Here is a 51,287-nt window from a genome sequence, read left to right on the forward strand (position 1 = left end):
CTCCAACTCACAGAAATCCACCTGCCTCTGGCTCCTGAGCGCTGGGATTAAAGGCCTGCACCACCACTGCCTGGCACCCGAGGAGACTTTTAATATGGTAGTCACATCCTGATGCTGGGGCCTTCAGCATCTGCCTGTCCATCTGCCCTTCTCTTCCTGGTCCACTCTCTGCCCCTGCATTAGTCTTTTTTTTTTTTCTTTTAAAGATTTGTTTTTATTTGTATGTGTGTATGCCATGTTTGTGTTGGTGCTAGAGAAGAGCATCAGAGTCCCTGGAGCTGGAGAAACAGGTGGTTAAAAGTCACCTGATATGGGTACCAGGAAGCAAAGAGTAGCAAAGGCTCTTACCTGCTGAGTCATCTCTTCTGCCCCTCATCAAACTTCTTGTTGCTTCTTCTGCCTTGGGGCCCTGACTTGACGTTCTATAGCAAAGGCTTAGGCTATACAAACCACACTCATGATATTTACACATTTATTATGTATCTCCTATAAAACACAGCTCTGTGAGGACCAGGCTTACTTTGTTCCCTCTCATGATCCCATTACGAGGCTGCTGCTCACTAAATAAATATTGTCTGACTGACTAATGATTGTTCAGGCGCAGGTTCCTACACTCTGTCCTGTGGCATCTCAAGCGTGGTGAAGGCTTGGTGCTGGCTGTGTGGTCAGAGGAACTGAATCTCCAGTTCTGTGTTTCTGGTCTCAGGTCCAGCAGAGCAGGAAGCAAACATGCCAGAGCACTGCTGATTGCTGCTCTCCAGGATTAGCAACAGCCCGGATGCTTCGTCCACGGCTTTACAGTGTACGGAGTGCTGTCACACTCGGTGCTGTGTCTGGGCCACTCAGGTCCCGCAGAAGGTGGACACAGTGAGGATCAAGATGCCCCTTCTGTACCTGGGTTCAGCATCTGGCCTGAGGCTGCACAGGAAGTAACCCTGTTGCGTATTGGGCCAGGCCTTCCTGTGTAGCATGGGCCACCACACACTGGCCAGAGAAACTGCTACCAAACATGGTCTCCGGGGTAGAATGGAAACACTTCCTCTCCTGGAACAAACCACTAAATGAAAAAACGTGAATCATTTATTCTTTGGTTGTCTATACAGACATTTAAATATCATGCTGCCATTTGGCAGCTGCCTACATAGGCCCCAGGGTGGTTCTGGGCCTATGTCCTGAGCCCTCAGCCAAGCCCGGAGGAGTGGCGCCCTGCCGCGTCCACTCTAAGAACAGTAGCACCATGGGGAAGGCTGTGGGCAGGATCCTTTGGCTGGTGAGCGGACAAAGGTGCCCCTCACTCTGCAGCCGAGGGGCTGGGAAGTCCAGGCTGCAGGACAGAGTTCCCATGGGTCCAGTGACACCCATGTGTGACCTAGCTGCTGTCATAGCTCATCTTTGTGCTGCAACTCTCTGTCTGACAGAGACTTGTCTCCAGGTTTTGGGGAGCCCTGTTGGTCGTGCAGGGGCTGCGTTTGGGGGATGTCCACTTCTTCTGGGCTGAAGAGCATCTTCACCAGGTCATCTGCCTGCACCCTGTCCTGCAACAGAAAACCATTTCTCAGCAAGCAACCTCACCCCCCGCCCCCAGCCTTGAGCTGCTGCTTCCAGAGAGAACAATGGCAATGCTGCCATAGGACCACCTCTTTTCCCAGCCGGTCTAAACTTTGGTGCCTAAGCACTGGTAGTTGGAACAGGGTCCAAGGAGTGAGCTGGTCCCCTACTCACACGTGAAAAGGATGGTCCAGGGAGGGTGAGGCAGCAATGCCTGCAGTAAGTGCACGGGGTGGGGAGTTCCTAGCCCAGAACTCCTTCTGACTGACCCACTAGCAGCAGTTCTCAGAGGAAGGGCCCAGAGCCTTCGGAAACAGACAGGCAGGCCTCACACAGCTCTTACTCGCTCACTGTGTCGAGGGTCCAGCGTGAACCACAGGGCAATGGCACAGCGCTGCCCCCTGGTGACAGCCTTCACTCCGTGTGGGTTCTCAGTGCCGGAAGAGAACCCCACAGCCCTTCCACACTGGGGCTGCACCTCTGCCTATGGAGAGAAAAGAGGCGAATTGCGAAAAGGTCTCAGGAGAGTAATGGGTAATTAGGACCAGGAGGACAGTCAAAGGAGAGCTGTCATATCCCAGAGTCCCTGGCTTGGGGACAGGTACCACTGGGGGAAGCACTGGGGACATCAGCTCTAGAGAACAGGGCTTCTGTCCCCGGGATGAGGACGGGGAGCACTCACCGTCACAGTCTTGGCATCTAGTTCAGTGAAGTAAAAGTTTCCTCCATCAAAGTCCCCATTGAGGTAAAGGATGGCACTGGAAGGCAGGGAATCCAGACACGGCTTATCCCTTGCTCCCTGGAACCCCCTCTGTGTGCTTTCTTTTATTAAAGATTTTTATTTATTCTGTATACAGGGTTCTTCCTGCATGTGTCCTACAGGCCAGAAGAGGGCACCAGATCTTATTACAGATGGTTGTGAGCCACCATGTGGCTGCTGGGAATTGAACTCAGGACCTCTGGAAGAGTAGCCAGTGCTCTTTACCTCTGAGCCATCTCTCCAGCCCCCACTGTGTGCTTTCAACCAGCAGCTGGAGGCCAGAAGCTTTTCTGAAGCTATACACATCTCACAAGGTTCCCCCCCACCAACCTGAGAGACTCCATCACACCCTAGGCTGGTGAGCTTGTGTGCCCAACCCCGCAGGTCCTCCTATCACACCCTTCCTGAGGGCTTCCCCTACTAGACAGTCTTCCTGTGTCTTCCTATGTGGAAACTAGGGTGAGGACTGGCCCCTGCAGACAGCTTGCCTCTGTCTGTGTGTGCACGTGTGCATGAAGGGTGGGGAGGCAGAGTACAGGACATGGATGGACTTCTGAGGGCAAGCACAGTGCCCTGGCGCCCCCCTGTGGTGCACTTACCTGTAGTCTCGGAAAGTGTAGGCAGGGGGCTCCTTGATGCACACGAGGGACTCGGCATTCAGGATGCAGTTATCCACATGGACTGGGTGGCTGCTGTCCTTCCTCTCAGCCTGCGACTCTGAGGCCAAGAGAATCCATGTTAGAGTAGGACATACAAGAGACACAGCGAGAGACTTTCTTGTCGACAGATGGGGCAGGGGACAGAGGTGTGCCCTCAAACGTATGTGAGTCTATGGAACTGTCACGGACTGGGCTGTGAGGAGTCTTTGGTTAAGCTACAGCTTAGCGATGCCAACAAAGCAGACTGGGCTGAGTGCTATCATCCTGGGAGAGGTAGAGACTTTCTTAAATAGAAGGACCATAGTGGTAAACAGAGGAAGGGCACAGCAGGCCTGCAGGAGGCGCGGTGCAGCTCAACAGAAGCAGCAGAGTGCAGCCAGAGAAGTGGAGCTCTGGCACTGGGGATGGTGGAGAACCACACAGGGAGAGAATGTGGAAAGACAACAGACAGGGTGACTGGAAATGCCAGTGGATCACACCTTCCTCCAGTGTAAACCTTGGCACACTTTGTGTGGGGATGGCAGATGCTGCCCTATCGGGTCCAGCCACTCATCAGCACCTGCCTGTCTTCCTCTACGCCTCTCCTGGGGCATCTCTTCTCTCTGCCTCCTTGCCACTTCCAGATTTCTAGCCTTCATGCTCACCCACTGTGGTCACTGCTGACCAGCTCCCCTGACTCTATTCTGCTCCACCTGCTCCCAATCTCGCCACATACAGCAGTAAGATTCATCTTTTAAAAATGAAGGCTCTGCCAGGTCCTCCAGTGTCTGCTGACTCCTCCCTGTGCCAGCACTCCTCCACCTCCAGGCTCTTGGCACGCAGCCAAGTGCCTGACACATTCCTGGTGTGTCCAGATTTTCTTCGAGCTTTTAACACCCTGAGGGAGAGAGAAGTGCCAGCCACCTTCCAAGGAGGTGTTGGTGCCAGAGTCTTCTGAATGCTACTGAAGGGCAGAGCTGGCTGTGGGCCACAAGTGATCCCTGTAGCCTGGCTCTGCCTCCCCCCTGCTCAGGGAAGCACAGGGGATATCAGGGAGAACAAGGTCTTGTACCTCTCTGACTTCATGCCCTAGCTCCCACACAAGACTGGTATCTAACAGTTACTAAGAGAGCGCTTGCTTGCAGCACAGTGCAGGACCGAATGAAAGCAGACAACACGAACTCCAGAACATGGTTCTCTGTGAGTTGGCAACACTCTTAGCTCCCATGGCTCCCATGGTGCTTCCACTCTGTTAGAACTGGTCTCCCTGGCTTGCAGGGCTTCCTGTTTCCCTGTGGACTCCACAAACACATCCATTCTGCAAACTTCCCACCACTTTCCCTGGAAGGCTTCCTGACCCCTGGCTAGTTGACGGGATCTTTCTCCATGCTACTGCCAGGTTTCTCAGCCAGCATGAAGGGACCACACCCTCTTCTTCTCCATGTCCGCAGTGTCCCATGCAGCGACAGGGCACAGCCTACTCGTGAGAAGCTGCAGGGGTGACGAAGCCTACCTTCTATTGCAGTGCGGCACACGAGGTGGGAGTAGGAGAAGTAGAGGGGTGTGTCCAGGCGGAAGTAGGACTCCATGACACGCCGAACCTTCTCTGTCACATTATAGTACATGTGGGCACTCTGCAGAGGAACTTTCCCTTCCTGCCCAAGCTGCAAAGAACACTGGTGGTCAGCTGCCCTGACGCTCCTCTACAGGCTGTCAGGACACTGAGGTACAGGCTGCATACCGAGAGCATCTCCCTCCCGCTGCTGAAGGAGCAAGCTCTTCTCCTCTCCTCTCTCCTTCATATTTCATGTACCCTGTTGAGGAGCACGGCCTCTGGGGTCAGCCGCGATTCACAGGCAGCCCACACGCCTGGGGACCCATCTCATCTCACTTGCCTCATTTTTATTACGCCTCGTCTAGCAGCCAAGATTTACAGGGAAATCTCTTTGGCAGAGCTTTATCTTCACTCCCTGGCAGCTGCAATGTCAGCAACGCGACACTTCTCCCTGTCGACCTCCCGCCCCGACTCCTCCAGAGCTGGAGTGCCCTCCTCCTCCTTGGCCAGCAGATTCTCTCTGCTCCATGCTCTAGAGAGCCGGGATGGATTTTACCTTGAGAGCCTTGAGGACGGTGACACCGTAGAACTTTTCATTTGGGGTGTGTGGAGAGGTCTGACCTCGGTAGCCATCTCCGGAAGTTGCTGCTGCCTAATGGGCCCAGAAGACAAGACAAGTTAGTCAGGGCAGTCGAGTGTCTGATGAGGGGTGACAACTAAGGGTAACAGGGACCGATGCACCCAGGAGGAGCACTTGGAAACGGGGCGACCCTTACGTTGGTCAGTCTCTGCAGCTCCTGGCACTCGTCGTCAGAGATCACACCATCCATCACCACCCGCTGGGAGCCGTTCAAGACTTTGGAGTTCATAGTGAGACTGATGCCTTCATACAGCAAGGGGCCACCTGCAAATCAAGGACAAGACTGACCTCCTTGGAAAACACAGGCATTCCAGAGAAAGCCCCATTCAGTCACTCCAGAGGACAGAATCAGGAGGTCCAGATCCTAGGCCTCAGTCTGCCAACGAACAGCTGCCAGCTCTTGGGCCTCTACCCACTGAGTGAACGGCTACATGTAGTCTTAAAACATGCACTTCAGAATTAAAGAACTGGGTTTGAGTTCCCGAATCCCCCACTTACTGTGTGACCTTAGCAAATTACTTAATCTACTAAAATTACTATGAGGTTAATTTCTTTTAAATATTTTATTTTTATGTGTGTAGGTGTTTTGCCTGCATGTATATCTGTGTACCACGAGTGCCTGGTGCTCAATGAATTCAGAAGAAATCAGATCCCCTGAGACTGAAGTTACAGACAGTTATGAGCCACCCTATGGGTTCTGGGACTCAAACCTGAGTCTTCTGGAAGAGTAGCCAGTGCTCTTATCACTGAGCCATTCCTTCAGACACATTTTTTTTTTCTTTTTCAAGACAGAATCTAACTGCGTAGACCAGGCTGGCCTCAAACTCACAGATATCCACCTGCCTATGCCTCCGTGTGCTGGATTAAAGGTGTGCACCAACACGGCCTAGCCCAACCTTAATTTTTGATCAATTACTCTAATAGCAGCTACCTTATGAGTTTGACAGCAGACTAATGTGAATAACAAATATGGCAAGGTAAACTCTCAGTATAGTATCTGGCAAATAGCAAACGCTCGAAGATGCTGCCTGTGATACTTTCATCATCACACTATGTACAATAGCAGCCTTGTAATCTGCCTATCCTACCTCTCAGACATGATGAAAAGCAAGGAAGACAGCAAGCACCCTCTGAAAACAAAGCAGTGCTGGACAGACTTCTCACATGCTGATCCTGCTGAATGCACCCAGTCAGTGTGAGCACTGGCAAAGACCCTCTCTCCTGTGGCTGTCAAGTGCTTGCTCAGGCCACACCAGACACCTGGTCAACCCCATCTACATGCTGAGAACCTGTGAGGGATGCAACCGAGAGCCCAACCCCTGAAGACATCGTTTCCAGGTCAGACAACAACCAGCGTCAGGCATACTACAGAGCCCTTACAGACTCAAAGGTCTCTCTGCGGTGTCCTTAAGGGCAGAGGTGGCGAGAGGTAACTTCAGGACAAACATGAGCAGCAACCTGTGGGCCAATGGCAGGCTCGGGGGACCAGAAGCAGCCCGTCTCGTTTGATGTAGAGGCAGGGAGGATGCACAAACGGAGGATGAACACATATAGAGGATGTGAAGGGAGGATGCTTGACTACTGTGGATACATGTATGGTCCTGGTGTTTGTGTGTGGGAAAGGATGTAACAGACAGGAAGTGACATGGAAGAGGAAAAGGCAGGAGAGCAGAGAATGGCCATCACTGGGGGTTGAAAGTATGGCAAATGGAGTAGAGAAGACAGGAAGATTTTGCCTTTTGATAATACCATGAGTGGCCAGAAGAGAGTTGGGAGAGGGAGACAGGAAGGTTTATGCCATCCACACTTACTGTGACTATGCTAGTCTAACTGACACAGGAATCTCACTTCTAAGGCAAAGGCCCATTCTCAGGGCTGTCTGGATGGCAGTTCCTTGGTGTGTTGGATGTGGAGGAAGTCCTGGTGCTTACTGTTCAGGCAGAAGCTGGTATATGATGGGCTGAGCAAAGCCCTAGCGGGTGCTGCTGCCTGATAAATGTGGGGAGACCTGTCTGGGGGCCCACTTTGCGGGCATGCCCCCTCTGCTGGCTCACCTTCCCTAGTCAGTCTGCTCACATCCAAAGACTCCTTGGTCTTTTCCTCCACGAGGGTCTCGATCTCCTTCATAAGGTCACCAATCTCCTGGGAGATGCGGGCTGCAGTTTCACGTTCTGACCTGTGAGCATGGCAGTGTTGAAGGTTGTGGGGGCCGGCCCCGGTTCCCACCCCAGGTTCCCCGACTGGACCTGCCCACCCCTGGCAGGAGTTCTCATCTGCCTGGGTGCAGGAAGCCTCAAGTGCTTCGTCAGACCGATCCAACCATGGCATTTCTACCAGGCCCTCACTTCTGTTTCTCTTGCAGTCTCTTGGGAATCACCTCTTCCGGGGTCCATGAGTCCTGAGATGGGTCAGAATAACAAGTAGGGTGACTTAATCTTCCAGGTCCCAGTGTATGACACGGGGCTTCCAGTTCACTGCATCAATGCCTGTGATGAAGTGGGCCCTTGAAACCTGTCACTTCTAGTGGCCCAGGGTTCCCTTTCCCCTTCCACTTTGTCTCCCATCCTCAGGGTCCACACATCCCATGCTTGGCTCAGCCCCAGTCTCTCCTCAGAGTTGTGCAGCGTGGACTCCCTCACCTCTCAGTGCCTCCCTCTTTCCCTTCCTTCTAGTTTCTGCTTTGGCTCACCGGATCCACAAAGGGAATTCCGAAAATGTCATAAGCGAAGAAAAGCAGTTCCTTCTCCAGCAGGCTTTGTTGTCGGTAATCCTGGGCATTCTGCGGAAACAAAGACTCTCCTGGAATTTAGCTCTACCCTTTAGCCCTAGCGTGGTCCTCCCTGGCATTTTACATTTCCCTATGTGACTGAGGTATTTTCTCCCCATCACAGGTTATGTGCTGCCAGTCTGGGTCAAAGGTCTCTCTTCTGTGCTCAAGAAGACCCTGAGGGCAGCATAACTCAGCTGCACTGGATGGAAGATCCCAGGGGATCTCCCAAACAGATCTGATAATTCCCAGAATGGGACATGTGCTTCACAACACCAATTTTTTTCTTTTGGCTTTTGCTATTCTGGGAACCAAATCCAGGGCTTCAAGCATGCTAGTAAGCTCTCTGCCAACAGAGCTGTATCTGCAGCCCTCCTTTTACTTTCCTTATTATATTTTATTTCCTTTTCCTTTAGAGACAGGGTTTCTCTGTAGCTTTGGAGCCTGTTCTGTAATCAGCTCTTGTACACCAGGCTGGCCTCGAACTTACAGAGATCTGCCAGCCTCTGCCTCCTGGGTTCTGGGATTAAAGATGTGTGCCACCATCGCCTGACATATATTTTATTTCTTTACTTCATGTGTCCTGGAGCATATGACTTCCACAGTGCATGTGTGGAGGTCAGAGGGTAACTTTGTGGAGTCTGTGGTCTCCATCCACCTTTATGTGGGTTCTATAGATTGAACTCAGGTCACAAGCTTGTGTGGCAAACAATTTTTTTTAAAAGAATCTTTTATTCTATTTATTTATTTATTGTATATGTGTGCACATGCATGCATGTGTCTGTGTGCATGTGTGCATGTCTACATACAAACGCTGCAGCCAGTGCAGAGGTTGGAGGATAATTTGCCAGTTCCCTCCTTGCATCACATGGGTCCAGAGATCAAACTCAGGTCCTCAGTCTCGGCAGCAAATGCCTTTACCCACTGAGTCATCTTGCTTGCCATTTTTGTTTTGAGACCAGGTCTTACTATGCAGCCCAGGAAGCCTTTGCTTCCTGAGTGGGAGCCCACGGGTTAAAGAAGAAGGGGCAGTGGGACTGAAAGTGACAGTCCACTCAAACCCGGGGACTGGGTCCTCAGGTCCATGCACCCCTCAGAAGGACCAGACCCCATCCCATGTGTGCTCAGGGGGAGGGCTTACCCAGGGCAGGGAAACTGAGTCCTTTCTGGGGTCACATCTTTGCCCAGGTCCCCTGCTAGGATCCAAGCAGCAGAAGGAAGAGAAAAGGACAGTAACAAAGGTGAGGAAGTTCAAGGGGAAACATGTTAAAGGAGTCTACTCATCAGCTACCAGAATCACCCAAGAGGAAGAGGAAATCTTAAGTTTAAATTGTTTGCTTCCTCCTCCAAATGCCAGACACCAAGCCACATGTGCTACTTCATTTTACTCTCACCAACAAGTCGATGAGGGTATAGGAAGCAGACCCCATTGCTGTTATTTGTTAGCCAACAATGACCTACTGAGTATCAGCCATGTGTCAGGAACCATGTCAGTACAGGGACAAGGCAGACAGCAGATTCCAGTCGCCACTAATTAGTAAGATCCACTGCACAAATTATGTCATCTGCATGTTCTCATCGCTACAGCAGGCAGAATGCCTGCGCAGAGGCCAGTCATACTGATTACAAAGGGGGAAGGCCTGGGCTGGGGCTCAAACCAATGCTGGTGACTCCCTTCCTGGTGGAGAGTTCTAGATAAACATTCCCAGGTGGAGTGTTTTCTTTCCCCTTCCCAGGCTAATAGGTCACAAGGAAGGAAAAAAGTGTTAACCAAGCAAGACAAAGACTGGAAAGGGCTTCTTAAAGCTAGACGGCCACCACCTAGTGGCCAAGACGGGTAACTACAAGAAAGCAAGTGTCACCTGAAAGGAGCTGACAATAGGATTCTTTTCTCTGGAGACTCAATTCCAGGGAGCTGTGTGGGAGGAACTATGTCTTCCCCTCAGATAGAAGTCTTTCTTTCTCATTCTAGAGCTGTGAGAAATGCTGACTGATAGGAGAGAACAGGGAGACATGCACTTGGGAGGGAACAGAACCAGAAACCCATTATGAAGGAAACAGCACTGGCGTTGGGCAATGGCATCCAGCAGCATCTGGGTTGGGTGCCAAGCAGGACAGAAAAACCTCTGTGTGCCAAGTTGAAGAGCACACACCCAAATCCAGAGGCTGCTGTGAGGTTCTAGCCTCCTGCAAACTCCTGGTACTCCTCCCCACCCTGAGTGACAAGCTGAGTCCAGAACCTGTCCCACCCCGCACCAGCAGCACCCTTCTGCTTTCTGATTGGGTTCAGCCAGAAGCTGTCCTCACTGAAGCAACCCCCTCACCTTCCGGGGACTGATGGAGCTGGCTTCTTCTTCTCCAAGCATGGCTGTGTAATAGGCCAGATTCTGGCTCATCACCTCATCATTAGGGAAGAAGAGAAGGTAGGTCTTGGCGCATTCAATAGCCTGTGTATAGTTCCCAACTGTAAAGGAAGAAAAGAGGATGTCTTTGAGGAAAGGGTGTAATCATGGGTACCAACATCCATTTAGCTTCTGGTTGCAGAGAAGCCTTGCGGCCATGATGACAGGGCAAAGCAGGACTTGCTACACAACATGCCTTTTTAGAAGAGGAAGATTATAAACAGATCTTTTCAACTCAGCTACACACGCACTCGTGCATATGCTATAAAGGCTGGTGCCCAGTAGGTACCCAGCAAACAACTGCTGATTTGCTGTCCCGTGCCCCCCTCCGCTGGATATTTTTAGTCCCTTTACTGGGAGGAGGTCTGGGCATGTCCTGTGAGCTGGTTTCAACAGTAGTACAGCTTTACTTTTGCTATTCATTTTAATTCAAATGCAAAAGTAGATCACAAGAAAGAGGCCCTAGAGTCCTCTGTTCTCAGCTTTTGGGCCACTGACATTGGCTACCTTGGCCGGTGGCTTGTGACCGAAATACCCAGGGATCACTGGACATGTGGCCTCCCATAGACATATACGCTAGACACATTGAAGAAGTAGAGTGGCTGCAAACCCTGTCTGTCTGGCTAACCTTCTTGTTGAGGCATCAGAAGAAAGAAAGTAGACCTTACTGTTATAGTAGGCAAACTGTAGATAATTATAATGTGAAGGAAGGAAGTCTTCAAACGGCTTTTCTCGACTTGGGTGGGAAGCCAGCTCAGTGACACAGCTCTGCTTACAGCTGAGGACCTGGACATAATGATCTGGAAGGAACCAAAGATGAGGAATAAGAAAGTCATGGTTTAGGATTCAAATTCTAGCTAAGACAGACAAATTGAAGTGGAAAGCAATCTCTGTGTGGTGGATATACACATGTATTTGTGCAGGTGTGTGCAGGGGTGTGGTACGTGTGAATGCACATGTGTAGAGACCAGAGATGATGCCAGGGGTCTTCCTCCAGCATTGCTCGCTTTATTTTTCGAGACAGGGTCTCTCACACAGAAGCTCATACATATGATGAGACTGTCTGACCACCAAGCTCCAGCACAGGGATTACATGGATGTGCTGCTGTGCTTGGCTTTATGTGGGTGCTTAGGAATCTTTTGCTTGAGGCAGAGGCAGGCAGACCTTTGTGAGTTCAAGGTCAGCCTGGTCTACAGAGCAAGTTCCAGGACAGCCAGGGCTACACAGAGAAACCTTGTCTCAAAAAACATTAAAACAAACAAACAAACAAATAAAAAAGCAAACAAAAATGAAAAAGAAAGAAAAAAAGAAGAGACTGAGGATGAGGCCTCAGATAGTGTGTGCATGCATCAGCGACCTCACAACTCTGGGAGGGTGGAGGATGGACGGACCTGTGATGGCCTGGAAGAGGTCAGCACTGTAGTCTAGGTAGTTGTAGCCATCGTAGTCATAGGGCCCTTCGCAGAGGGCACGGCACTCCTCGTCAGCCACAAAGTACTCTTGCAACGCCGCCTCTAGGTGGGGCACAGCTTCCTGGGGCTTTTCCTCGGAGTAGAGGCGCACTCCCAGCCGAAACTCATGCTACTGGAGGAAAGGTATACTCAAACAGGCCCCAGAGGAACTCTCCACCTGTCTTAAATCACTGTCACGAAGGTACTAATCCCTACTTCTAAACTGTGGACGGAAAGGGGGAGTATGGTGCCGCTACATAAAGAAAGCTGTGAGTAAAAGGGCTTCCCGATACCTTTGAATATACACACAGAACTCTTAATTCAGGGGAAAGGCAGAGTTTGCTGTAATCCTTATACTTTTCTGTAGAGCCTATAGTTTTCAGATAACGGGCTAGAGAAAGATGGTTCAGTGATTAACAACATGTACTTTCAGAGGATTTGAGATTAGTTCCCATCACCCACACAGGGTGGCTGGCAACTGCCTATGACTCCAGCTCCATATCAATAGCCTATGATATTTTCTTCCGGCCTCCTCAGGCACCCACATAAATTCTCTCTTTCTCTCTCTCATACACACACACACACACACACACACTAAAATAAAACACAACCCACTCCTAGCCCCCTTGAAGCAACGTCTCATACAACTTGTATCTTAGGTGGGTATCAAACCCACTAATTGAAATCCTGATTTGATTTCCTCTATCTCACCAGCACTAGGATTACAGGTGTCAAGTTTACTTTTAGAAGTCATTCTGGAACTGGGGAGTTCTTAGCATGTATACTGTGTATGTGTGATGTCATTCTGATAATGTTTCTTATGTTTATGTGTATATGTGAATAATATATATTATATATATATAAAAATTTTTTTTTGTTGTGGCATACAAACCCAGAGCCTTGTGTATGCTAATTACATGTTCTATCAGCGAGTATATCCCTAGGCTCTCTAATGTTCTGATTTATAAACTATTAAAATGACAGAAAACATAAGTTCTTTATAAAAATGCTACTCAAGGGCTGGAGAGATGGCTCAGAGGTTAAGAGCATTGCCTGTTCTTCCAAAGGTCCTGAGTTCAATTCCCAGCAACCACATGGTGGCTCACAACCATCTGTAATGGGGTCTGGTGCCCTCTTCTGGCCTGCAGGCATACACACAGACAGAATATTGTATCCATAATAAATAAATAAATATTAAAAAAATGCTACTCAAATGTTAGGTCAAAAAGGGTGCTGGAAATATATATAGACTACAATATTAAATTAGGTTAAAGAATTAATTATGAAAGACTTGGGGCCAGCTTGCACTACACAGCACCAGGACTACACAGTAGCTCTGACATTGACACACCCACGCGTGTGCCCGCGAGTGCACACACACACACACACACACACACACACACACACACACACACACAGGGTGAGGGGTGTCTTTTCACCATATGGGGCTTGGCCTCGAGATCCTTGAAGTCTTCTTCCTTTACCCCAGACATGGTTTGGTAATAGTCAAGGTTCTGCCGCATCTCCATGTGTTCAGGATTGCCCACAAAGAAGGTGTGCGCTGCCGCCACAGCTTTCTCTAGCTTGTTTATCTACGGATGAAGTAAAAGACCGAGTTTCCATCCAAACTCTGTGGGGTTTTCATCGTTTGCCTGGTTGGTTTTTCTGTGGGTGTGTCTACTAACATGAGGTGTTGCGCTGTAGGTCAGCCTCAAACTCTCGATCCCCCTGACTCAGATCCCAAGGGCTGGGATGACAGGTGAAACTTTGTCTCCAAACAAACAATTGAAATGTAGCGACTAAAGAGTCTAAAGCCCCAACGATCTGGGAATAGGGTAGAAAGGGCCAGGAACAATTACACTGTGGTAAGGATCCAAGGGCTGGGACCAGAGGACGGCCACCATGCCCAGTGTTCCAGGACGGGTGCCTTCCTCCTTACCCACCCCACCTAGGAGCCTTTTCACCTCTAGGCACTGGCGCCTGGCCTACTCTGGCGGGCTACAGCACAAGCGTTCTTTCTCCTCTTTTCATTGCCCACTTTCTCCTTCCACCTATCCTATCCATCTGGCTTCCAGAATTAGCCTTCTGAAAGCTAAGTCTGATGGTGGTTGTCCCAAGTGTGCAGAAGGTTCTTCTGAATTCAGCCTCCCTAAACTTTGTGGTCACTTCTGTTCTCCACATACACCCCCACACAGGAGTCACCCAGTGAACTGCCCCCATGGCACATGCTCCTCTCCCCCTCACCGGGGGCGGGGCGACAATCTTCAACGCCACCTCTTCTCTCAGGCAAGCATAATTTAACTGAAGTTTTTCCCCCCTTTGTGCTCCCACAACCCTAACTATCTGCATAACCACTTTAGCTAGCCCTTAGTGCAGTGTACACAAGGAAAAAGAGTCAACCAATTATTTTAATCACCTGCCCAAGAACCGGAATGTAGCAGATGTTCAGTCATTGTCAATGCCAATAAATTTTAAGTAGTGCTTTTAAGTGCCATGACCTAAGTCAGAACCCAACCATTTGGGGCTTGTAGGTCCAGCTCTCCTTCCAATAACCAGAAGGGATGGAGGGCAGAAGCAGAAATCTGAGGTCCCCAAGAGCCTCTAAGTCTTTTAGGGAGACTCGAAGGTCTCTCAAACTGTTTTTGTAGATGTACAGTCTGTGTGAGCAGCCCCCACCCCCAAATGGGACTAATAGAATCTATTCAAAAAACGCTGCTTCACGGCAAATCAGTTAAAAAACGCCAAGTGCCCTGAGTCCTGGAAATACACGCTGCCAGACAAGTCTGCTCCAAGCCCGTTTGTTGACTTGGCCCTAAGGCGCTGCGGCATCCTTAAAGACAGTCATTTTCCTTAATCACAAATACAAAAACAAACAGCAACAAAACCAAAAACTGACATACTACCCAGAGGGTCCTCCACAGGGAAGAGTCAGGCAGCCCATGCTGGCGACGTGGCAATCCCACGTCCTCAAGGCGCTGCTCTTGAATTCGGGAGCAGGAAAAGCATGATTGGAGAAAGAACCGGAAGGAAGATGCTGCAGAAGCGCCTAGCTTCTCACTTGGACCACTTGCAATGAAGTAGGGCTGGGAGACCCAAGCGGTCGCCTCGGTTCCCTCTAGGAGGCCTTACCAGAAGGAAAGGTCAGGTTCTTCTGGGCTTGGGCTGTCACTACGGGGTAGACCTTTAGGGTTAGCGCCTGCCCATAAGAACTGGATGAAGGGGCCTGAGTCCGCCAAGAGCTCCCTATCCAAAAGGCCCCTTTCCTCCCTGCGGACTCGTCCCTGTTCTGCTCCCCGAGAACCCCAGGACTCCCCGGGCCGATGGGCTCCGGGCTAGTCGCACCTTGAAGTAGGCGACTTGCAAGTAGTTGTAGGGACTCCTCTTGTTGAATTCCAGGTCCAGCTCCTCACTCAGTAAGTGGGCAGCGGGCGGCCCGAGGCAGCGTCGCAGACAGGCGGCACGGCGCAGCAGGGCCCCGAAGAAGCGCAGGTCGCGCAGGGCGGCGGCGCCCAGGTCCTGGCTCAGGTTAGGGGCCGGGCCGAGATCGAGGTCAGGCGCCCACGGCAGCTCGGCCGCGCAGCGTGTGCGGCAGCGCAGGCGGAGGGCACGTAGGGTGGCCCGCGAGCGCAATGCCCGCTCCATGTTCAGGACCACCCCGGGCCAGTCGCTGCGCGCGTAGGCGGCGGTCCCCTCTGCGTAAAGCAGATCAGGGGCTGCCACGTCCCATCCAGGCTCAGATTCCTCCGCGGCCTGCGACGCGGCAGCTGCGGCGACGGCTAGCAGCGCGGCCAGCAGCCTCCTGGCGCTCACCGCCATGGCCTGGCTCCTTCACTTAACGGGACAGCTCGCCTCGGGCACAAGCCAAAGTCCCGCCCCACAGAAGCCACACTCGGAGAGAGCCACGCCTCAAGCCCCGGAGACCGTGGCCGGGAAGCTTGCACCGCCTCTTGCTTTAAACCAATCGGAACATTCGTTCTTCGCGGGGCTCCGCCTCCAAGCTCAGACACGCCGTTCAATGGCTTGCGAATGAGAAAGCCCCGCCCACAAACTCTTGTGCGCCTGCGCTTCATTTCCCCCGTGGGCTGTGGGGCCGAAGTGCTGTCATGGCGGACCCGGAGGCACCCGGCCGGTTGGAAAGAGGCACTGGAAATCTAGGGGTACAGGAGGCGGCGGGTCCTGGAGGTAGGTGGGGCTGAGTTGGCCGAGGGACGAGGTCGTAGCCGGGCGGCTCATCTCTGCTGCCTCGCGGGAGGCTGAGGGCTACAACTTATGCCCGTGTTCCCGGGTGTGTGTCGCAGGAGCCCTGGTGGAGCTCACCCCGACCCCCGGCGGCCTGGCTCTGGTGAGCCCCTACCACACCAACCGGGTCGGGGATCCTTTAGACCTCGTGGCGCTCGCCGAGCAGGTGCAAAAGGTGAGGAATAGCCATCTCCGTACTTTAAACCCTGCCTCTTTGGGCTCCGACCTAAAATTTCATCTGCGTCCTGGGACAGCCTGTGAGCTCGGCAGTACTACCATCCCATTTCACACACGAGGAGGATCACTCTATCTCCAGTTCTTTCTTGTTGTTTGTTTTTGATACAGGATTATCATGGAACTCACTATTAGACTGGTCTGGTTTCCAACTCAGTTGTTCCAACTGCCTCTGCTTCCTGAGTTCTGGGATTAAAGGTGTGTGCCAGCAAGCTCGTCTTCCATCCCATATACTTGAATAGTTAATTATTTTATGCTGCTTCCCGTAGAGTCTTTATCTGCTACCTAAGACGTTGTGGAAGAAATATATGCTATTTCCTTTTAAACAAAAAATTGGTGCAGGGGGTGTAGTTTAATGGTTACACCCCTTGCCTAGGCTGAATTTGATCCTCAGCGCCACCAAAAACACATGTAAAAAGGGACAGGATAAAATTCTCATTTTCAATGAAAACAACAACTGGAGACAGTTTCATCTTGCTGGATAGCCCAGGCTGGCTTCCTATTCAGCCTCCCAGGCTGGGTATTAACAGGGGCTGCCACACCTGATGAATTTCAATGGGTTCAGTATTCCCATGTCCAGAACTTAGACATCAGTTCCCATAATAAGTAGAATAATGGAAAAGGCAATAGAAGTTTGGGCACATTAGCTTTGGATGGGTTGCTTCTCTCTGGAGCTCAGGGTCTGTAAAATGAAACATTTGAGGTGGGAGAGCCCCTAGGTCCTTCTCTTCTTAGCAAGACTTCCAGCTGTAGAATTCTTTTCAGTACCAGAGTCTGACTACTTTAAAAGCTTCTAGTGTCCCCTCCCTCTTGTGTAAACTAGCTTATTGGCAATGATCATGTTCAAAAGATTGCTTTGGTCAAGAAAATTAATGGGGCTGGAGAGATGGCTCAGTGGTTAAGAGCATTGCCTGCTCTTCCAAAGGTCCTGAGTTCAATTCCCAGCAACCACATGGTGGCTCACAACCATCTATAATGGGGTCTGGTGCCCTCTTTTGGCCTGTGGGCATACACACAGACAGAATATTGTATACATAATAAATAAATATTTTTTCTTTTTTTGTTATAAATAAATAATTTTTAAAAAAGAAAAAAAAGAAAATTAATGATAATGTGACCAAATCCCTCATATAAAAAGCTATGTCTGCTGTTTTATTTAAGAAAACTTCAAATGTTTAGGAAAGCCTCTTTAATTAAAACCTTACTTTTTTTAAAAAAAAATAGAAATGGGAACAAAATAGAACTTTTGTGGATTAGAAGACTATCATGTGTCTATTTAGTCAAATTGCTATTGAGAGGGAAGTAGCAAGGTTCAAAATCTTGGGCAAACAGTACTTTGAGTTTCTCTGAGTGATAATCACAGTCTCAGCCAAAGAAAGAAGGAATGCAGTTTTTGTCTTTTATACCATAACCTAGTGAAATATAAAGGTTATATTATTATGTTGCCTCCAATTCTCCAGTGTAACCAATTCATCTTGGAGAAACTGAAGCAAAAGATGCTATACAAACAAATTGAGAGTTGGAAAGATGGCTCAGTGGTTAAGAGCACTGACTGATCTTAGAAAGGACCCAGGTTCTGTTATTAGCACCCACATTACAACTCACAATCATTTGTAACTCCAGTCCCAGGGGATCAGATGCCCTTTCTGACCACTGTGGACATTGCTTGAACATGATGCTCCTACATGCATGCAGGCAGACACATATACCCATACAATAAAAAGATCTAAGGCTAAGTGAATCAACATATGAAATGCACTTGCTAAGAGGACTGGCTCATGGCTCCCTTAATATGTGTTCAGAAAGCTTTGGGAGATTTGGTATTGAGGCATGGATTTTGGAATTAGACTCATCTGTGTTCGGATCCCTCAACTGCCATTTATTAATTGTAAAACCTCAGTTGCTACACCTGAGTCTTAATGCCTAAGTAAGGTTATCATATCTAGAGAGCTAGATGTCATTATTAATAGAGGTTCTTGGACTGGTTAGGTACAGGATCAGTGCTTAGCAATTGTAAGTACCTTTGAGACTGGAGAGATGCTCCGGGGTTAAGAGTACTTGTTCTTGCAGAGGACACATGTTTGGTTTCTAGAACCTACCTGGTGGCTCACAGCCATTCATTACTCCAGTTCCAGGGGACTGAGTGCCCTCTTCTGAATTCTTCAGGTGCCAGGCACACACAGTGCACATATACAGGTAAAACACTTATATACTCATACTGTCTTAGTTAGGGTTTCAATTTCTGTGAAGAGACACCGTGACCGCAACAACTTTTATAAAGGAAAACATTTAATGGGCTGAGGGGGGACTTAGAGCTTCAGGGGTTTAGTCCATTATCATCTTGGTGGGACATGGTGCCATGCAGGAAGTCATGGTCCTGGAGCTGAGAGTCCTGCATCTTGATAGGCTGGCAACAGGAAGTGAACTGAGACACTGGGTGTATCTTGAGCATTTGATATCTCAGAGCTTACCTCCACAGTGACACACTTCCTCTAACAAGGCCATACCTACCTCAACAAAGCTACCTCTTAATAGAGCCACTCCCTGTAGGAGCCATTTTCTTTAAAATTACTGCATTCCACTCCCTCTCTCCCAAAGGCTTTTAGCCATATCATAATGCAAAAATCAGTCTCACTTGAAAAGTCTCTATCACCTGTAACAGTCTCAAACTTATTTAAATGTCTAAAGTTCAAAGTCTCTTCTGAGATTCGTGTAATCTCTTAACTGTAATCCCCTGTAAAATCAAAATAGAAATGCAGATAACATACTTTCAACTTATAATGGCACAGGATATACATTATTATTCCAAAACATAGTGAAGGGCGCATAGTGAGGAAATACGAGACCAAAGCAAGACCGAAAACTAGCTGGACAAACTCAAAACTCTGCATCTCCATGTCTGATGTCAAAACTTTCCAGATCTCCAATTCCTTCCAGTTTTGTTGATTGCAACACATTTTTCTCTCTTGGGCTGGTTCCACTCGCTGTTAACAGCTTTTCTTGGCGGGTATAGCATAGTTCTCTGGCATCTCCAACATCTTGGGGTCTCCAACAAAATCCAGGCTTCACTTTCACATCTTCATGAGTGGCCTCTCTGGGCCTCCATGCAGGGATACCCATGCCTGGCCTCAGTGGCTTTCCTTAGTCATGGGGGGAGGCTCCATAATCCTTCTTCTGTCCTTGACTCTAAAGCCAGAACCACGTAGCTGAAGGTGCAAAGTTCAGCTGGTTTCAGTTGCTGAAACACACCATGACCACAGTGATTTTTATAAAGGAAAACATTTAATTGAGGTAGCTTACAGTTTCAGAGTTTAGTCCATTATCATTATGGTGGGATATGGTGGCATGCAGGCAGACATGGTGCTGGAGAAAGAGCTGAGAATTCTATATCTTGATCTGCAGGCAGCAGGAAGTGAACTGTGTTCCACACTGGGTGTAGCTTGAGTATAGGAGACCTCAAAGCCTCCCCATACAGTGACACACTTCCTCCAACAAGGCTGCACATTCTAGTAGTGCCATATCCTTTGGGGGCCATTTTCTTTGAAACCACCACACATATAATTAATAAAAGTTAAAAAAATACTCTTCATTTCTCTTTAGTTAGGTTCTAGTTTACATGCTGCCACCTTAAAAGGAAAAGGGGGATTAGAGAGATGGCCCAGCCATCTTGTTTGTTTATGTTTTGAGACTTGCTGCTCTTGCAGAGGACCTGGGTTCAGTACCCATTCCCATAAAGATGGTTTATATCTCTACAACTCTAGTTCCATAGGCCCTGATACTGTTTGGCTTCCTCAGGCACCAAGCAAGCACATGGTGCACATATATACATGCATGTAAACATTTGTATATAAAAAATAAATTTATTTTTGTTTTTTTTTGTTTTCAAGACAGGGTTTCTCTGTACTTTGGAACCTGTCCTGGAACTCACTCTGTAGACCAGGTTGGCCTTGAACTCACAGAGATCCACCTGTCTCTGCCTCCCGAGTGCTGAGATTAAAGGTGTGTACCACCACTGCTATGCTAAAAATACCCCTTTAAAGAAAAGGGGGTTGATTATGAGGTTGCCCCATTCTGAACCTGCCTTACATATGGAGGCAGCTTCCCTCTTCGTTAGCCGTATGGATTTTCTTGTCTTAAGAACAAAGTGCGGGGGCTGGAGAGATGGCTCAGAGGTTAAGAGCATTGCCTGTTCTTCCAAAGGTCCTGAGTTCAATTCCCAGCAACCACATGGTGGCTCACAACCATCTCATAATGGGGTCTGGTGCCCTCTTCTGGCCTGCGGGTATACACACAGACAGACTATTGTATGCATAATAAATAAATATTAAAAAAAAAAAAAAAAAGAACAAAGTGCATCTCTCCCCATGAGCTGTAAGACCATCTGTTGCTGCCCTTTCCCTTTTTAAATTTATTATGTGTATGTGCTGAAGTTCTAGGTAGTATGATGTAGGTGATCCAACAGAGGTGATGGTCAGAGTCCATCACAAGCATCTTTTGATTTTTTCTTGCTGTTTGTTTGAGACACAATCTCAGTATGTAGCCCTGGCTGTAGACCAGGCTGGCTTCCAACTCACAGAGCTCCACTTGCCTCTGCCCTCTGAGTGCTGGGATGAAAGGCATGTGCCACCACATCTGGCTTGATTTTCATTGTAAAACTCATTTTTTTTTTAATTTTAAAAATGTTCAAACATTGAACCAGCAGTGGTGGCACATGCCTTTAATCCCAGCACTTGAGAGGCAGAGGCAGGTGGATCTCTGTGAGTGTGAATCCAGCCTAGTCTTCAAAGCGAGTTCTAGGACAGGCTCCAAAGCTACAGAGAAGCCCTGTCTTGAAAAACAAACAAACAAACAAAAAAACCTTTATTTGAGCCGGGTGGTGGTGACGCATGCCTTTAATCCCAGCACTTGGGAGGCAGAGGCAGACAGATCTCTGTGAGTTTGAGATCAGCCTGTTCTACAAAAGCTAGTTCCAGGACAGTCTCCAAAGCTACAGAGAAACCCTATCTCAAAAAACAAAAAACAAAAAACAAAAAGTGTTCAAACATTTAAAACAAATGGGTTGAGTGTGGTGGTGCACATCAATAATCTTCATACTTGGGAAGAAGAAGCAGAACGGTTGCAAGCTTGAGCCAGCCTGGGTTCATTAGTGAGTTCCATAACTAGTAGGAGACTGGTCTTTCATTTCCAGCCTTCCAGACCCGAATAACCACACAGAAACTATATTAATTACAACACTGCTTGGCCAATGGCTCAGGCATATTTCTAGCTAGCTCTTACATCTTGAATTAACCCATTTCTATTAATCTGTGTATTGCCACAAGGCTGTGGCTTACTGGTAAAGGTTCTGGGTGTCTGTCTCCAGCAGCTACATGGCCTCTCTTTGACTCCACCTACTCTCTCTCTTTATCTCTGTTTGGATTTCCTGCCTGGCTTTACTCTGCTAAGCCATTGGTCAAAACAGCTTTATTCATCAACCAATAAAGCAGCACATATATAAGGAATCCCACATCACATAACAGCCTGGACTCCACAGTGGGAAAGCAAAACCAAACAAGGGGCCTGAGAAATGGGTTTAGTCGTGCAGAGAGGAAAGGGAGTGATCATTAGATGGAGGATGTGCTCATGTTTGGTGGCAGGAGGTGAGGATGTGGAAGCACCAAAACCTTGTGAATAGAGCTGAGAGTGAATGGTAGTGGAGATAGATGAAGGGTGTGGGATCATTACAGTGTGGGCTTCTCCTGAGTTGGGCTCTAGGGTGGGTGGGAATTTACATGGCAATGGAATAAGAAGAACACTTTAGGTAGAAGCAGAAGCTTTGGCATAAGTTCTTGAATTGCATCTTGATGTGACCACAGGTGACACTGACCTTTTCACCCTACAGTGTGATTTCTTTCCTTTGTAGGCTGATGAATTCATCCGAGCAAATGCTACTAACAAGCTGACAGTCATTGCTGAGCAAATCCAACACTTGCAAGAACAAGCTAGGAAGGTGAGAAAGGCCAGTGCAGGTTAGGCAGGCTTTTCTTTTCCTTTGCTTGGGAGGGTAAGTCCAATTTATAATCATGGTGCCTTCTTTGTTTTTCGTACATTCTGAACATGTAGACCTTTTGATTAAATGTCAGAAATATGTCCAAGAGGTTTCGTTAGTTTATTTCGTGTTGCTATGATGAAATACCTGGAGCAGGTTAGCCCTATAATGATGTTTATTTTGTACATACATTTAGAGGTTCGAGGGACATGGTGCTGGTGTAGCTCAGCTCTGGGGAGAACTCTCGGGGTCACATCTAGTCACAGCAGAACATGTGTGGGAGAACAGACACATCTTGAAACAGGGCTACAGATTCAGACGTCAGGCCCTGACTTTTACAACATCGAGTTCTGGTTTGTGTCTTCACGTCACTCTCCCCAGAATTCCCTTCTGAGGGCAGTGCCCTCCCTCTTATGTCACTGTGCTGGTGGCCAGGCTCCTAGCATCCTTTAGGAGACAAATGACATCTGAACCATAACAGAAGTTAAGCAGAAGTGAGTTTTGTTTCCTATCCAGGAGAAAGGTAAGACAGAGCTTTTTAAAGGAGGAAGAGTTTCGTTTTTTTTTTTTAATATTTATTTATTTATTATGTATACAATATTCTGTCTACATGTGTGCCTACAGGCCAGAAGAGGGCACCAGACCTCATTTCAGATGGTTGTGAGCCACCATGTGGTTGCTGGGAATTGAACTCAGGACCTTTGGAAGAGCAGGCAATGCTCTTAACCACTGAGCCATCTCTCCAGCCCGAAAGGAAGAGTTTCTTAAGAAATGTACTTAAAAAAAAAAAAAAAAAGAAAAGAAAAGAAAAAGAAATGTACTTGACCCAGGAAAAGAAGAACTTAGAATCCCCCAAGTCAGCCGCACCAGCATTTAAACATCTCCCCCTCTAACAGCTTACCCAGCACCGCAGCTTGTGTAGCCTCCACTCTTCAAACCGTCTGCACCCCAGTAGTGAACCATTGCTGCTGGGGAACCAGACTGCAAGCTTGGAGTTAGTGCTTTGGTTAGGGTGATGTGGGTGAGGCTGGGTACCTCTGACTCATCACCTGCCTTACCTGTGTGGCTGGCAGGTACTGGAAGATGCTCGCAGAGATGCTGACTTGCACCACGTGGCTTGTAACATGGTGAAAAAACCTGGCAGCATTTACTATCTTTACCAGCGGGAAAGTGGCCAGCAGTACTTTTCCATCATTTCTCCAGAGGTAAGAACATTCATTCTTAACTCTAGGCCAGTCCAGCCTTTGAGAAATGCTGGGTATGTTTGTATGAAAATGTAGCCTGCAGCTTGGGCAGTGGTTTCCTAGAAAGTGAGGTGATGTGAGCCCAGGTATGATGAAAAGTTGTGTGGGTGCTTGAATGATATTCTTTCCTTTTTTCTTTGTTTTTGTTTTTCAAGACAGGGTTTTTCTGTGTAACAGTCCTGGCTTTCCTGGTAGACCAGACTTGCCTCAAACTCACAGGGATCTATCTGCCTGGCTCTGTCCCCCAAGGGCTGGGATTAAAGGCATACGCCACCACCACCTGATGATATTCGTTATTTCTGTTGTGTAATATGACTTCCAGTGATGGTTTGAATAGTCTGAAGTGAAAAGCATAAAAAGAAGTCTGTGTAGAGAAAGAGCCCTGTTCACTTCTCATCCTAATGAGGACTTGCTCCTTTGCCCTCTAGGAATGGGGAGCAGGCCGTCCACATGACTTCCTTGGTGCCTACAAGCTGCAGCATGACTTGTCGTGGACTCCATACGAAGACATTGAGAAGCAAGATGCTAAAATTGCCATGATGGACAAGCTGCTGAACCAGCCCATGGCCTTGCCCCCATGCACTGAACCCAACTTCCAGGGACTAACTCATTGAGACAAGGCCTGACCACCACCAACCATCTCCTTGTCTGCATTCTCTTCCTTGTGTGTGTGTGGGAGGCTCATGAGGACTTTGGGTTTTGGGGTGAATCATGAACTTCTTGGAAGGAGAGCCTGGTGGATGTAGACACTGTTTGCTGTCAGTTGGGAGGGTAAGGAGTCGCTGAACTCTTGTGGGATCTTCCTGGGCCCACTGATGCCCAGTCACTCGGTTTCAGAGGATTAGCTAATGCTCTCCTTCACCTCAGCACTGGGGAAGGAAGAGCCCTCTTCCTACAACAAGATGGTGGGTCATTTTCCTGTCTTTTGTGTCAGGTTGGTATTGAAGCTGTCTACGTACGTGCTGTGCCAATTTAAGGTTGATTCAGGAATTGCAGTGTTGCCTACGGAGGATAAAAAGAAACAGACAACTTGGCATGGCTGGTGAGAGTGCTGATTCTAGAGTTTCAGGCCTCATAGCGTCCTGGTTCGCCCTTCTGCCCTCCCTGCCTAGTGAGTGACTGGAGCCTGAGGCAGTCATCCTAAACCTAGCAGAAGCTTAGAGCTGGAGGAGGTGGCAAAGGCTGCTGCTATTGTCTGAGCCCACTGCCTGAGCTCAGCACACCACAGGACAAACCCATCAAATGGCATTTCTAAGATAGAGTGTGGAAGGGCTGGAGAGGGGGTCAGCAGTTTAGGGTGCTTGCTGCTCTGCTAGAGGGCCCGAGCTCTATTCCGAGCACCCATGTCGGGCAGCCCACAAGTACCTATAACTCTTTTTTTTTCGAGAGAGGGTTTCTCAGCAACTATGGAGCCTATCCTAGAATCCTGGAACACGCTCTGTAGACCAGGCTGGCCACAGAGTCCCGCCTGCCTCTGCCTCCTGAGTGCTGGGATTAAAGGTATGCACCAACACTGCCTGGCCCACCTGTAACTCCAGGAGACCTCATCACACTTTTGATTTCCATGAGCTATGTAGACACCCAGATATACATATACATACATGTAAAATCTTTTCCAAAAGAGACTGTGGAAGAGAGTAGAGCAGTGCAGGTGAAAACAAGAAGAATGACTGACCTGTCCACAGATTGTGGGTTGACTGGGATTATGTGTTTAGAGGTTTTTCTGTAGCCCAGGTTAGCCTGCAGCTGACTAGCACAGGCTGGCCTTGATCAATGTGATAATCCTGCCTTAGCCTCCCTAGTGGACTGAGCTATCACACCTAACACGTTAACACTGATTGAAACTCATTTTTATTGCTTACTGAATAAGTCATGAACTGTAGAGGGACTGGGGATGTAGCTTAATGTTAGTGTGTTCACACAGCATGCATGAGGCTCTGGTTCCATCTCTAGTACTGCAGACAAGCAGTACCGAATGGGGCCTTTTATGCCCAAAACTCCTCTTTTTTTTTTTTTAAAAAATATTTATTTATTATGTATACAATATTCTGTGTGAATGTCTGCAGGCCAGAAGAGGGCACCAGACCTCATTACAGATGGTTGTGAGCCACCATGGGTTGCCGGGAATTGAACTCAGGACCTTTGGAAGAGCAGGCAGTGCTCTTAACCACTGAGCCATCTCTCCAGCCCCTGCCCAAAACTCTTTTGAGTGGATTTTTTTAGGTTCTACTTTGTTTCCTATTTGTTTGGCTGAGTTAGCTAAATTTATAGCATATGCAGAGTGACTGCTTCTTCATTGCTGTGTAGGCTATTGTAATGTGTTCATAAAGAACATGAGGGAGGTGGGCTGGAGAGATGGCTCAGTGGTTAAGAGCACTGACTGCTCTTCCAGAGGTCCTGAGTTCAATTCCCAGCAACCACATGGTGGCTCACAACCACCTATAATGAGATCTGGTGCCCTCTTCTGGCCTACAGGCAGGATACTGTATAAATAAATAATCAAAAAAAAAAAAAACAAAAACCATGAGGGGTATGTGCTGAAGCCCACAAGCCCAACTTCAGGTATACACTGTGTCTTGTTGTTCATGGCTTCCCTTATGAACAATGCACCTTGTGAGCTAGAAGTGGCCCATGCCTAGCACAAGAAGCCAAGATCTAGCAAGGAACATGGCCATTCAGTTCACACAGAACTGTCTTGTGTGAGCTGCGGAAAGCCCCTCGCTGGGAAGCTGCAGACCTGGTAGACTTTACTGGGGTGTTTTGGATCCTGACTCCGGAACGTTGCCCAGGTCTAGAGGAGGTTCTGACCTGGTGGTAATGATGGTTTTGAGTAGTGCATGGTTCGTAGGGAAGTAAGCATTGTCGCAGGTCTAGTGGTTTACGGCGACACTCACCTACTCATGGCTTCACTGTCTTCAGCCTCAGGGTTTCTTTGGTACTGCAAGGCTGTAGTTAGGTTTTTGGCTAGTGCTGGATTCTCAGGGCCTTACTATCCGCTTCCAAGCTCTCGTAATTTTGATTCCTTGGAGATTGCTAGGCTACCTGCTGATGGTTAGGTAGGGGTCTTCCTGAGCTTCTTACCACAGGAGTCCCGGCAGACAGGTGGACTGCATCAGAAAGGATGGGAGCTCACTAGCAGGACGGAGGTTCCAGCCTGTGGAGTCGCACCACAGAAATGACATCTTCGCCAGTCTCTAGGCCGACCTACATTCAAGGGAAAGCATTGCACAAGAGCATGGAGATCAGAAGGCAGAGATCAGTGTTGAGACAGAAAAAGTAACTGGTTTGGGGTAAAAGGCATTTGTGGTTGGATGGTGTTGATACCACGGATCTGGACTCAACATCAGCATTGGCAGAATAACCTCCTGGCTACATTCCGGTTCCCTCTATGTTTCTCAGTTCCTTTGGCATGCAGTATCAGGCTGAATCACTGAAAATGTAGATTTCTCTCACTTTTGATATTTCTAACAGTGAGCTGCGCCTGGAAATCAATGGTTTCCAAAGAGAAACTTTTCTGTCCAAGAAGATGTACTTCCCATTTTGACCACCAGGTAGTGCCAGTGCTCTTACCTGGCTAATCTGATTGCCTGGCTGAGGGATGGCTATTGATGAATGGGGGATTAGGACCCAGTGAGTGTATGCAGCAGCCACTCTCCGTCAGCACTCCTTCCTCTGTCTTGGTGATTTCCTAAGCACCAAGTGCCTTCTCATTTCCAGGTTCTAGAGGATTATCTCAGCACAGGGCCCCGTTTCAAAGAAGCACACAGTCTGCTAGGGGAACAAGCAGGTTAGCAATTACAGCGTGGTACAAGGACTTAGTGGAGGTATGCATAGGCCATTGTAGAATACAGGAAGACGTCCAGTGTTTAGGAGGCTTGTCTTTCGGGACTTAGGAAAGGTTCTTTTTGGGCGGAATTTATTGGATCTGCTTTTAACCTCATCAAGCGAAGTCATCCTGGTCTTTACAAGGGGTGTGGTAAGACTGTCCTGGCTAGAAAATTCTAACTAAAGAGGTCAGTGCCAAAATAACACGAAGGGTGTTGATGGCAGCCTGGCCGCTTTGGAAGTACAGCAACTGAAGTGAACGCTGGCTGAGGCGATGGGACGGGAACCAAGGTCTGTACTACTGGACTCGAAGAAGCAGGGGATGATTGGAGGGAAGGGCGTGAAGAGCTTTCATTCCCTCATCCCACAGGAACCAATGAGGGTCTGGACTGAGCTCGCACCCCTGGAGTGTGAGGTGCCAGATTGTGGCAGTTGCACAGTGGAATTAATTCCTCTGTGTTCATATATCTGGAATTTGAGTGCTCCTAGAAGTCAGTGGTCTGTCACTTTGTTTTTTTTTTTTTTTTTTTTTGGGGGGGGGGAACCAGGAGATCTGGGCACATATGCAGGTACTCACAGAGGCCAGAGATATCAGTCTTTTCTCTGCAAGAGCAGCACGGACTCGCCACCCACTGAGCCATCTCTCCTAGTCCTTGTTTGGTTTTGACTTTTCCCCCTTAGAGCTACACAACAGTGGTGTGACTTAGAGTGAGCACCGCCGGATGTGATGATGCATAGCATGTTGAAGTGGGATAGACTGCTACCTTGTTAGCTAATAAAATGTGAGGACATGCGTGAGAGGAGGAGATCTTTTGCAGTTCTTGAATTTCTGGCTCAAGTGTGTTGATCCACTCAACAAAATGTGAAAGAGAAAGACGTGGGGTATTCACCAGAGAAGACTGCTTGGACAATAGAAAGTCTTATTAGCTGCTGGTGACTACACTGGGTGTTCAGGGTCCCAGTGTAGCCTCAAGCCTTTCTCTGGGTGACCTTTCGAGCACAAAATCCATGTCCTGGGTTGACATCAGTTAGCAAGCATAGTCAAATCAGAAGCAGAGCTGCAGAAGCCAAAAAGGAAGGTTAGTGTGTTTCAAGACTTTCCCAGAACTATGGACTTTGATGGATTAGGTCTTTGTTTTCATCTTGACAGATGGTGCTGCTGTCTACATGTTTTACAGCCTGAATGGCACTTCCATCATGGAGTCAGTTGTGCTAACATCTGGGACCGTGTTACAGATATTCTGATCTTTTCTAGCATAAATAGTGATCTGTATTTGCTTCAAGAATCTTCCTTGCTGACTCTGCCCAGGCTCACTGGTTATAACCATTGACTGAGCTCCTCTCCACCCCAGGGGTCTGGAAGGAGTCCTTGTGTATTTACGTTCTCAAGGCATTACTTGTTCCCCAAACATGGATGATACTAGCCATAGATGAAGAGATGATGCTGTCTAGGGAACTTTGGTTCTATCAGATGTTCCCTTTATCTGATTTAATCTTCATGTGGCCCAACACCCAGGAGGTCTGAGCAGGAGCATTTCCAGTTGAGAACATGGCTCATGGCCATTCAGATGGCAGTGATGAGGTCAGGGTTAAACAAAGCTGTGTTTGCTTTGAGTCCAGTCATAACCACAGTCATAACCACCTCGGTCATGTTTACCCCAGTAATGTTTTCGAGCTCTACAGAGGTGACGTACACAAGGAGTTTGGCCAGTGTGGGATGCATGCACGTCTCTAGTACACACCTGCACTCTCAGAGCCTAGAAGGCTGAGGCAGGGGTCTCAATGCCAGTTTCAGACTAGTTTGCACAACAGCAAGGGAGCGTCTGTTGTTTTTTTTAAATTTATTTATTATGTATACAATATTCTTTCTGCGTGTATGCCTGCAGATCAGAAGAGGGCACCAGACCTCATTACAGATGGTTGTCAGCTACCATGTGGTTGCTGGGAATTGAACTCAGGACCTTTGGAAGAGCAGACAGTGCTCTTAACCACTGAGCCATCTCTCCAGCCCGGAAGCTTCTGTTTTAAAGAAGTGAAAAAAGGTGTATGGGGAACTGGGGAGATAGGTAATAAAATAGTTGTTGCATAAAGAGGACCTGAGTTTGATCCTCAGCATACACATTAAAAAATCTGGGCATGGGGGATGGAGTGATGGTTTGGTAGTTAAGAGCACTGGCTGCTCTTCCAGAGGACCCAGGTTCAATTCCCAGCACCCACATGGCAGCTCACAACTGTCTGTAGCTCCAGTTCTAGGGGATCTGACACCCTGTCATGCAGGCAAAACACCAGTGCACATAAAATTGAATTTAAAAAATCTGGGCGTGGTCGCACATGCTTGTAATCTCAGTGCTGGCAGGATGGAGTTCACTGACGAGCCTAGCCTAGTTGGTGGGTCCCAGCTGCACCCCTCCCCCCAAAAAAACCCAACAAGGTGGAACCTTTCTGAGAATGTACATTCACTCAGTCTCCAAAATCAAATCAAAGCACGATGAAAGTGTGAGCTAACGTGGGAACCGCTCGCTCAGTGTTCAGTGTTCGGCATGTAGAGGAGCTTAGCCATGGCCAGAGAAGTAACTTCCCTAACATTATACTATGCATAAACAGCTGAACCCATGTCTCTGGCATTCACCATGTGTGCTGAAGGTAAGTTTGTTTCGTAAGGAGCTGGTGCTTAGAGTGCCTGGAGAAATTGGACTTGGATGGTTGTAAACATTTGATTCAGTGGGGTCGCTCACTGCTTGAAAGTGTGTCAGAACCCATCCAGGTAGAAATGAGCTGGGGGTACCTGGGAAGGGGCACTGAGGCTGGGGCTCCCACAAAGGTACTTGTCCTCATCTATATTTGGAATAATGTCTTATCCTGATCTCTTCTACTTTACTATTTCTGAATCCAAACTTCCTCTGGGCCAGGTTCTTGGCACTTTCTCCCTCCTGCATGCTCTAACCCATTCCCATACCTTACCGCCCTTAAGCTGCCAGCTCACACGTTCCAAGCTCCGATCTGTTCTGTTCATGCACATTTGTCCTGCTGCTATACTTGACCTCTCTTCTTGACTCAGTCATTACAAACTTAATGTGTGTCCACAGGAACTCTCAGTTTACCCCGAAGCCTTTCACATCCTCGGCGTTCCCATGGTCACCTATCTCACATTATTTAGTTCACAAAAGCTACGCTATCCTTTATGCCACTTGCTCTCCGCATGCCAATCAGCTCTGCTTTTATTTATTTATTTATTTATTTATTTATTTATTAATATTTTTTATGGTTTATTTAACTTTATTTTATGTGCATTGGTGTGAAGGTGTCAGATCCCCTGCAACTGGATCTTCAGACAGCTGTGAGCTGCCATGTGGGTGCTGGGAATTGAACCCAGGTCCTCTGGAAGAGCAGTCAGTGCTCTTAACCACTGAGCCATCTCTCCAGCCCCTCAGCTCTGCTTTTAAAATAATCCCCACATCTGACCCCCTCTCATTCCTTCACCCTTTTCCCTTGGTCCAAGCCATCTACGTATCTAGCCTAAGGCAGTAGTTTCCTGGTGGGTCCCCTTGCTTCCTTCCCCACCCTGAGTGTTTCCACAGAGACCACCAGCAGCATCCTTTATCGCTAGCAGTATCCCAACATCTGTTTCAAAACATCCCCAGGCTCCGTGTGACCCTCCACAGAGACCACAGAGGGCAGTGGTATTGACTGTACTTGTAGCACAATCTTGCCAGCCCTCCACCCTCCCAACCCCGACTCCTGCTTGTTTTAGTTTAGAGACACCCAGGTCTGATTCTAGTGTCAGATTCTTTTCTGGTCTCAGCTCTGCAAGTTCTTATTTTAATGTTAGGTGCTAGGGATTAAGTCTAGGGCCTTCGAACACACTGAGCAAGTGCTTATAATAAACCTACAATCCCCAACCCAGGTGGGGTTGGGTGGAGCTGACAGTAAATCCAATAGTTGATCCACCATTTCCTTGACTGGCAGGACCAGTCTAAGACCCAAGGAGATACCCTGGATGTCCTCCAGCCCAGGGTCTGCCCAATGGCCTCTGGGCTCAGGTCCTCTCTCCCTTGCTGATTGTTGTGTCACATGGCCTCTTAGCCCCACCCTTTCTATTGCATATTCTCTGGGCTCTGGATACTCCTGCTGGTGTACTTTATCCTTAGTGTGGAGTGGATGTGGGACAGGTAAGGGTGGACCCTACTTAGAACATTGTCCAACTTTGTTTCTTTCCAAGTCTGAGTGTCTCACACCTGTAATCTCAGTACTTGGGAGACTGCGGCAGGAGGATCACATGAGTACAAGGCTAGCCTCAGCTATGTAGTTTCAGGTTAACCTTGTCTACAGTGTGAGACAGTGTCTTAAAACAAAAACAAAAAACGAACAAAAATGAAACAAAAGGGTTCTGTCCCAGCACCTGGGAGGCGGAGAAAGGTGGTTCCCTGAATTAGAGGCCAGCCTGGTCTACAGACTGAGATTCAGGAAAGCCAGGGCTACACAGAGAAACCCTGTCTTGAAAACCAAAATTTTCTTTCTGTGGCACACTAACTGTTGAATTCAGAAACTGGAAGGCTTCTGTCTTTGTTCAGGGCCTTCTTCACACTCTTAGGGTTCCTCCCATACTGGCTGCCTCCCCATTCCCTGATATAGCTTCCGTCTTACTACCTCCTTTCTTTAGTGTCTACCAGAACCACCTTTCCGAAGGAACCTGACCTAAAAACATTGTCTTCATTCTTGGGTCCCAGTTCCTCAGGTCCTCATCCCTCTTAGAAATGTTATTACATGTCTACACCGCCTCGTAGGTACAAAGAACCAGTCCTATGAAAGGCCATACCTGCTCGGAGCTGGCACTCAAGGGGCTCTTTATGATGTGGATCCCAGCCTGCTTTTTATAGTCCTTCAACTCATTCCCAGCCCACCTCCAATCCCAGGCTCTCAACCAGCGGGGTCTCCGCACTAAGCGGAAGCCCTCAGTGAATGATGGTTTTATCCAGCGGATGAAGAAAGCAGACCCCTCCCACTGAGAGTCCGCCATGCCCCGCCCCTAGCGGCCCACAGCAAGATCTGTAAATTGAGGAACTGGTGCCTCTGCACTAAGACTACTCAGCCCCTCCCCTGACCTCGGGATTGTGAGCTAAGAGTCAGGCTAAGAGACTGGACCCACATCCATGCACCCTCACCTGGGCTGGACCCCTCCACCTCAACAGCAGCAGGAAAGAGTGCTGCGGGGCTACAGCCCCACCTAGGCATGTCTGATCCCCAGGTGAGCATTCCCGACTGACAAGGAGCTGGTTGAGCAATAAAGAGGTACTGGGACATCAGGCCAACCAGCCCCTCGTCATCCGACAGAATTAGGTTTGACGGGTTACCCGGACAACCCGCGGGGAAGCTGGCGAGAGAGCAGTGCTGTGTCCTGTTCTCAAGCGGACAGGTTTCTGCAGGAGATGGCCTCTGGCCTCCAGGGAAGGGGTGGCAGTGTGCGTGATGAAGAAGGACAAGAGACACCACTGCTGGAGAATATACCTTCATCCTCACCGACCACCCATGGTGTCCGGTGAGGGAACCCTTCTCCTCACTCATTCCTCTTTCTAGAAACCCACAGTCATGTGAACTCTGTCTGCGACTTCGGCGCTGCGGTTTGACCTTCAGTTTCCGTTCCTCAATTTCCTTCCCAGACATCACAGGGCTGGCCCACAGTCACCTCTGGGAGGGCCCCAGCTTAAACCTTACCAACTTGATCTTCAGTCACTCGGCTTTGGGGAGCCAGGACCTCACTGTATTTTTAATTTTCTTTGGCAACTACACCCTCCCCCATCCTTAGAGACCCTGATAAATGTCACCACGTTGGTGAAATCCTCCCTTGGCCTTGCCTCAGACTTGGTCTTTGCTTCCTGGTATACCCAGGGCAACTGGAACATGCCCTACTTACACATAATATGTCTCTTCAAGTTCCTAGTACATGGAAACTGTATCTTCCAAGGGCGGCACATAGGTCTTGTTCTATTTACCAAAAAGACAAAGTCTGGCCTAGAGAGGCATCGGAAAGAATAAGTGAATGATAAGGATTGAGCTGAAGGGGATGGGGGGGGGGTCTTCATCAAAAATGACTTCTCAGAGGCCTCAGTGAAGAGGGTTAGATTCTGGATACATTAGAATCAGTAGTGCAGCTAAAGGACCTAAGTGGTGTATTGTATTAACTAATGTTGAGCTCTTTTATTGTTAGGCCTCATGCTTGGCACAGGGGACCCTAGTCTGCACTCAAGTTGTGTCCCCTCTAGGAAAAAAGGAAGACAAGGTAGGCGAAGCCAGTACAGAATGCCAGGTGTTGCACGGTGAGCACAAGAAATCTTCCAAGAAAAGCATTTACAGGCTCTGTGGGCTGTCAGGAGGCTCCTCAAAGAGGACCAACCCAAGACCTAAGAATGGACCCCAGAGGAGGGTTTCAGCCGGGCTGGAGAGGGGAAGCTGGAGAGCTAAGCAGGGCTGGGCTCCACAGAGGGATTCGAGAAACTGACATATAACCGAATCTGCTTGGGGCAGATTCTACCCCTCCTCTGAAAGCCTCCCCCAGGCAGGCCAGTCCCTTTCGGTGCTCACGTGGTCCTGTCTCTTCTTCCATGCTGGGCTGCATCCTCTGCTTGACTGTTCCTTGAGAGATCAGTTCACAGTCATCTCTGTGTCCGCAGCACCAAGCATCAGATTTGCTCCTAAACACGTACCCTGCTGTAGGAGTGAGTAGATTACTCTCTATTTCTGGGGGCTTAAACTGCCCTTCTTCTCAAATCCCCATCCTTTTGCTCCTGGGACCTGTGTATAGATTTTACAAATCATATTTAACCAAGAAAGGGGAGACTCAGTTCAAATCCTTGCTCCACCTTTTCTGAGACAAGCCCTTTCCTATTTGGAAGGCTCACTTTCCCATCTGTAAAATTGTATGCTTGTGTCTCATTTCTCTAGACCACTGGCTCTCCACTGCCTAAAGCTGTGACCCATTAATATAATTCCTCATGTTGTGGTGACCCCCAACTATAAAATTATTTTTGTTGTTACTTCATACTGTGATTTTGCTATTATGAATCATAAATATCTGATATGCGACCCCTGTGAAAGGGTTATTCAACCCCCTAGAAGGGTCACGATCCACAGATTGAGAACCACTACTCTAGACAGACAGACTAACTGATTGTTCTTTGAAGGCAGTGGCTCAGGGGTTCTCTGAGCCTAGACTAAGCATAGAGCCTGAGAAATATTCCTGTTTGCTAATAGTTGGCAGAGTACAGAGAACACGCAAGGCAGAACTGAGCCTCATCCTGTAACTTCCGAGTGACCGCTCCCAAGGCTTTCCCCTCTCTGTTGTGTTTGCCTTCCTTGGGATATATAAGCAGGGATGACAGCCCTTGCCAGACTGAGCGCAATGGGGATCCCAGGTGTCCAAGGCTCTGTGGACAGGTGCTTGGTACAGCAGGTGACTAATCATTAATTAGGGCTAATCATTAATTAGGGCTAAGCAGCACAAACGAGGCAGTGTCTGTTGGAAGCCTGGCCGTCTGCTCACCTGTCCTGAGAGGCAGAGACACAGAGTTGCTGTCCTTCAAGATGATGGTAGGTGGACTGGCAGGTGGCCAGGGCCTGGCCCAGGCACTCAAGCATCCAGTTCTGCAGGGCTTGGCTGGAGAGTCCTTGCAGGAGAGATGGCTGTGTAGACTGATGGAGTGGCATGGTGCAGCCAAAATCTTCTCCTCTTCACTCCCAGCTTCCCAGTCTTACATCATTTCCTATCTTAGGTGTTAATCCCGATGGCTTTGGTCACACAGTTGTTGATTCTTTGGGTGACTGAGGTTGCCTATGGGAACAACAAGCCCTTCAGTGACGCCTTAGGATATTCCAGTCCCAGACCCAAGTCCAGCCCCTTGTAGCACTGGACATCTTGATGGCAGTTTTTTCTTCTTCCTTTTTTTCTTTTTAAAGATCATAGTTTGTCTCAATCCCTTTATTTATTTATTTATTTATTTATTTACTTACTTACTTACTTACTTTTTGAGACAGGACTCACTATGTAGCTTTGTCTGTCCTGGATATTCACGACATAGACCAGGCTGGCCTCGAACTCACAGATCCACTTGCCTCTGCCTCCCAGATGCTAGGATTAAAGATGTGTGCTGCCACATCTGGTCTTGTCTCGATTCTTGCTCAGACCGTAAGGGCTGGGAACTGTCCAGAGGGCCTGTTTGGAGGCCAAGAAAAAATGGATGTGAGACGGAGAATTACTCATACCTCTCAAGGGTAGGGCTACTCTATGTGACTGATGTGTTTATCCCATTAGTGGGGCTTGTCTGTCTCAGAGAGGACAAAAACGATTGATGTGTAAGGAGCACATTTGTTTGGACATAGTGTAAAAACAAAGTCAAAACTGTGAAGATGGATAGGCCAACTGGTTCCCTGCCGCTGTGAGAGATGCCATGGTGGTCAAAGGCCTGGCCATGGCCTGTGCTGGCATGCAGAGGCTGTCTGGTAAGGCCATCCCAGTGACCTCCTCAGTTCTAGCCCCCAAACCACCTCCTGCTGGGGCCAGAAACAGCAGCAGATGAGGACCAAGCAGCGGGGTTTGCTTCTACTAACTTACTGCGTGACATTGAGCAGATGTTGCCAATTTGCTGAACTTGAGGTTCTTCATTCATAAAATAGGGGAAGAAAGAGTATACCCTTAAGTTAGCCCAGACCAGAGGACAGAACACAGTGGAAGGTGCTGGGGAGCCACTGAATGCTGTCCACATCCATTCTGTGGAGTTGATTTCCTTCTCTGTTGGAGATGGGACCAGTGTTGTGGTGTGCTCTGAGGTCTCTATGATGAGCCCTATCTCTCAGATGGAGGCCTTTGAGGTGTCAAAAGGCTCCTGGGAGGATGTCTGTGCCGTGGGACCAGGGCAGGAGAGGATGGGATGCCCATGCACGTTCACCTGCCCGACTGCTGAGCGTATCTCTGGTGTCTCCTTGCTAACTTGTATTCTCAATCAGTGAGTAGGATGTGGAGAGGCAGTTCTGGGATGGGGTCTCTGAGAGCTCTTTGAAGACCCCTTGACCTTGGGAACCCTGTGCACCTCTCTCCTGGGCCACAGGTCAGGACATCTTGAGCCATGAGCAGACCATTCCTCAGGTGGCTGAACTTTCCTGGAAGGATGTTATTAATGCCTTGTCCCTGGCCAACATGGTCCTGGGGCTCTTCTCCATCTTCTGCAGCTTCAGCAGGTAGGTCTGGGGCACAGCCTGCTCTTAGTCTGAGGAGGGGGAGGCAGACGCTAAAGACCTAATCACTGTGGCTGAAAGATCAACTTGGGGGTGCAGACAGTATACTAGTTTCAAAGCCAGAATCATGGCCTTCATGTTGCTACCTTTCTGGTAAGTGAGTTCAGCTCAGTTACATCTCTGAACCTCGGTCCTTTTGTACCACGAAGAGTTTGTGTTATAATTAATCTTCCTTGTCCCTTCAAGCTATAGCAGTTCAGAATGACTGTAGGAGAAAAAAGATGCATAGTAGTATTCATAGGCCCCTCCCCAACCTCTTTCCTTCCTTTCCCTCCATCCTCTCCCTAATGGAGCCCAGGATGGTCTTGAACTCACTATGTGGCTTAGGATGGCCTTGAACTTCGATCCTTCTGCTTCCACATCCCAACTCTGGAACTGTAGGTGAGTCACCTTGCTTGGCTTCACTCATGTTTTCTGGTTCTTGAATCAGAACATATGACTTGAATACCCGACGTTAGCACTGTTCTGGAGATTGTCCTAGTTAAGATGTCACCAAGAAAGCAGGGGCAGTTTATGGTCCTGTAAGTTGGGTTCCTAAATTTAGAGGCCTTTGGCAGCTCAGTTCTTTAAAGGAAACTCTTTCTGATGCACTCCTGGTGTGCCTGATTCTCCAGGACCAGCATGTGGCTTCTTTCTGTATCCATTTTTCATCCATAAATTTGGAGTCTAATAAATGGAGAATGCACATCTGTGGTAGGAAAATCTCGGTTTAGCCAAATCCGCTGAGAGGGTAATTTTATGTTATGATTGTAGGTTCTGTTATTTTCATTTAGCCTCAGGTCCTTTTAGATATTCAGTTGTAGTCTAAACAAATGTTGAAGTTGTTTGGGGATGGCTGAGGTCAGAGGTCAGGCTCTCTGCTTCTGCTGGGTCACCTAAGCATCTTAATCCAGGGCAGGGTTGGCAGTAGACCTCCGTGGGCAGGTTCCCTTTGGACTGTGTGGCCGCTCACAAAGGGACCATATGGGAACATCTCATGATGGATGAGGTGCAATGAGGAACGTGAGGGTGATCTCTCAAACGTGAGAGGATGTGGGAGACACTGGTGGGTCCTTGCCACACACATCAAACCCACGAGAACTTGGCAGACACTGGCAGATCCATACTATAGGTGGAAATATCAACATCTATCGCTCATCCATGGAAAATCAGCAAGCATATTCATCTTGGCCACACCCTCCGGTGTCTGGCTGTGGTTGACAGCTGCAGACACTTTGTCCAAGAATAACAGAATGCGTAGTATTCTCAGGCTCTCTTAGAGGGTTCTGTCTGCATTCTAGATATATAAAAGACTGGAAGTCATAAAGAAGGTGATCTCGGGCCAAATGGAATTAATCTAAAGCTCAGAAATGGAAAGAACACGCAAACCCTGACAAGGGATAGCTCATGGAAAAGCGCTTGCCTGGAGTGTGTGAGGCCCGAGCTTCAGTCTCCAGTATTGAAGAAGAAAAAACAAAAAGTACCAGATGGTTAACATTGTAGGAAAGTCAGAATTTAGTTGGGTGTGGTGGCATAAAATTGTAATCCCTGAACTTGGGAGGTGGAGGCAGGAGGATCCAAAGTTCAAGACCAGGTTTAGGGGAGATCACTCAGGCAATAAAGTGCTTGTGGCTCAAGCATGAGGGCCTGCATTCAGTTCTGAGCAGCCATGGAAGAAATCCAAGCACAGTGTGTGTCCTCAGGATCCCAGTGCTGGAGAGGTAGAGACTCTGTGGGGCTCACTGGCCATCCAGCCTTGCCAGACCAGCGAACCCCAGGTCTCACTGAGAAACCCTTCAGGGTCAGTGGCTCCTGAAGAACAGGTGTCTCAGTTACCTTCTCTGTTGCTTTCATAAAACACCATGACAAAGGCAACTTAGGAAAGAAAGCATTTAGCTGGGTTTAGCTTCACAGGACAAAAGTCCATGATGGCAGAGCAAAGGCAGGAGCAGCTGAGGGTACGTGTTTTGATCTGAAGGCCGGAGGCAGAGAGAGTGACGCTGAGAATGGCAGGAGTCTTTTGAAACCTCAAAGTCTGTTCCTGGGACACAGTGTCTTCAACAAGGCCACACCTAATCCTTTCCAAACAGTTCCACCAACTGGGGACCAAGTATTTGATGTGTGAGCTATGGGGGGCATTCTCATTCAAACCACCACAGAATGAAAAAAAGGAAAGGAGAGGAGGGGAAAAGAGAAGAAAGGAGAGGGGATCACATAGCACAAATCCTTCATTTCACACGCAGAGAAAGAGACACAGACAAACAGTAGTTTATCTGAAGAGCCACAGTGGGATAGTGGTAGGGGCTGCTCTAGGAATGAGGGAAGGAGCCTGTGCTGTCACATACATTGAGGCTTAAGAATTGGAAGGAGCTGGGTGGTGGTGGCACACATCTTTAATCCCAGCACTCAGGAGGAAGAGGCAGGTGGATCTCTGGGTTTGAGGCTGAACTGGTCTACAGAGCGAGTTCCAGTTCAGCCAGAGCTACACAGAGAAACCCTGTCTCGAAACACCCTCCCCGACTAAGAAAGAAGAGTTGGAAGGGACTTTGGTGATTACTGGAGGGCTTGGAGTGTCAGAGAACCTCTTTAAATTATTGGTTGGGACTGAAAAGATGGCTCAGTGGTTAAGAGCACTGGCTGCTTTTCTAGAGGACCTGGGTTTGATTATCAGCACCCACATAGTATGGTTCACAGTCATCTGCAACTCCAGTCCCATGAGATCCTCTTCTGATCTTCCTGGGCAATGTATTGAATGTGGTGTACAGATGCATATGCAGGCAAAACAACTCAGACACATAAAATTTAAAAAATTATAAAGAGACTATGTATTGGGAGTTTGGGAGGGATAGGGCCGCCTATGAGGGGTGAGTGAAATACTTAGAGTAGTAGATGCTGGAAGGGATATGGGTGAGTGGGGCGTAGGCATTGAGTGTGCGCTTGTCCAGTGGGGACTACGAGAAGCTGCCCTGCTGGCCCACTCTAGGAAATCCCACTGTGCTTCCTGGATGCTTTTGATCAGCTTCCTGTTAGACATGGCAGTAGGGACGATGATCAGGCACCTCAACATCTGCCACAAATTAGGTGAGTTCAACCTTGGGGCCCTCTAATCCCCACTCTGGGGGAGCATCCATCTCAGGCTACTACGATCCATCGCTCTGACACCAGGCAGACCTTCCTCAGTCACCCCCAATTGTTCATATGCCAATAAAGAAAGCCATCCTGCCCCAGGAGTGAAGCTGTCTGCATCCTGGACTCATCTCCTGGGCTGGCTGGCTTCCCCATCTTAGCCCTGCCCTCACCCTCATGTTTAGCTCTTATCTTCCTCACCCCTCTGCTCCAATCCCATTTCCTCTTCTTTTGGTTTATGCGATTTTGCTAAGGATTCTGGTCTTGTGTTTATACTCCATAGTACATTATTATGGTTATTGTTTTATGAGGTAAGATTTCACTTTGAGTTAATCAAGCATTTTCTTTGCTGTTGATCCTTTCCTGCCTTCCAAGTGTTCCCTTAGTGAGGAATATGCACTGCAGATTTATTGTGAAGTGAAGGGGTGACGAGGGTCAGCGAGAGGATGAGAGATCCCCAGGCAAAGCAGCTGGTTCAAAATACTTTGAGATGTTTCCATATAAGGTTCTTCCTGACAAAGGTCCCGAGGCTTGTGAACTGGGTGCTAAGCTTTGCATAACTGACAGGGACCAGCAGAGAGAGATCTGGGAGTGGGGGGGATGACCCAGGCTTTAATCTATAGACCATCTTTAGGGAGTAGCTGCTGCCCTTTGAGACCCCGGCATCCCAGCTGTCCCTGCTCCAGTCACCCAAGAGAGGCTAGGGTGTAGACTGCATGTCTGTGAGTGAACCTTGACCTCTAAAGCAGGACTTGAACTGAATGACTTCGCTGTCTTCACCACCTTTGGCCTGGCCTCGGCTCTGCTCCTTGGTGTGGATGGGCCTCTGAATGGGTTCCTGGCCGTCATCTATGTGTTAACCACTTCCTTCCGCCTGTGTTTTTACTCAACTGGTGAGTGGAACCCAGTCTATTTTAGGACTGTGATAGGGATCAAGGGGCAGGAGAAACTGCTGGGAGCCAGAAATTAGGGACCACTCATGAACTCCTCCTCCTCCTCCTCCTCCTCCTCCTCCTCCTCCTCCTCCTCATGAGTCCCATGCCTGCTAGAGGTTGAGGGCTGTATTGGCAGAGCCCTGGTCTGGGAGAAACAAGTCCTTGCTTCTTCAGGAGTTATGTCTCTTTTCTGTACTATATCTGTATAGTAGACACACTCCAGAAACGGAGTTCTAGAGAACTCCAGTTCCCCCAAACAAAGGAAGCTGTGGCAGTGAAGGCAGCTAAGAAGACCACACAGAAAGGGGGTACAAACCCAGAAGTGAGCTCAGCCTGGCCTGCCAAGGACCCGTTAAGGTGTGGGCACACCGGGTCTATGCTGATTGCCTGCTGTCCCCCAGAAACCAACCCAAACCTGTGCAGCATCAGCTTGAAATAACCAAATAACCTACATACTCCTCCCCACCCCTGGGTTAAGGGAATTTGGTAGCTCAGGGAGAGGAGAGAGACCCAAAGTGATAGATGCCCATGATCTCTCCCTAGAAGGAGGTCCCTCTGCATACAAAGGTCTACCTTGTCCCTATGCTTCCTGTGTTTTGGCCTCCACCTGCCTACTGACAAAGGGCAACACATTTATACTCTGCTGCATGGCTTCACTCATGATTCTGTTCATGATCGACCAGAGTTGCTACCCACATGATGAAATCCTGGAGTCAGAGAACTGGAAAAAAGTGGTTTATACGGGAGGTGAGTTCAAATCACTGCACTAGGTGTTTACGGTCACACTGTCCCTCACAGCGGCTCTGTCCATGCTCTCTGTCCTCACGTATCCTTCACCATCACTTTTGTTGTTAACCAACATAGGCCACATTTTAAATGCCTGAAAACACTAAATGTGCTCACACCCACAGAAGACTGTTTTCTTCGTGCTCAGATTTCCAGTGCATAGAATTAGGCCATGCCCAATACATATCTTATTCATGTTAATGAGATCAGTAGAATTTTGGGGGTGCATGCCTATGTGCCAGGTACAGGGAGCCAGTCTGGAGAACTAGACATAGTCTCTGCCTGAGACAGCCAAGAAAGTTACTGAAAAGCAAAGCAAACTAGTGAATAAAAATGGTGAAGACAATTGGGAACAAACAAAGCTGGGTACACTGGCCTGTGTCTAATTCCAGTTCTTGGGAGGCTGAGGCTGGAGGATCATTGCAAGTTCAAGATATAGTGAGTCCTGGGTCATATCCTGAGCTATAGAGTGAAATTCTGTCTGAAACAATAAAGTAACTACAAGCAGTTTTGATGCTCTGGGAAAGTACAGGGCGACTCGCTGGTCACCCTGAGATGGCGTGAGAGGAGGAAATACTCTTCAGGGAGGATGTTTAAGCGAGATTAGAGAGATGAGCTCACAGAAGAGCAGGAAGAGTGGTTCAGGCAGAGGCTGTTGTGATGGTGGGAGACCAAGAAGGTGCTGGAAGGGAGCAGTGTGGCTGAACTTGTGTGGAAAGCCAGTAACAAAAACTTAGGCCAGTGAAGTGGGCAGACTGGGCAGGATTAGGGATTTGATCCTAAAGGCAACTAAGATGCCTTGGGTGGGATCCAGGCAGCAAGTCATACATGATGAGGGCAGCCGCTTCCAGCCGTTGCTTGGACTAACAGAGAACAGACAAGGGAGCACCAGGGGAAGGTGCTCAGAAGTGGTGTGAAGGCTGGAGAGAGGCGACTGGACTTGAGATAAGTATTGGAACGAGAGCTGACATTGAAGGAGGAAGTTCATGTAAAATGCTCACAGTTTGTCCCGAATTAGGGCTTCCTTTAAGGTGTGCAAGCCAACAAGAAAAGCATCCCTGGGGGCTTGAGTTTCTCCCATTATCCCTTTGCTGTCAATCCACTCTGGGTCGTAGAGCATGTTTCCTTCAGGTTCATATTTTATGTGGCATTAGTACAGTCTCCTTGACGAAGTTCTGGGTGCTGACTCTCTTGTGCCCTAGGTGGCAGAGGCAGAATGGTGAGGAGAAACTGGGTTTGTAGCTAAACGTGCCTCAGTTGAAGCTCTGACTTCCGCATATGGGTGTATAAACTTGGACTAACAGCTCACCATCTTTTTTTTTTTTTTTAAAACATTCCTTATAGTTTATTTAACTTTTATTTTATGTGCATTGGTATGAAGGTGTCAGATCCCCTGGAACTGGATCTTCAGACAGTTGTGAGCTGCCATGTGGGTGCTGGGAATTGAACCTGGGTCCTCTGGAAGAGCAGTCAGTGCTCTTAACCGCTGAGCCATTTCTCCAGCCCCCAACAGCTCACTATCTTGAACTCAGTTCCAAGTTCCTGAAGCTTACAGGCTCACAGCAACTGAATGAGGCAATGAGGCAGTCCTGTGGTAGGGTCCTGGACTAGAAATGGCAATTGCTGGCTCCATCTTTTCTACCTCCCCTCTCCCAGCTCATAGCAAGTGTTTTCCTCAGAGGTCATTGTTCCTGGAGTTGATCTCCTTTGCTCAAAATAAACCACATGCTTAGCACGAGACTCCTGGGTTGCTTTGCTGTATGAGTTAAGGAGGAAATGGCACCTCATAGATTCTGACACCTGTTAATGCCAGTTTTGTGCACATTTCAGAGTGGCCGCTGTAGATATTCCGCTTGCCTGGGGACTGCCGGTCACCTTAGACTGAAGACCCCTTTTCCCTACAGAGCTTCAAGGAGCTGGCCCATGGCTAGCTTTGGGGAAATAATGTCGTCTATTTTTTAGGACAATTCTGACTTTAAACCTTGCCTCCTTGTCTCAGCAGACTGGTCTCCAATTATAGTATGCTGAAACTCTAGCACATTAACTGATTCTTTCCCCTGGAAGTGACCTTTTGTTAGGTCACCTGTTATGATTAACAGGTTCTCACAGAATACATGTTGGTCATGTTGAGTGTGTAGTCCAGCTGGTAGAGTACTTGCTTGGCTCGCACGGATCCCTGGGGTTTGATCTCTGGTACTGCACTGGCTGTGGTGGTGCACACCTGTAATCTCAGCACTGTGGAGCTGAAGGCAGAAGGATCAGAAGTTCAAAGTCATCCCCAGCTACAGAGCAAGTTTGAGGACAGCCTGAGCTACGTGAGGAGCTTGTCATAAGACTATTGTTGCCCCGTGTTCTTGTTAACTGAGGAAGAATGTCTAGTTTTTAAAGGTCAGGCCTTGAATCAGGCCCCTGTGTAGGTTACTTCCTCCTGATCTCTTATGAGGAAACAGAGGTAATTCTAAATCATAGGAGCATTATGAAGTGTAAGTGAAGCAATTGATAGCACCTGGAAGAGTATCCAGTTCCGAGTAGAAGCGCCCCTAATTTTGGAGTCCTTGTGCCTGATGTGTCTCATGTGAAATTCCATTGTCTTGGGAGTACCTAAGACTAGATCTAGGTCCAGTGCTTTCTTAGGAGGACTGGGCATGCTGCTGTGCTCATAGCTAAGACTGGTTAGAGCACGAGGAGGTGGGCCGCTGAGGTTACACCTGAGGTTTCACCCCTGCATTCAGGAGGCAGAGGTAGCTGGAGTTCTCGAGTTCTAGGTTAGCCTGGTCTACAGAGTCAGTTCCAGGACACCAGGGCTGTAACAGAGAAACTAAAACAAACAAAAACAAAAATAAAGGATGTGGCTCAAAATCACGAGAGGGAAAAGGTGCATGCGAAGTGACCACAGAAGAGAGTAATACTCTGCTTCCCAAACCCTGAACTGGGCTCATGCATATGAAGCATTGTCTTGCAGGGAAGGTCATCAGAGACTCACATAGGTACCCTCTGCCTAGCAGGTACCGAATGCCAGACTCAAGGGAAGTGGCTGCTCAGCACAGACTGTACTTGCACTGGCTGGGCGGAGCGAGTCACTGATTACTCAGTGCTACTGGCGTGAGCCTGAGGCCACTCCATAAGCAGCCTCAAGCATGGAACATTGCATGTTAAACTCTAAACAACCAGGAAGATTTTTCCCCCCTGAAAAGGCTCTGGCCAACTTGAATTCAGTCTTGGCTAGAACTTGGCTTCTGGTCTGAGATCAAAAGAATGGACCCTGAGTCTGCATTAGCAGCTTACATATACTTACTAAACTGAACATAAACACAGGCTTTTGCTTCTCTTGCTGCAGTTTCCTCAGCTCTGTGAGGGACCAGGGTGGGGTAGGAGCCACATGAGGCACTTCACGAGACTGAGTGTCTGCTTCTCTCTGCAGGTGTCATCATGCTGTTTTTCTCCCCGTTCTCGCTCACTGCCCTCTACTGCCTGATCTGGTCGCTCTCCTACATCTTCTTCCCAGATGCCCTGTGGGGCAAGGGGGTTTGTATTAAGCTCTAGTGAAGGGGAACCATGACCTCACTATTCCTGCTGGCTCTGTGGGCTCTGCACTTAGCATGCTGGACCAAGACCTGCCTCATCCTCACTAAAGCTTTCCTGGTGCCTGTATTGTCATATGCTGTCTCTTGTCTTGAATCACAGTGACTCACAGTGGGTCCAAAAGCCTTCGTTTCTTTCTCTTTATTCAGGGTTCAGGCTCCCTCTTGGGTAATACTTGAAACAGTTTGTTTTGTTTTGTTTTGTTTTTTTGACACAGGGTTTCTCTGTGTTGTCCAGGCTGTCCTGGAACTCACTCTGTAGACCAGGCTGGTCTCAAACTCAGAGATCCGCTTGCCTCTGCCTCTCAAGTGCTGGGATTAAAGGTGTGCACCACCACCATTGGCTTGGGTAATACTTGAATCAGTCATATAGGGTAGCCTTTTGTTTCCAAGCTAAGTTTGGGCTGGTTTGAGTTTCAGCTCAGGATCCAGAGTTCCAGGCCAGCCTTGGATACATGATACTCTATCTCAGAAAGTTGGCAGCCCAAATGTATCACCTGGTGTATTAGGGTTTTCTAGAGGAACAGAATGGATAGAATGAATTATCTATCATCTATCTATCTATCTATCTATCTATCTATCTATCTATCTATCTATCTATCTATCTATCCATCCATCCATCCATCCATCCATCCATCCATCCATCCATCCATCTATCTATCTATCTATCTATCTATCTATCTATAAATGGCTTTTATTAGAGTGGCTAGCTGTGATCTAGCTAGTCCAACAATGGCTGTCTACCAAGAGAAAGTCTAAGAATCCAGTAGTAGTTCAGTTTATGAGGCTGGATGTCTCAGCTGGTCTTAGAGAAGGAGGTTCTAATGCCAGTGAAGGAATGGATTTGTTAGTGGGGGCAAGCAGCCAAAGAGAGCAAGCTTCTTTCTCCCGTGTCCTTTATTTATATAGGCTGCCACCAGAAGTTATAGCCCAGATTAAAGGTGGCTCTTCCCAAGTAGCATGAGGGGCCGGCTTGTTGGGGTTTCTGTCCCGCCCGGTACCCTACAGCCGGCAAACCCCAAAGAAAATCACACACAGGACTCCATAAGGTTATAAACTGATTGGCCCATTAGGTCAGGCTACTTATTAGCTCTTATAACTTATGTTACCCCATTATCCTTATCTATGTTAGCCACACAGCTCAGTACCTTTTCCAGCAGGGTAGCTTACATCTTTCCTCTCCAGTGGTCTGGGCAGAACTGCGGAGGGAGCTTCCTGCTTTCCAGAATATTCCCAGTCTCCTTGCTTCACCCCTACTTCCTGTCTGGCTTTCCTGCCTATACTGCCTGCCTGGCCAATCAGCATTTTATTAAAATATGATTGACAGAATACAGATAATCCTCCCACACCATTCCCACCTCAAAAAAAATCATGATTAAAAGTGGGTCTTCTAACTTTAAGTGATTTGAGAAAATTCCTTCATGCCAGGTATTGTGGCACATACTTTTAATCCCAGCATTTGGGAGGCAGAGATGGGGATCTCTGTGAGATCGAGGTCTGCCTGGCCTACATAGAGATAACGTAGACTGCATAGACAGCCAGGACTACATAGAGAGAACCTGTCTCAAAACGAGAAAAAAGGAAAATCCCTCTAAAAACTAACTAAACCTGCTTTGGTTTAGTTAGTTACAGATGTTGCTGACAACCAAGAATAGTCAGAAGAAAAGCCATCACACCTGGCTTCCAGTGAGCTCATTCCGTGTGTATCTCTTCTAAGTTCTCAAACACTAAACCCCACTCAGATGTCACTCTGTCTTATTAAACTCAAATCAGACAGAAATACTGCATGCTCTTATATTGTATTCCAAAGTTGCACCTCATGAAGAATAACCAGGAAGCCTAGCTTCACCCTGGATCCTGTCTTCAGGTGGGACATCCAGAGGACGGTTGGCTAATTCTGCCTCTTCCCACACGGTGGCGCCTGGGCTCCTCTACAACGGCTGCCACTGAAGGTTTTGTTTTTAATACTTTAATTATTTTATTTTATTGGTCTTTTGCCTGTATGTATGTCTGTGTGAGCGGGTTGAATCCTGGAGTTATGAGCTGTCATGTGGGTGCTGGGAACTGAACTTGGGTCCTCTGGAAGAGCAGTCAGTGCTCTTAACCGCTGAACCATCCCTGTAGCCCCTGGCACTGAAGTTTTATACTGAGTAGTAAATATATGAGCTGGGAGGTGGTGCTGCACAGCTTTAATCCCAGCACTTAGGAGGCAGAGGCAGGAGGATCTCTGTGAGTTCAAGGTCAGTCCAGTCTACAGAGCGAGTTCTAGGACAGGCTCCAAAGATACACATAAAAATCCTCAAAAAGCCAAAAAAACAAACCAAACAAACACAAAAGAGTAGTATATATGTGGTAAATTTGCCACAAATCTAATTAAATTAAAAATAAATACCAACTTGCAAATGAAAGAAAAAAAATGCCAATATCATTACAACTCTATGGAAGCTGGGGCAGCACCGTCTCTCCCAGGCCTCTCTTCCCCAGTGTTTCATCTTTTATGCGGTCACTGTTAGATGCGTCTACTGTGTTCTGCTAGACCATAATGGCCTTTCATTTATGCTTATTATTTCTAGCACCTGCCACAGTGCCTAGCACTCAAAAAATGTTGACTTTGCAGGTGAATCAATTTCCCTGTGGATTCAGAAGTTATAAAGAAGGTTTCTCTAGTAAGAATACGTCCACTTGGGCTCAGACATACCCAGGTGATGCTCTTCCATGCTGACACTCATGTCAGTGTGAGCCAATCGTTGAGCACTGTTGTCGCGTGAGCTCTTAGGGACCACAGTGCTTTCATAAGAGTAGGCGACAGGAGACAATGCTTGTGCTACTCTCAACCAATTAAATTTTGTTCAAAGATCTGATGCTTGAGATTAGTCAGTGGTGTCCTCACACTACTTCCGAGTTTTGATCAAATCAAGTGATTTCTGACTGTTTCTCTGTTCAAAAGAAAAACAAAACAACCCCAAAGAATTCTGATTCCAGAGTCATGTCCATTTAAAGTGGCAGAAGCAGAGTTAAAGCAAGATATAGATCCCACAAAGACTGTTTCATTCGGCAGCTGAACTCCTCGGTGACTGTAACAGTGATAACTCTTACTCCATTGGTTTGCCTTTGTCCCCTTGCGTTAATGACACCAGGGCAGCACCAGGGCGGCTGAGGCTTCCTTGCAGAGTCTGACTGCCTCTCAGCAGGCTGGGGACTCAGCTGCCAGCTCACCTCAGCACCTTTATTTCCTAGAAAGCAGTTTCTCTGAGACTCTTCCTGGGCTTCCCTAAGCACAAAGGCAAGGATTCTGGGAGAGCTTCTTTCAGCACACGATTGAAGTCAGGGAATCTGGGCGGGTTTCTGGTCCAAACCCAGGATGGTGGCAATGCCTCTCAAAGCACTGCTCCTTATCTGAGGGGAATCAGTCCTGTGACAGAATCCTGTCGCTTTTGTAGGTCCGGTTCTGAGTGAAATGTTTAATCTCTATAAGTCCACTTCCTTTTTTTTCTTTTTCGTTTTTGTTTTTTTTGAGACAGGGTTTCTCTGTGTAGCTCACTCTATAAATAGGCTGGCCTCGAACTAACAGAGATCCACTTGCCTCTGCCTCCCGAGTACTGGGATTAAAAGTATGCACCACCACCACCCAGCGTTCATTTCCTCACTTCTAATAATATTTACTTCCCCCTGGGAAGGCAAACACATAAGCAGTTCCAACTGGGTTTTCCTGGGGTATGAACTGAGTGTGCCTGTCACTTCAAGAAAAAGTTCTGTTGGGGGGGGTTGTGTTTTGGGGGGCTGGAGGACTTAGGTTTTGTTTCTAGCATTAACATGTTAGTGCAGAACTTCTGTGACCCCAGTTTAGGAATCCCACGTCCTCTTCTGGCCTCTGTGTGCACATACATAACATGTAGACAGACTGAGTAAATTTTTTAAAATGTGGGCTTTCATATAAAAACTGGAATTTTTGAAAACTCAGGTGCTGTGGCATAGAATATTTGTTTAACTATGTAAAGACGTGTTGCACTTGCTTTTGCTGCATTTGTTTAACTATGTAGGGGTGTGTTGCTGTTTTACTTCACCTGCCTGGGGCTCCTGATTTGTCTAGTGGAGGGCTAGATGGCCAATGGTCAGTGGGTGGGCAGAGGAGGGACAGGCAGAGTTGGGGGGTCGAGAGAAAAGGGGGGCCAGTCAGCCAGGTGCAGAGGAAGCCGGATGGACAGTTTGTAGATGAGATGAGCGAGCCTCAGGGCAACACATGGGTTAATAGAAATGGGTTGATTTAAGTTAAAATAGGGGCTAACTGGAAACAAACCTACACTAGGGCCGAGCATTCGTGGTTCTGGTAAGTCTCCGCATCATGATTTGGAGCTGGCGCTCCAAGAAAGCCCACCACACTCAGGTCTACGACTGTGAGCTTAATTTATTCCTAACACTCAAGCGTTTTCCAATGGAATTAAGGTGGGTATAAACCAATATGTAATTTTCTCTTCAGTTTTTTTTTCCCCTTTTAGGGTGAAATGTTCAAAAGTCTATTGTTTAATAAACACCATTTACATGTTCTGGGTTGTCAGGCTTCACAAGTAAGATGAGATTTTCTTAACTCATTTTTTTCCTGGATTTTTGAATTCATCATTTAATTCAGTGGTCTCAACCTTCCTAATGTTGTGATCTTTTAATACAGTTCCTCATGTTGTTGTGACCGCTAACCTTAAAATTATTTCATTACTACTTCATAACTTAATTTTGCTAGTTATGAAAGGTAATGTAAATATCTTTGTTTTTTGATATCTTAGGTGACCCCTGTGAAAGGGTCATTTGACCCCCAAAGGGGTCATGACCCACAGGTTGAGAACCACTGATTTAATTGGCTCCGTATTTTGAAGGACAGATGACAGGAATAATTTAGCAACTCCTTCAACTTAAAACTAATATTCTTTTTAAAAAAAGGATTTTAGTTAGCTAGGCATGGTGGCACAGACTCTTGATCCCAGCCCTTGCTCAGCATTGTAGAAACCCTGCTGGAACACGCTGGAGTGAATTATATTCCTGAAGCCCACGTCTGAGATAACTGTAGGCCTTGACCCCTAGAAGAGGAAGCTGGGTGATGGCTGTTTGGTTCCTAAGGGACCAGTCTGAACATTCCCTTCACAAACCTGACTCGGCGAAAACCGGAAAGTACCTGGATCGCTCTCCTGGAGTTGCCGTTAGCTGTAGTCACAGGGTGGGGGTTGGGGAAATCCTGGCTTCCCACCCCTCAACCCTGGCTAGTAGCTCAATGGGAGTAGAGTCACATATTATGTGTGTCTGGACGCCTGTGATCAGCAGGGTTTAGAACAGCCCTAGAAGTAGGCATGGCTTTTCTTTTGTTGTTTTTTTTTTTTTGCTTTTTGAGACATGATTTCTCTGCGTAGGCCTGGCTATCAGGACTCAATTTGTAGACCAGGCTGGCTTTGAACTCACAGAGGTCCACCTGCCTCTACCTCCTGAGTGCTGGGATTAAAGGCGTGCACCATCATGCCACCTCTTGTTTTTCTCTATTCCTGCTCATGTAGGACGGAATATGCTTTCTGCTTTTTTTGAAGGGGAAAGAAAGGAGGAAAAGAGGAAGAGAGGAGAAGGAAAGGAAGAAAGAAGGGAAGGAAGAAAGGGAGAGAGGGAAGGAAGGAGAAGGAAGGAAGAAAGGAAGAAGGGAGGATGGGTGGCTCTACAGCCCTCCCTGTTCAATGTCACACAGAAACAGTAGTAACAGTGGGAATCCCAGTGTATAGATAACTTCATTGCCACAACAGCTTTTAATTTTTCGCCGACTAAAGAGTAAGAGCGCCTTTTAAGGTTTACTAGGGACTCAGGTGGGAGTTGTGCCCCAGCTGTGCTGCTTCCCAAGCACAGGTGGACTCCAGATGTGGCGCTCTCCATCTCACTGACTCAGTGAAGCAGAAATAGTAACACCCTCCTGAAGACACCAAGGAGCCAGATGACTTGCCCAAGCTCACTCGACAAATCCTGACAGTTCTCAAAGGCAGCTGTCCCAGTCCTCCGGCTTCCCAGTCCTCCAGCAAACTCCGAAGAGCTAGTCCTCCATCCTCCTCCAGCCTTCTGTAGTAATTCCCTGGGCTCTGTCATTACCAGTAAGAGTAGCCTCTCTGGCCTGTTCCTAGTCTCTAATCATCCCCCCAGGATGCTTCTAGAAGCTCAGTTTCAACCATAGTAGAAACTCTAACATATGAGCCTCAGGCACCTTTCAAAGTCCCTTACCCTCTTCCAGTTCTCATTTACCC

The 51,287-nt window shown here is 48.0% G+C and overlaps 3 protein-coding genes and 1 long non-coding RNA gene across 9 annotated transcripts; 2 read left to right on the forward strand and 2 right to left on the reverse strand.

Moving 5' to 3' along the window:
- Positions 1–458: 458 nt before the first annotated feature.
- P3h1 (prolyl 3-hydroxylase 1) lies at positions 459–15,605 on the reverse strand. Its single transcript, XM_048434597.3, has 15 exons — positions 15,105–15,605; positions 13,202–13,354; positions 11,703–11,892; positions 10,979–11,110; positions 10,233–10,372; positions 7,831–7,920; positions 7,487–7,539; positions 7,196–7,317; positions 5,278–5,405; positions 5,058–5,153; positions 4,460–4,610; positions 2,908–3,025; positions 2,231–2,306; positions 1,892–2,032; positions 459–1,535 (listed from the first exon to the last, which is right to left on the reverse strand). The coding sequence occupies exons 1-15, from the start codon at positions 15,576–15,578 to the stop codon at positions 1,380–1,382; spliced, it is 2,220 nt and encodes a 739-aa protein (XP_048290554.1). The 5' UTR covers positions 15,579–15,605; the 3' UTR covers positions 459–1,379.
- Positions 15,606–15,791: 186 nt separating this feature from the next.
- Positions 15,792–24,541, forward strand: C3H1orf50 (chromosome 3 C1orf50 homolog). Its single transcript, XM_048434598.3, has 5 exons — positions 15,792–15,944; positions 16,061–16,176; positions 22,138–22,224; positions 23,337–23,468; positions 23,936–24,541. The coding sequence occupies exons 1-5, from the start codon at positions 15,866–15,868 to the stop codon at positions 24,119–24,121; spliced, it is 600 nt and encodes a 199-aa protein (XP_048290555.1). The 5' UTR covers positions 15,792–15,865; the 3' UTR covers positions 24,122–24,541.
- A 7,334-nt stretch (positions 24,542–31,875) lies between these two features.
- On the forward strand, positions 31,876–45,100 carry Tmem269 (transmembrane protein 269). 6 transcript variants are annotated; one of them, XM_085686482.2, is made up of 8 exons: positions 31,876–32,577; positions 32,664–32,868; positions 33,538–33,609; positions 36,431–36,560; positions 39,580–39,677; positions 40,469–40,615; positions 41,204–41,404; positions 44,865–45,100. In XM_085686482.2, the coding sequence occupies exons 2-8, from the start codon at positions 32,799–32,801 to the stop codon at positions 44,984–44,986; spliced, it is 840 nt and encodes a 279-aa protein (XP_085542608.1). In that variant the 5' UTR covers positions 31,876–32,577; positions 32,664–32,798; the 3' UTR covers positions 44,987–45,100. The 6 variants fall into 6 exon arrangements, with proteins under 6 accessions (XP_085542608.1, XP_087760790.1, XP_085542606.1 ...); XM_087904664.1 differs by having other exon boundaries at positions 31,883–32,577; positions 40,472–40,615; XM_085686480.2 differs by having other exon boundaries at positions 31,885–32,577; positions 41,201–41,404.
- LOC146895160 (uncharacterized) lies at positions 32,824–35,655 on the reverse strand. Its single transcript, XR_015000904.2, has 3 exons — positions 35,349–35,655; positions 34,870–35,157; positions 32,824–34,037 (listed from the first exon to the last, which is right to left on the reverse strand). It is a non-coding gene; the product is annotated as an uncharacterized LOC146895160 (long non-coding RNA).
- Positions 45,101–51,287: the final 6,187 nt, after the last annotated feature.

Source organism: Myodes glareolus, chromosome 3 (assembly GCF_982192425.1).
Source record: "Myodes glareolus chromosome 3, mMyoGla1.1, whole genome shotgun sequence".
Classification (NCBI taxonomy): Eukaryota; Metazoa; Chordata; class Mammalia; order Rodentia; family Cricetidae; genus Myodes; species Myodes glareolus.

Excerpts from the sequence above, each read along its gene's own strand:
- P3h1 (XM_048434597.3), bottom strand. The coding sequence starts at position 15,578 with ATGGCGGTGAGCGCCAGGAGGCTGCTGGCCGCGCTGCTAGCCGTCGCC. Across the intron at positions 13,355-15,104 it reads TGCAAGTCGCCTACTTCAAG|ATAAACAAGCTAGAGAAAGC; the intron begins GTGCGACTAGCC and ends CTTCATCCGTAG. Across the intron at positions 3,026-4,459 it reads GTGCCGCACTGCAATAGAAG|AGTCGCAGGCTGAGAGGAAG; the intron begins GTAGGCTTCGTC and ends TCTTGGCCTCAG.
- C3H1orf50 (XM_048434598.3), top strand. The coding sequence starts at position 15,866 with ATGGCGGACCCGGAGGCACCCGGCCGGTTGGAAAGAGGCACTGGAAAT. Across the intron at positions 22,225-23,336 it reads TGCAAGAACAAGCTAGGAAG|GTACTGGAAGATGCTCGCAG; the intron begins GTGAGAAAGGCC and ends TGTGGCTGGCAG. Across the intron at positions 23,469-23,935 it reads TTTCCATCATTTCTCCAGAG|GAATGGGGAGCAGGCCGTCC; the intron begins GTAAGAACATTC and ends TTTGCCCTCTAG.
- Tmem269 (XM_085686480.2), top strand. The coding sequence starts at position 32,799 with ATGAAGAAGGACAAGAGACACCACTGCTGGAGAATATACCTTCATCCT. Across the intron at positions 36,561-39,579 it reads ATCTTCTGCAGCTTCAGCAG|GAAATCCCACTGTGCTTCCT; the intron begins GTAGGTCTGGGG and ends GGCCCACTCTAG. Across the intron at positions 40,616-41,200 it reads CCTGTGTTTTTACTCAACTG|AAGGAGGTCCCTCTGCATAC; the intron begins GTGAGTGGAACC and ends ATCTCTCCCTAG.